Source organism: Conger conger, chromosome 3 (genome assembly GCF_963514075.1).
Source record: "Conger conger chromosome 3, fConCon1.1, whole genome shotgun sequence".
In the NCBI taxonomy this organism is placed as follows: domain Eukaryota; kingdom Metazoa; phylum Chordata; class Actinopteri; order Anguilliformes; family Congridae; genus Conger; species Conger conger.
Genome location: NC_083762.1, coordinates 6976223 through 7045275, shown reverse-complemented (window position 1 = coordinate 7045275; position 69053 = coordinate 6976223). Strand labels below are relative to the sequence as shown.

At 42.7% G+C, this 69053-nt stretch overlaps 7 protein-coding genes, 1 long non-coding RNA gene and 4 other non-coding genes across 16 annotated transcripts in view; 10 read left to right on the top strand and 2 right to left on the bottom strand.

The window, feature by feature from the left end:
* rcor2 (REST corepressor 2) overlaps positions 1-8049 on the bottom strand; it is a 10725-nt gene extending 2676 nt beyond the window's left edge. Inside the window, exons 1-13 of one of the 2 annotated variants that reach the window (XM_061235719.1) lie at positions 7922-8049; positions 7603-7703; positions 5907-5941; positions 5642-5777; positions 5266-5322; positions 4474-4554; positions 4250-4302; positions 3337-3498; positions 2722-2846; positions 2130-2196; positions 1237-1479; positions 496-573; positions 1-26 (exon numbers count right to left, since the gene is read on the bottom strand). The exon at positions 1-26 is cut by the window's left edge and continues 32 nt beyond it. In XM_061235719.1, coding sequence (XP_061091703.1) covers positions 1-26; positions 496-573; positions 1237-1479; positions 2130-2196; positions 2722-2846; positions 3337-3498; positions 4250-4302; positions 4474-4554; positions 5266-5322; positions 5642-5777; positions 5907-5936 — 1058 coding nt within the window. In that variant the 5' untranslated portion in view covers positions 5937-5941; positions 7603-7703; positions 7922-8049. The remainder of the gene's footprint in view (positions 27-495; positions 574-1236; positions 1480-2129; positions 2197-2721; positions 2847-3336; positions 3499-4249; positions 4303-4473; positions 4555-5265; positions 5323-5641; positions 5778-5906; positions 5942-7602; positions 7704-7921) is intronic. The other variant, XM_061235720.1, reaches the window with a different exon arrangement.
* An 8651-nt stretch (positions 8050-16700) lies between these two features.
* Positions 16701-24428, top strand: naa40 (N-alpha-acetyltransferase 40, NatD catalytic subunit). Its single transcript, XM_061235663.1, has 8 exons — positions 16701-17108; positions 18611-18706; positions 19175-19227; positions 19628-19723; positions 21140-21298; positions 21913-21996; positions 22704-22781; positions 23268-24428. Exons 1-8 carry the CDS (start codon positions 17103-17105, stop codon positions 23410-23412), a joined length of 717 nt encoding a protein of 238 aa, XP_061091647.1. The 5' UTR covers positions 16701-17102; the 3' UTR covers positions 23413-24428.
* Positions 24429-24942: 514 nt separating this feature from the next.
* Positions 24943-30203, top strand: b3gat3 (beta-1,3-glucuronyltransferase 3 (glucuronosyltransferase I)). Of its 4 annotated transcripts, XM_061235555.1 has the most exons (7): positions 24943-25337; positions 25406-25473; positions 25664-25814; positions 26356-26521; positions 27060-27399; positions 27636-27926; positions 29769-30203. In XM_061235555.1, exons 3-7 carry the CDS (start codon positions 25733-25735, stop codon positions 29865-29867), a joined length of 978 nt encoding a protein of 325 aa, XP_061091539.1. In that variant the 5' UTR covers positions 24943-25337; positions 25406-25473; positions 25664-25732; the 3' UTR covers positions 29868-30203. The 4 variants fall into 4 exon arrangements, with proteins under 4 accessions (XP_061091539.1, XP_061091538.1, XP_061091540.1 ...); XM_061235554.1 differs by lacking the exon at positions 25406-25473; XM_061235556.1 differs by lacking the exon at positions 25406-25473 and having other exon boundaries at positions 25661-25814.
* Positions 30204-37482: 7279 nt separating this feature from the next.
* On the top strand, positions 37483-40616 carry sb:cb1058 (uncharacterized protein LOC394209 homolog). Its single transcript, XM_061236951.1, has 2 exons — positions 37483-38159; positions 39466-40616. Exons 1-2 carry the CDS (start codon positions 37521-37523, stop codon positions 39616-39618), a joined length of 792 nt encoding a protein of 263 aa, XP_061092935.1. The 5' UTR covers positions 37483-37520; the 3' UTR covers positions 39619-40616.
* A 3282-nt stretch (positions 40617-43898) lies between these two features.
* Positions 43899-47549, top strand: LOC133124426 (uncharacterized). Its single transcript, XR_009708315.1, has 10 exons — positions 43899-44549; positions 44808-44857; positions 45043-45087; positions 45297-45342; positions 45530-45589; positions 46067-46099; positions 46452-46507; positions 46936-46974; positions 47189-47227; positions 47442-47549. It is a non-coding gene; the product is annotated as an uncharacterized LOC133124426 (long non-coding RNA).
* On the top strand, positions 45928-45999 carry LOC133125349 (small nucleolar RNA SNORD30). The gene has a single exon (XR_009708426.1). It is a non-coding gene; the product is annotated as a small nucleolar RNA SNORD30 (small nucleolar RNA).
* LOC133125354 (small nucleolar RNA SNORD22) lies at positions 46674-46801 on the top strand. The gene has a single exon (XR_009708431.1). It is a non-coding gene; the product is annotated as a small nucleolar RNA SNORD22 (small nucleolar RNA).
* Positions 47041-47112, top strand: LOC133125350 (small nucleolar RNA SNORD31). The gene has a single exon (XR_009708427.1). It is a non-coding gene; the product is annotated as a small nucleolar RNA SNORD31 (small nucleolar RNA).
* On the top strand, positions 47293-47365 carry LOC133125351 (small nucleolar RNA SNORD31). Its single transcript, XR_009708428.1, has one exon. It is a non-coding gene; the product is annotated as a small nucleolar RNA SNORD31 (small nucleolar RNA).
* Positions 47550-48749: 1200 nt separating the features above from the next.
* Positions 48750-53344, bottom strand: arl2 (ADP-ribosylation factor-like 2). Its single transcript, XM_061235088.1, has 5 exons — positions 53062-53344; positions 52523-52633; positions 52256-52418; positions 49384-49464; positions 48750-49195 (listed from the first exon to the last, which is right to left on the bottom strand). The coding sequence occupies exons 1-5, from the start codon at positions 53124-53126 to the stop codon at positions 49061-49063; spliced, it is 555 nt and encodes a 184-aa protein (XP_061091072.1). The 5' UTR covers positions 53127-53344; the 3' UTR covers positions 48750-49060.
* Positions 53345-58764: 5420 nt separating this feature from the next.
* Positions 58765-63671, top strand: batf2 (basic leucine zipper ATF-like transcription factor 2). Its single transcript, XM_061236991.1, has 3 exons — positions 58765-59074; positions 59360-59467; positions 62693-63671. The coding sequence occupies exons 1-3, from the start codon at positions 58982-58984 to the stop codon at positions 62987-62989; spliced, it is 498 nt and encodes a 165-aa protein (XP_061092975.1). The 5' UTR covers positions 58765-58981; the 3' UTR covers positions 62990-63671.
* Positions 63672-66228: 2557 nt separating this feature from the next.
* The window catches only part of ppp2r5b (protein phosphatase 2, regulatory subunit B', beta), a 38641-nt gene continuing 35816 nt past the window's right edge, over positions 66229-69053 (top strand). The window contains exon 1 of the mRNA XM_061236169.1: positions 66229-67766. Within this exon, the coding sequence (XP_061092153.1) occupies positions 67574-67766 (193 nt within the window). The 5' untranslated portion in view covers positions 66229-67573. The remainder of the gene's footprint in view (positions 67767-69053) is intronic.

Genomic DNA, 69053 nt, shown 5'->3' with positions numbered 1-69053 from the left:
CAGCGAGAGTTGATCTTGGGCGTTGGCTGTGGGAAGAGAAGATTATGAGAGTGAGCCCAGAACTGCTCCCTCAGGGTTTTGGGGCCTCTTTCCGGTTCTTTCCCTCTGCAGGGCTGGAGCCAGGCTCACCTCACGAGCGCAGGAGGCGCTGTTGTGGCCAGCTGAAGGAATAAACGGCTAAACGCGGCACGTCTCCACTGCTGACTGGTGAATAAGCCTCAATTATTTCACAAAAACCTCACTGCTGGACTGCAGAAAAACTTGTGGTCCAGGTAGGGCAGATACCAGTACCATTCAGTGTGCGGCCATGTTCTACAGGTTTGGTAGTCATGGAAAGCAATGGAAAGAAATCAAGCTCACTATACTTGCGCCCAGTCGGAGTTGGCCAAGCTCTAGCCCTGTAGCAAAGGAGGTAATTTGTATGAGATGTACATGTGCCTTTGTCCCTCCAGCTGCAGCTCCAGCTGTCTCTCTGCTGTCAGGGTGTCGGCGTACCTCAGACGGACGCAGGGTATCGATCCCTCCATCCAGGCCGTTCTTCAAGCTGCTGTTCACCTGCTTGATGCTCTGCACCTGAGACCAGCAGAATTAACGTTCATTAAACCAGAGTCACCACCAGAATTACTGCAGCACTGTGGTCAATTTCCCTGTGCTCTTCAAAACGATTTTCTCTGGTGCACAGGACATTACATTACATGTCATTTGGCAGACATTTTTATCCAAAGCAACATACAGCTGATAAGACCAGGCAGGAGACAATCCTCCCCTGGAGCAATGCAGGGTTAAGGGCCTTACTCAGGGCCCAACGGCTGTGCGGATCTTATTGTGGCTACACCGGGGTTTGAACCAATGACCTTGCGGGTCCCAGTCATGCACCTTAACCACTACAGGCTGCCAGACCCTATTGAAACTCAGAATCCCGTTATTACCCGGACCCTTTTTTTTTTTTTTTTATAGATATTTTTTAGGCCTTTTTCAGCTTTATTGGACAGTATATAGTATAGAGAGACAGGAAGAATGGGAGCGAGAGAGAGGGGAAGACATGCGACAAATGTCGGACGGTCGGATTCGAACCGCCGACGTCGCGGCTCGCAATGAGCATGCGGTCAGTGCTCTACAGGCTGCGCCACCGAGACACCCCTTTTACCCGGACACTTTTAACCTTGAAACTGACCTGAGAGACGGAAGAGAGAGAGAGGGAAAGGAAAGAGAAGAACAGTAATATATGGGAGTTACCCGTCTCTTCAGAGACACCAGCTGGGTGTCCAGGTGGCGTATGGACAGGCTCCCGGCGTCGGGGGCGGTGGAGAGGGTGCTGATGTCGTCCTGGATGAGGTGCATGCCCTTCGGGGGGCGCCGGCGAGCTCGCAGGGGGTGGTGCCGATACTGACTCCCCTGGCTTTCCTTTCGGACCGGGCCCGGTCTGCCCGGCACGGCCTTCTCCGCCACCCCCACGCTGCTCACGTTCTGTTTCGGGGTCTGGGAGAGGAGACGCACGTTTCGGTGCTTATAAAACCACACGACGTACGTAGCCAGTGTAAAAGCAAAACTACAAATAGTCAAGTGCGCTTTCAACAAGTAGCAATGTACAATATTGTGTTTCTGAATGCCTGGGGCAGCCTGTAGCGCAGTGGTTAAGGTACATGACTGGGACCCGCAAGGTCGATCCCCGGTGTAGCCACAATAAGGTCCACACAGCCGTTGGGCCCTTGAGCAAGGCCCTTAACCCTGCATTGCTCCAGGGGAGGATTGTCTCCTGCTCTTAGTCGAATCAATTTATTTAATAATGAAAAAATAATAATAAATAAATTAAATTAAATTAAAATGAATACATTTTTAAAAAATAGGCCCTGGTCCTTATCTTTGTTGTGCAGGTAGCAGTTGAAATTGTACTTCCCTCTAGGGTCTTTCAGCACACTTATCCCTGGTTATGGGTATGCACTTTGCACTTTGTTGTACGTCGCTCCATTAATGTAATGTAATCAACTGCAAGTCGCTTTAGATAAAAGCGGCAGCCAAATGACATGCAATGTAATGTAATGTGCTATGTAATGACTTTTTACAAAGTCACAAATTCGCAGTGCTGGTGTTGAACTAGAAATGGGTTGATGTGGCTTCAGACGGCTCACCTCTTTCTTGGTGTCTACTTCAAAGTCAGTGTCGCTCCCTGCCTCTGCTTCCTCCATGTCATCATTGCTGAAAGGGGGGGGGGGGGGGGGGGAGGAGAGAAACTACTGTCAGTTAAAAGTACAACAGGTAAGATTTTCGTGTTAAAACATTGTCACAGGACCATTGTAAATCCCTTCCCATCATTGAAAAAGGCTCACTGACATGTGGATTCACCTTCCACCTGTGTTTAGTCCTTAAATTCGGGTTTCAAAATATACAGTTGATGGCTGACACACTGTACCAAAACATTGTGTAACTGTACAAGAATTCAAGTTCATAGGTTTAAAATTGGTTCTAAATGCCACAGCCAATGGCATTTCAACATCAGCGCATTTGCAGAGAAGTGGGGAGGGTTTTTGTTGCTGCTATTCCTCTCTTGACCATTAGAAGTGTGAAATTAGCAATTGTACCTAGTGTTATTGACTGTGCAACAGTATCCCCATCCTGCCATCCCTGATCACCCCTCCACACCTCCCTTCCGTTCCCCCTCTTCTTTTAATCTCCTTTCTCCCCATCTCTCCACGTCCACACAGCACCTGCTCTCTCTCTCACCTGTCGTCCTTCTCCCTCTTGCTAACTAAGCGTCGTGCCTGTCTGTCCATCACGCTGGTGCGGCTCCGCGTCTTCTTCCAGGAATAATAGTACTTCACCAGGCTGGAGATGAGCTTGTCCGGCAACTGGAACACACCAAACCCATCTCTGCCCGTCAGTATTTTCACACGCTGTACCAGTACAATACATCTCCAGGGTTACGCCATTCATCTCTTGCCATTAGTTTATGCCCTCAAATTATTCACAGATTAAAAATGAGCAAAGAAAGCTTTATAAAATAGACAATACAAGTAAGGAGTTATAAACTGGACAGGTAACTAGCTACATCGTATGCTCAGTTTGATTTCAAATGGCAGCATTTTGCCTGGGCTCAGGTGTGGAAACTGAGAACTCTTCGAGGGTTCTGAATTTCTGTATGTTTGCACTAGGACTCGGAACTGTACTGTCCTCTCAGGTCCTCTTGGCACTTGTTCTTGTGTTTGATTTGCACTTTGTTGTACGTCGCTCTGGATAAGAGCGTCTGCTGAATGCCACGTAATGTAATGTAATGTAATGTAATGAGACGGCCATTGCGAAACAGTAACTTTGTGGTCAGTGATTTCACGTCCCGCTCACCATCTGCTGTATGCGGTGGAAGCTCTTCCCGTGGAAGCCGAAGGCCTGCTCAAACAACACCTTGTCCTCCACCGTCCACTCCTCGGGGAAGGGGGTGAAGTTGGCCAGGTCAGCCAGGGACTTCTCCACGTCGTGCTTGTGCCACAGCAGCATCCCGAGAGCCTAATACCCGGGGGGAAGAGGGTCAGACGTGAACACACCTCACTGCGGTCATCCGAGGGGGGAAATTCCTGGAGTCGCAAAGGAAAAGGGCTGCCATATGTTTCCTCCACACATGAACTGCAGCCAGCTGATTACACTAATTAGTTCTACCTCCTGGCTGAAAAAGTGTGCCAATTAGCAAATCGAGGTGATTTGATCAAAATACTTTTTTACTGGTAAAAATACAAATACTCTTTACTGGTGCTCATACACTCAGTCTGTGTGAACAGGATAGGCCTGAGAGAATATTGAGAACAGGAAAAGGACTACTGTTATGCTGCCATCTACACAGGCTGAATATTTGCTAAGTTCATTCATTCATTCATTATCCTAACCCGCTTATCCTGAACAGGGTCGCAGGGGGGCTGGAGTCTATCCCAACATACATGGGGCGAAAGGCAGGAATACACCCTGGACCGGTCGCCAGTCCATCGTAGGGCACACACACCATTCACTCACACACTCATACCTACGGGCAATTTAGACTCTCCAATAAGCCTAACCTGCATGTCTTTGGACTGTGGGAGGAAACTGGAGTACCCGGAGGAAACCCACGCCGACACGGGGAGAACATGCAAACTCCACACAGAGAAGCCCCGGCCGACAGGGATTCGAACCCAGGACCTCCTCGCTGTGAGACGGCAGTGCTACCCACTGCACCATCCGTGCCGCCCCTATTTGCTAAGTTGTAGGATGAAAAAGCTGAACATACTTGTTCCATGTTGTAGCCGTGCTTCTCCTTCGCCATCAGAATGTACTCGTCCACTGAAGCGAAGAGAAGGAAAAGTCTGAGAATGTCCAACTACAGCCCGGTTTAAGTAGTAATACCATCTCTGTTCACATTTAACAGAGCTATACGGTTTATTTAATTTAACTTCTAAACTACAAACAGGGACAGTGAATGGAGATTGAAGTGAAAATACGGCCATTTCTTACACTTGGCGTCGGTAACCTGGACATTCGGAGACCACACGAGCATGCTCCTCTGGTCCTTCTCACTGTAGCGAGCCAGGCTGTCTGTGGACACCGTAACATTCATTCAGACCCCTATAACGCACAGTGAGGCCTCCGTGCTCTCAGGTCTGCTGAGGTTTACATTCGGTTGTATTTTTTTCGTGTGTCGCTGCAAGTAAGGCAGGTTGTGATCCTGTAATTATGTGATCCAAAGTACTTGAGATTTCAAAAGTATACTATGTTTCACAACGAGACTAAATATGCCTTGGGAGACCTTGGGGCACAGTCTTCAGACACTCAACCCACACTGTATATGAATCCCCATGTGGAAAGGGTCTGATTCCCCACCACTGCATCCACTGCACTATGATCCCATCTCTATCTGAAACTCTGCTGTCCCCATTTGAATAAAGAGAGGGGAGGGGAATACATTAAAAAAGACTTATAATGCCACTTCAGGCTAGAAATAAGCTAATGCGAACGTTTACATTTTCAGTTCACTCACGTCCACTACATTCTTTCAGGTAAATAACACGTCAAATATTTGCACACTCAAAGTACGCACTAACACATACAGACTACTCTCACAACAATTACTCTCAAGTCACACAATGGCATCACAATTCACAACCTCAAGTGCACCTTCACTCCGAGACCACTCTAAGAAGGGGAAAATGTTCAGCCTCCGCTACCATGCCCCACCTATTTCACTCAATTCCTTTTTCTTGCCTTCCTGTATAAACCTTATTTTGCTCTTTCCACCTTCTGACGTACCTGGTTTAAACTCTGGAATCTGGGCCTGGTAGTTCCCTCCAACCCGAATCATGCTGTCTGTGGAGAGGTAACGAGCACAGATTATTTACTCTAAATAATGCACAGGAAAGATGCCAAGGATTGGGGAGGAGTAGAGAGGGAGAAGAGAGGCATTAAAGGAAGAGGTTGCGTGGAACAGAATAAAGAGAAGGATGTCGGATGAAACGGGTGAGAGAACTCAGAAAGAAACAGTAGTATGAAGTTACAGTCCTGTCTGTGAGCAGGAACACTATATAGTACTGTAAGTATGTATAGTACCAGTACAGTAGAAAGTATTTAACAGAGTATAAATATGGTACCGCTACAGCTGAAAGTAGTAGTCCATGTAGATCTTTACCATGCGAGCGTTCTTCATCACTGCTGTCTTCCTCATAATGCTGGCTGCTACCGTTGGTGATAGTTTTGGCTCTGCTACGGGACAACACCCCGGACCCAGACCGCTCCATCACTGATGCCATGCCTGCCTGATGAGACTGGCACATTACCAAATTAATTTGTCATTTGTTTGCCATATGCTTATAATTACACATTCTACAATTGATTTTTTTTTTTTTTTCAAAATAAGAAACAGGTAAAGGCAAAGGTGTTCAGGATTAACACACCATTATGGGATTTGAACCCAAAATCTTCATGTTGGCTGCTCCAGATAACACACGAAGAGAAGAAGAACTCAGAAAGCATGCAACTGATAGCACTGTTCTTTGAAAACACAACAAACACATTTAAAAGTACATACTACAAAGCACTCAAAAGTGGCATAACACAAACTCAAATGAATCATTCAAAGAAATAACACGCACCACCAGTCTGCATCACTGGTGACACCATCACTGACTGATGCATCACTGGTGACCACAGCTGCTGCATCACTGATGACCCATGTACATAATTGTTTTAAGGGAAACATTTTTCATTGTTAAGCCGATGAAGTGATGTTTTTTCTGCTAAATATGACCAGACGAAACGAACAGAACAGAACAACCTTTACGAAGCAAACCTTCTCAATGCGCATAGAATCATTCATATGCCGTGACTACATGGGAATTACTCATTGTGAAGGAACCTAGGGAAGCGAAAATACTACCGTGGGTAAAGGGTTAAGTGTGCTCCACAGTAAATGGCCAATACTGGCTGCCTAGTAACAATCGATGCACATGATAGCCTACATAGCCTTTCTACGGATTGTAAGACTGGAAGTAAAATTGCCTGACATCGACCGACAAGAACGTCGGCGGCTGTCACTTCAGCTCATCAACCAAGTTTTCAACGGTTTGTTCTGCAATCGCACAGCACGTTCATCAGTTGTTCCGGCAATATTTTAAATTGAACTTTCGGTAGGTAGTGGAACAAGACGCCCCATCTACTCTCCCATCCACAAAGAAGAACGGCGTTGACTGTATAGTCCAATACGAACTCGCTAGTTACAGCAACCAGATGTAGATGTAGCAAATGTCTGCTGGCTCTTTGTTAAATAATTTAACAATTGTGAATAATTTCGGTACCAAATACTCGCTTCAATAGAACAATACTCGACTCCACCAGATGGACGTTTAACTTTAGTGTTGTAGAATGCAGGAGCTGTCCATGTTTCAAAACATAGGCTACTCAGGGAAAATAAGCTCAAGCATTCACAGAGCTAACGCTACACATCAAGCAAAATCCTTTCATACAAAGCAAACGTAAACGTTAGCTAGGAGGGAAACAACAATCTAATAGATTCTCCAGAATTTAAAGTGTCTTTGGGCAAGCTACACAAAGCGGAAACAATACAAAAACTTTTACAAGTTACTAAATGAAATACAAAATTGCATTCAGTTAATACTTTGGCTGATGTTAGCAGAATACAAAAAAATACATTCAAAAGTTGAACAAACGTCAGTATTCCTACGCAAACAAAAACGTTGCATATCCGTATTGGTAGCAAAGTAATTGCAGCCATTACTTTCCGGTTTTTTCAGCTAATACTATTTGATATATATGCTAGAAATGTAATTTGCAACAAAGCAGCAACATAATTGCCAAAGTTTAATTAAAACTTTGAATGCTACCATTAAATAGCTTACACTTGTTACCATCATTGTCACAAAATGTAAACTACCAAACTCAACTAGCCATCATGATCTTGCCAAGTCGAATTCAACATTCATACGCTTTCGTAGGCCGATTCATAGGTTAGTTAACATGAAATACTCTACTGGCTATCGCATGGAAACCAACAGTCCAACGTGTGTCTGGACCGGCGTGCCAAAAATAAATAAATAAATAAATAAACAAATATAATCTTTCCATTTTATTCACCTGTGCCCCTTCAGTCTCCTTCCTTTCTTCTACGAACGGCAAAGGGTCAAGTTAGGATCCTTTTTTGTGTGTAATCGCACAACTGGTAAGTTAGCCTACTCCTGTAATTAATAAGAAATATATTAACGTTAGATAACGTTACCTAGTTGAACGTTAGCTATGTTAATAGCTAGCAAGCCATCAAGCGAGCTCTTCAATCTAAATTTAGCAATCACGCTATGTAGGTAACTATCTATATACTTGGTCCAATAATACCCTAGTCGAAACCATAAAACTGTACTGCGACCGCTGAGTTCACAACAGTAGCTATTCACTTAACTTAGCCTACTATCGTTCTAACACGTCTCCATACAACGATCCAGGCTTGCATTAAGTGTGTGTCGGTCGGTGTGTGTGCTTGTGCCGGGTAGCCTCAGTACATCCCACGTTCACACACGGATTTTGCCCCCGCCGCCTGGTCTTCCGTCTCCTCAACTAACTTCTATGTCAAAAAAGTAGTCCCCACTGCCCTCCTATCCGTGCACACTCAGTCAGATCAACAAAGAATACAGACGTGTCGGCTATTAATGACATATTTATGTTGAGGCGACGGAATTTAATGTCGGATCTAGGCGCCTAATCGCCAAGCTGTTAAAAAAAAAATGCTATGAAACGTTCTATTAAATGTATCGACGAGACGGGAATTTATTTTAGATTACCTAACGGATTGATGTTGTATATGAGAGCCTCGGAAAGAGTCAATTAGGCCAACTTTGCTAAATTAATTCTAATCAAAAGTTCCCGAGCCCCAGCCACAGCATTGAGCCGCAGGTCTGGAGCTACATTTTAGTGTGAACGCGAAGGGATTCATCAGATGTGCATCGCTGTGCTGAGGTCGTCCAGACTTGTACTAATGTATGCAACTCGGCAGAGAAAAGAGGGAGAACTCACAATTGCTATGTGCGTTAATGTTAATGTGTGTGAAAAAAGCCTTACAAAAAATCATAAGAAATCCTTTTTTTTTTTCGAAATGTATTCAGATGTATGTTTATTATATTTTCAAAATCCAGATGTGTTAAAACCAACAGCTACAAAATGTGACTTTAAACAATATATATGGTTTATGGAAAGCTAAATACTTTCTTTGTATATGGTAAATGTCTGTATACAAATGTCTGTCTTAATAAAGGTTAATTTGAAGTATTTTACTAAAATAATGAAAATGGTATGATTCATTTAAACCTACGAGTAAACATAGAAGGCTTAGGCTTCTGGTGCTTGCTTATTGCTTCCTTGATTATTTGATTTAAACTGCAAAACAAGCACTTGCAAAATGACATAGATTAAATACAGGCAGCATAGCCCTCCCATGCCCTCCCATAACCTCCCCCCCCCCCCCCCAACATTCTCCTTTCTGGGATTTCACACCTACAAATCTCTCTGCTCACTCCTGCAATTAATTTGCTTTGTTGCACCTCCATTTTCTCACTCATTCTGTTTCCTTTCTGCCTCTTGCCTCTTTCCCTTGTCTTCCAGCCTTCATCCCCCTCCTGCCTCAACTCTGCTCTCCACAGCTCTCCCTTTCGTATCCTCCATTTCTCCCTGTGCGCCTGAGCATCTAGGCTAGTAGTCTGCCACTCGCCCAGCTCTGAGGGCCTGTAGCATATCATTATAAGGATACCCTCATTACAAGGAAGGTTTAAAAAAAAAAACCACTGCATTGCTTTATTACCACTTGGGGTTTTTGTGTGCTTGGTCCTGTATGGATTTACATGGAAGATATCTCAGGTTAGTCGCTGGGCTGTCTCCCTGGTTAGCCTTTCGGCTATTCCATTCAAGGAATAGTAATTTTACTGTGGACCTCTTCGACAGGAACGGTTATTTTTAACACCAATTAATGGGAAAAGGCGCACTTTTTGAAATTTGAGCCGTGCTTGAAAGTGAACAGTCGTATCCTGGCCGAGAACTCTCTGACCTCTTCGCCCCCCACCGAAACGCCACCCTCGTAGCGAGACAGATTATCCGGAGACAAAGAGCACGGGGCGGGGCTTTTGCTGGGCCATCTGCGCGTGTGTTTGCGCGCGCGCCGCTGCGTGCGTGCATGTCTGTGTGTGGCACTGTCTTTGGTACCACACGGCACAGACGACGGAGCGTTATGCAGGTTTGCAGCATTGTGAGAAGCGTACAATAGGTCAGCTGCACTCGAGTTTTGGCCATAAGGTGCAGTAGTTCAATACCATTATGTGGAATTGTCCGTTTACTTTTCACCTGGTACAATCTAATTTACGCGTATTTCCTGGAAATCCACGCGTTTAACGAATTCAATACAATTTACGTGGTCATACATTTGGGATATAATACACCAATTCATTGTCCATGGTGCTAGTTGTCCGATGAACTTCTTCAATGCAGTGAAATTGAAATCGGCCATCTGGTGGACATTTTGAGCATGACGTACAAATGGCGAGTGAATTCGGCGCTATATATTTCTGTCCAGCACTATATTGTCATGGGATATTTGTTTGGTTAATAAAGTATGTTTATTAGGAAGTTGTTTATTTGACTAGTACTCTGAAGATATGTAGACGTTCATAAATATATATAATATTAATAAAGTTAATAATACCCTTAATACCCACTTAAATACCCTTCTTTGTTTCTTTTCTCTCACACTTCAACACATCCCAGAGCTACAGATTTATCCCCCTCCCTGCTGAGCTGCATGCTTTTCATCCATCCATGTGGACTTTCTAGGTTACCTGCTAGCTCAGTACCTCAACTGGTATAGTACCATCTCAAACTATAGGCCTGCAGAGGATGGGCATCCCCCTATGATAGTCGGTTTCCCCTGAGATTTCTTCCCATTCTCGCCACTGTTTGAGGGGCTTTCTCTCCACTATCCTATCATGAGGATGAGGTTTACTTTATCATTTTCCATACTATAGGCCTACTGAATCTGATGACTTTTATTTTTGATTTAATTGAAATAGATTTCTTGATCCTTTGTGAAAAAAGTTAGATTTAATTAGCAGGCTACCCTGGTGTAAAATCCAGCTATGCCCTGCTTGGAATGACCAGTCACCAGCTGTTTCAAAACATAACATAACTGGTCAAACCATGCCGAGTATGGAGTTGGTCTGAACTGGTCAACCAACCAGCTTCAAAACCAAGCTTCAGTTGTTTTTTTCACCAGGGTACTAATGGCGATATACAATAAACCAGAGGTATTCAACATATTTTGTTAATATTTGTCCCATAAACTGATCTGTGGCAGCAGTCCAAATTAAAAACCTAATTAAACTGTGGCTTCGTGTGGAAATACAGTTTGAAGTGATTTTTTTCACACTTCTGACAGGTATCAAGTCTTTTCATGTCTAAACAGAAAAATAATATCAGTCACTAACAAAAATAGAATTTTCCATTTTTATCTCAGTGCGGTTTCAAATCTGATACATATCTGATACCAGGCCATATAACTTGTGTCTGACTAGTCATGTCTGATTAGTTGATCTCTGAAATGGGTTTTTGTCACACCCTTGTAACACTGCGTTGACTTACATTATTATTTCATGATTGCAATCAACATCTTTATAACCTTCATGTAATGTTATTATGAGCGTGTGTGAAAGAGAAATCTCTCCCAGAGAGACTTTACAATACATGGCATTATTGGCATTTGGCTGACGCTTTTATCCAAAGCGACGTACAGTTGATTAGACTAAGCAGGAGACATTCCTCCCCTGGAGCACTGCAGGGTTAAGGGCCTTGCTCAAGGGCCCAACGGCTGTGCGGATCTTATTGTGGCTACACTGGGATTCAAGCCACTGACCTTGGGTGTCCCAGTCATTTACCTTAACCACTACGCTACAGGCCGCCCTGTCTACAATACTGTACCTACATAGAATAGGGGGGTATTATGTATTATTTTATTTTAGACAAATCAGCATAACGTAATAGTTGGGGAGGAGTGCTGGTTGTCCTGGGAGACAGTTGTGGTTACTGGCACACTTACAGTGTTTTCACTTACAGTTCATCAAGCTACCGTTGTCAGGGTGGAATGACTTTATACCTGTTTTTTGGGCATGTGTTTCATTATCTGCTATACTTAAAAAGCAAGGTGTCACAGTCTTGTCCACCTCAGCATAAGCGTGACTTCTTTTCAGGAATTACTCTTTACACAATTTCTCTGCAGCAATTACTGTGCTTCAGCACCTTCAACGGCTGTCTGTCAGTCTGTCTGTCTGTCTGACATCTCATGCTGCTGCGGACAGAACCAAATGCTGATTAGAAAGACAGACAAGCAGAAAGCATCAGCATAGAAGTCTCACAGACTCATCCATCCATCCATCCATTATCTTAACCTGCTTATCCACAGGGGGGCTGGAGCCTATCCCAGCATACATTGGGTGAAAGGCAGGAATACACCCTGGACAGGTCGCCAGTCCATCGCAGGGCACACACACCATTCACTCACACACTCATATCCACGGGCAATTTAGACTCTCCAATCAGCCTAACCTGCATGCCTTTGGACTGTGGGAGGAAACCGGAGTACCCGGAGGAAACCCACGCAGACACGGGGAGAACATGCAAACTCCACACAGAGAGGCCCCGGCCGACAGGGATTCGAGCTCCTAGCTGTGAAGCAGCAGTGCTACCCACTGCACCATCCGTGCCGCCCCTCACACAGACTCACAAGGAATAATAATCTTTTTTTCTTTTTTTTTTACATCTTTCATAGTACTCAACGCTTGTTGCAGAAAGACAAATATGAAACATTAAGACAACATCAGAAGAATTGCATTTCTTGGAAAAGCTTTTGCATAGTAGAAAACAGTTTTAGGGACTCAGCATCTCTATTGAACAGAACAGAACAGAATGGAATAGAATGCAATAGAATAGAATAGAATAACATTATATTTCCCAGGGGGAACTTCAGGTGAGGTAGCTAGCATACAAGAAATGAAGTAAACGATTTATATCTTTTGACTAATGTCACCCTCTCCAGCTTAGATTGTCTGATATTATTTAGAAGCAAAACCAATCTGCTCGGCTTGAAGGTCAATGTGTGCAGTACTGCCAGCACTGACTTCACAGATAAGATAAGATAAACCATTATTATCTCAAAGAAATATTGTCTTGGACATTCAAGAGATGTGGATCTGTTACAGTATGTACTCACAACATACATTTAAGGGGAAAAAATGAAGATGAAGAACATAAGTTCTATAAGTCAGCATTTGTAGTGTCTGAATAGACGGTGAGTCCACATTTCTTTCTTTGAAGGAATCGCCGTGTTGTTGATCTCCATACAACAAGATGGTTGATTATTATTATGAATGCTGATGCATTGTTGTTTTGTGTGTATGCACAGATCAATTGTGCGCACATCAAACTACCAGCAGGGTCGGATCTGGGAGGTGCAATTGCTGGTACCCCTGTGATTGTGGCCAACCTGTGTGACCGTCAACAATCCCCATCACAAACACCTGCAGAACATCCTTTACCCCCCATCTCCTGTCAACAATCTCCACAAGGAATGACAGCACAACACTGTGGCATGTGGCAGTTTAGAGTACAGTAGTCTGCTGTACAACTGACTAATCTAATTCTTCAGATTCTTCATATATACATTGCCTGACCTTAGGTACAATCATCAATATTATAGTCACTACACTTTATTCTCTCTTCTACTCAGTACAAACATATAATTCTGAATATTCATACCTAAAAAAAGTTGGACAGTGGAAGCCTGACTCTAGACCCACATTGACTTTGAAAAATAAGAAAACTTGGGGTGTCTCGGTGGCGCAGCCTGTAGAGCACTGACCGCATGCTCATTGCGAGCCGCGACGTCGGCGGTTCGAATCCGACCGTCCGACATTTGTCGCATGTCTTCCCCTCTCTCTCGCTCCCATTCTTCCTGTCTCTCTATACTATATACTGTCCAATAAAGCTGAAAAAGGCCTAAAAAAACAAAAATAAGAAAACTGTCCCCACCTCTGTATAGTGTCTGACCACATGTAAACAGGACATGACCACAAAACATGAAGTCACACAAAATGGCCATTCAATTTTAGCGGTACAACTTACCCACGTGACAACTTACCACACTCTCCCATACGGCAGATTTTCCTTCAGCACAGGGAGAGGAACACATCTCTTTTTAATGGCCACAAGAGAACTGGTAAAACTGGACTGATTATCGATATGGCAGAAATCCAATTTGGAATCAAGTAAATGTCCCTCATGGTCATATAGTTGTGCCTATGCAATGTCAGAGCACACGATTATCAATGCTTCTGCGTCAAGTGGCTGGGGTAGAAGTGGGCAAAAGAGGTGAAATGGTGTGAGAGGAGAGACGGATAAGCCGAACAGGAGAATGAAAAGGACACCTGGAAAGTGAGAAAGAGGGAGAAGGGGAAGAAGACATTAAAAGGTACAATAGGTAAGATTTTCGTGTTAAAACATTGTTGACTCACCCTCTGCCTGTGTTTACAGTCCTTAAATTCGGGTTAATATACAGCTGACGGCTCGACACTCTGTACCAAAACACTGTATAACTGTACAATAATTCAATAATTGGTTCTAATTGCCACAGCCAATGGCGTTTTAACATCAGCGCATTTATAGAGAAGGGGGGTGGATAAACAGTGTTGTGGTTTGTTGCTGCTATTCCTCTCTTTCCCGTTAAACGTCCGAAATGACCTATTGTACCTTTAAATAAGGTCAGAAGAAAGGATAATAAATGGGGGGAAAGAGACAGACAGAAAGCAGAGGTACAAAATAGGACAGTGAAGCAAAGAGGATAGGATAGGAAAAAGTTAAGGCTGGGGAAAATGAATGAAAGATACCGTCCTTTAGTCCCATTTCATCACGGTAGCGGATCTTGGTACTCAAATTACAGAGTGCATACATTGTCCTCAAATTTACTGGATAATTTTTACCATCCTCGCCTCACAGCAAGGAGGTCCTGGGTTCGAATCCCCGTCGGCCGGGGCCTCTCTGTGCGGAGTTTGCTTGTTCTCCCCGTGTCTGCGTGGGTTTCCTCCGGGTACTCCGGTTTCCTCCCACAGTCCAAAGACATGCACGTTAGGCTGATTGGAGAGTCTAAATTGCCCGTAGGTATGAGTGTGTGAGTGAATGGTGTGTGTGCCCTGAGATAGACTGGCGACCTGTCCAGGGTGTATTCCTGCCTTTCGCCCAATGTATGCTGGGATAGGCTCCAGCCCCCCTGCGACCCTGATCAGGATAAGCGGGTTCAGATAATGGATGGATGGATGGATGGATGGATTTTTACCATCCTACATTGTGTACAGGCCTCATCTGTATCCTCCCGGAGAAGAGAATAATCAACTTCATTCCTGCCAAGTTTCAGATCAGATGGTAAAACAAGTGGTCTATAAAGGTGAATTGAAACTCAACCCAAATCCAAAATGTAATTGATACGTGCAGTCGTTTGTAATCGTTGGTTTAAGGAGAAGGCATGGAATGCCAGATTGAAAATGTATCCCACATAAATCCACAAAGAACAATACATTGTATACACAGTCACCTCCGTCTTAATTACTTTTTAAAAATATAATTAAATACAACAGGTTTGCTGTGACACTTTTATACATCTATTAAAATTCCAAGTGAATTGCCTCTCCTTTAAAATCCCATCACTTCAATTCTCTTTTCCAGATCAATCCCATGAATGCAGTTCCAGTTCCCTTAAAGGGGCAGTTCACCTAAAATGTAAATGAATGTTTTGTTTCCACTTGGCCAGAGTACTATCTATTCATCCACACAGTTTCACTGAGATGTGACAAATATTTTAGATTTCCCAACTTTTTAGATGCAGATATAATGGCCCTCTATCAACTACTCCTGTTCGGGTAATCAATGCACCAAAAATTGACATTGGAAAAACTTGCATAATGAAAGAAAACATCAGTGTACATTAGCCAGTTGTGAACTTCAGTTTATGAAATTGTGCCAAGACAATACAATAGTGCGCAGACATTTGGGCAAAAAGCCTTTTACAATGAATATCTAAGAGAACCAAAGTGAACCTGACCTCTATTTCTTCAAATTTTAAAGCACGATTACTTTTCATTTGCATTTTTTACAGTTTGTAAAAACTGGGGACTGTGTTGGCCATTCCAAAACCTTCATCAGTCTTTCCTGGAGGTACTTCATGGTTGATATCAAGGTATGCTTTCGATCATTGTCCATGCATTGTCCATGCATTGTCTCAAAGCATAATGGATCCACCTCCACGCTTCACCGTTGGAAAGGTGTTCACTCTTTTTTCTTCAAACTTCTTTGGTAATGGCCAAAAAGTTTAATTTAGGTTTAATCAGTCAAAAACACATCCTTCCAAAAGGCTTCAGTGTTCTCTTATGCATACCTCAGATGCTTAATTTTGTGTTGAGGTCGTTCTTTCTGGCAACTCTGCCATGTAGGTCTTTGTTGTTTAAAGTATGTTGTATTATTGTTCTGTGAACAGCTAGACCTGTGTTTTCTACTCTTTTTTGCAGTTCTTTTGCAATGATATGTGGGTCTTCTGAGAATTTCTCACCAGGTCTCGGACCATTCTATCTGAAATCTTTTTCTAATAATGTTTCTGACACCAGACAGAACAGTCACTGCAGTTGGATACTTTAGATGGCATGGAGTTACTTCAGAATAAAAAATTCTGCCCTGGAATTGTACACACCTGACTCATTGATTCAGTGTACTTGAACTCCATTCCTTTCAATTTCCAGTATTTTCCAATTCCCTCTCCAGAGAAAATCAGTTCCCTTAATTGAATTCCTTTAAATCCCTCAACTCCATACCCATGATTCTCCAGTACACAAGTGGCTGTCAATCGTGTATGTGGATACAAAGTATGTAAGAAGGTGAGGGGAATTCAGCACAACCGCATATTAAATACCTGCACAATATCAATTTTCCACACAGAATGTACCATTTCACATTTCAATTTGAACTGCTAAAAATGCATAGAACTGGTCGACGGTGTCTTTTATGCCATACTTGCTAAAGTAAAATTACTCCGAAACAAATTATGCACAGAATAATTGAAGTCGGAAGAAACAGTGGAAGCCTGACTCTAAAACCCGTGACGTCATTTCCAGGGACTAGAGAGGAACTGTTTGACGCGCTAATGTATTGGACTCGGACTGAGCAATAGCTAGAAGAAAGAGAGAGGGAAGAGGAGAGAGAAAGGGGAGAGAAAGCTAGGTCCTAGTTGAACATAGAGACGTAGCTAGCTAATTTTGGGACCCACACTTGGCGCCAATCTGGCTGAAAATGAAAGGTGTCTAGTGTATGGATTGTAAATTACAATCTAGCTAACTATTTGCAGTTAATTACTCACTGGCTAGCTAAGTTAGCTGTTTTTATTTCTACTAGCCCCCTTCACATTGAACATACGTAGCTAGCGATTATAACGTTACCTTGCAAAGTGCAGTGGAGCTAACTAGCTAGCTGGTTAGCAGATCTCTTGAAGGTGGTCGTTTAAATACAACAATATGGGGGTGAGTTTGTTCGTCTGGGTGAATGTGGCTGTGTGATGGTGTAGGCGTAGAAAATTGAACAAAGACCGCGTTCAGACATGAGCTCGTGTATGAGTGAATGTGATGGAGATTAAAGAAATGACTGGATTACTTATTGCACACTGGAGTAGAGGCTAATTAGCAAAAACAACACCAGTAATATACCCCCTCTTCTGTTATCAATTCTTGATATGTCTTCAGACATCCATGCCTTTCTTACTTCCTCGCGCTTTAGCCTTACGATTAGTTTGGGTGTTCCAGGTTATTCAACTTCCTAATTTAGCTAGCTAGTGTATTCCTAATTTGGTAACTAGGCTAATGTGGTTAGCTAGCTAATGCTATGGAGGGACCCATGTTTTTTGTTTTTTTTGGAGCTAGCGAGTTAGCTTGCTCTACGCTTCTTCATTTAGCCCACAGTCGAGATCCTTCTGATGCTATTGATAACTAGTTAGCCAGATTATATTGCAACTTGATAATGAGTAAATGTTGTTAGCTTAATTAAATTCAAACAAAATGTTTTAATTGCAGTCTTTATGGGTTTGCAGTTGCATAGCTATGAGTAGTCAGGTTGGCTAACTCCGATAGATGCCCAACGTTAGCTATCTAGTTCTATAAACATCCAAAGCTGTTAATGCTAACGTATTGTACTTAAGTAAGCTAGACCACTTGTTAGATAGCTTGCTACGTAAACTGAAATAAAAGTGGGATAAAGCGAGGCTCGTGCTGCAATCTTGAAGACTTAACGTTACTGGCACCGTTAGCGAAGCCAAAGTTCAACAAGGTCCCCATACCTGCACGTGCTTCAGTCGCTACAATCCCCATGTCTTCCTGTACAACGCCTGTCGAGTCGTTAAGAGCTCTACATGTTCTTAAAGATGAGAATTGTACACCGTAAATAGCCATTGCTTATGTGTTAACTTTTCTAAATATGCGGACCTGCTGCTACCTGCCTTGCCCATAAGTTGATCTGATATACGTCGGGCAGTTTACTGTCCCACCGTGGCAAGCTTTAAAACGTCACATGTCGTTGTCAACGCAAGGCCTCCAGTTGTGGGCAGAAGTAATTCAATTTAATTTGCGCCATGTATTGACTGAGCCACTTTGAAGAGTGCTGCCCTTCCACCACACACCTATACTTCATACCTTCCAAAAATGACTAGCAAGCATCATTACCACACCCATACAACTTCTTCAGCCTGATGCCATCATTAGTCTTGTGTCTTACCTGTACACTGTAGGCCTTTGCATCACGAATGGTGTGCATTTCAAAGCTTTGACCATGCTTTTGTGGCATAGCGTTATATTGCAGGCTGCGGTGTGAATGCATTTGTTAATGAGATCAAAAGGATTGAAACCACAGTTCTGGCCTAAAACAACTCCATTGCCATTCATCCGTTCTCGGCACAAAAAAAAAAAGTTTAAAAAAAATTACACGACAGGGGTCGTTGTTAGTCGGGCCATTGACGGCCTCTATATTTGTGCAGCGGAAGTCAAACCGGGCGAAGGAGAAGAAACAGAAGAGGCTGGAGGAGCGAGCCGCCATGGATGCGGTGTGCGCCCGCGTGGAGGCCGCCAACAAGGTGAGAGAACCTGTCACCTGTCGTCACATGTTGCCAAGCAACGCAACATGCACTGACGCACTTAGTTTCGCGCCTTTCCGAGAGTTGCCAAAGTTGACTGCTTCCTTTTAACGTTCTCCTAGAGTAGTGTCACAGTGCAGTACATTAACATTGTAAAAATGGAAGCGAGACATGGCTCAGGCAGTAAGAGCAGTCGTCTGGCAGTTGGGAGGGTTGCCGGTTCGATCCCCCCGCCCGGGCTGTGTCGAAGTGTCCCTGAGCAAGACGCCTAACCCCCACATGCTCCTGATGAGCTGGTTGGTGCCTTGCATGGCAGCCAATCGCTGTCGATGTGTGTGTGTGTGAGTGTGTGTATGAATGGGTGAATGAGAAGCATCAGTTGTACAGCGCTTTGGATAAAGGCGCTGTATAAAGGCCAACCAATTTACCATTTACCATTTGTAATGATAACTATGGCTGTTTTTGCAGCTTGAGGACCCTCTGGCAGCGTTCCCCGTGTTCAAAAAGTATGACCGCAATGGGTAAGGATCTTAAACTATGTCATGTGTTGTGCATATTCAGGATTCCGACAGACGGCAAACAGTTGGAATTCCAACTATTCCGACACGGCAACAAAAGGTCCTTGATGACTATTGTTTGCTTCCAAGAAGATAAACAGTATTTTCAAAATGCCTCAAGTATTTGGACCAGCAATCAGGATTAATTTACTCTTGAGTTTGGGCAAATTCCAATTTAATGGAGAATGGAATTGGCCCCGACACCGATTTCTGAAACACCATCATCGTCATTGGAAAATCATACATTTTAACATTGGGAAAATGTATTGAGCACAAACCCTGATATTGTTTCAAAAGTAGCTGTAGATTCCTTGCCTTAACTGTGTAAATAAGGTCCCTGGTATGTTCCCCTTTCTCTCTACAGGTTGAACCTGCAGATTGAGTGTAAACGGGTCTCGGCTCTGAATTCCAACACGGTGGACTGGGCTTATGAACTGACCAAAACCAACATGCAGACTCTGTAAGACCTGAGTGAAACTTAGCGTCTTTTTACTAGTGTCCTTATTTGGCTGCTCTTTAATGTGACTTTTTAATTTTTTGCCTTTTCTTTTGCAGTTGAATTGTCGTTTTCATCGCATTAAATTACTGTAATCTACCATTTAGCAGACACAATTTTACATAGTGTCTGTTTATACGGCTAATTATATACTGAAGGAATTCAGGCTAAGTAACTAGCTTGGGTGGGGAACGGAAGTGCCCCTCTTGGGAATTCAACCTGCACTCTTTGGGTTATACCACAGTACTACGCTACATTTACCTTCCCGTGAGGTCAGTTAAGTGGTTTTAAACCAGTATGTTATGGGGCAAGCAAGCTTGAATGGACTACTCTTCTTGCCATTAGCAGTGTAAACGGTACTGTCTTTCAGTTCTAGTCCATTATCATCTTAAATCTTTGTGCCTGGGTTTTTAAAGTGTTGAAACTGTCTCATAGTATTTGGTGTTCTGTTGTTGTCCGGCACGGATGGTGCAATGGCTAGCACTGCCGCTTCACAGCAAGGAGGTCCTGGGTTCGAATCCCGGTCAGCCAGGGCCTCTCTGTGTGGAGTTTGCATTACATTACATTACATTACATTATTGGCATTTGGCAGACGCTCTTATCCAGAGCGACGTACAACAAAGTGCGTACCCCTAACCAGGGATAAGTTCGCTGAAAGACCCTAGAGGCAAGTACAATTTCAACTGCATGTTCTCCCCGTGTTCGCGTGGGTCTCCTCCGGGTACTCCGGTTTCCGCCCACAGTCCAAAGACATGCAGGTTAGGCTGATTGGAGAGTCTAAATTGCCCATGGGTATGAGTGTGTGAGTGAATGGTGTGTGTGCCCTGCGATGGACTGGCGACCTGTCCAGGGTGTATTCCTGCCTTTCACCCAATGTAGGCTGGCATAGCCCCCCGGCGACCCTGTTCAGGATAAGATGATGGATGGATGGATGGATGGATGGATGGATGGATGGATGGATGGATGGATGGATGGATGGATGGATGGATGGATGGATGGATGGATGGATGGATGGATGGATGGATGGATGGATGGATGGATGGATGGATGGATGGATGGATGGATGGATGGATGGATGGATGGATGGATGGATGGATGGAGTTGTATATGTATTATATATGTAGGGCGGCCTGTAGCGTAGTGGTTAAAGTAAATGACTGGGACACGCAAGGTCAGTGGTTCTAATCCCGGTCTAGCCAGAATAAGATCCGCACAGCCGTCGGGCCCTTGAGCAAGGCCCTTAACCCTGCATTGCTCCAGGGGAGGATTGTCTCCTGCTTGGTCTAATCAACTGTACGTCGCTCTGGATAAGAGCGTCTGCCAAATGCCAATAATGTAATGTAATGTAATTATATCTGACTTGTGTTTTTCCTTCTCCAGCTATGAGCAGAGTGAGTGGGGCTGGAAGGAGAGGGAGAAGAAGGAGGAGATGATGGACGAGAGGGCCTGGTATCTCCTGGTGCGTGACGCTGACTCCGCCCCCCTTGCGTTCTCTCACTTCCGATTCGATGTGGAGTGTGGGGAGGAGGTGTTGTACTGGTAAGTCCAGCCGCTGGAGAAAATTGATTTTTGTGAAGCTGAATAAAATATGTAATCTCTTGTTGGGGGGGGGGCGGGGGTCAGATTGAGGACAGGTACTTTGAATAATTAATGTTTAGTCTATTTGGTGCTCTGTTGGTAAGCATCTGTCAGTCGTCAACTCTCTTCAGGGAGTTATGCCTTGAATATGGTGGGCAGTACAATGTATACTTCCTTTGTTTCTTAAAGACCCTTGTGTTGAATTAAAGAGTAAGCTATTTTTAAGGCTGCTCCCACCCCCAGCCTTGTGAATTTATATTATTGATCTCTGGTTATTAGTTCTGGTTACGATATCAAAGCAAGTGTTTCCCATATTAAAAAAAAACTATAGGTGTTTTCTGACTTATGATGTTAATAATATGTGTCCCAATCCAAGTTGTTGGGTGCTAACTGTGTGTGTGTGTGCTTGTTTGTGTGTGTGTGTGTGTGTGTGTGTGTGTGTGTGTGTGTGTGTGTTGCGTGTGCTTGTTTGTGTGTGTGTGTGTGTTTCGTGTGTGTTTCGTGTGTGTTGCGTGTGTGTTGCGTGTGTGTTGCGTGTGTGTGTGTGTGTGTGTGTGTGTGTGTGTGTGTGTCAGTTACGAAGTGCAGCTGGAGAGCAAAGTGAGGCGGAAAGGCCTGGGCAAGTTTCTCATCCAGATTCTCCAACTCATTGCCAACAGGTACAATCCTCCATTCGCTGTGAATTAAGTAGTGAAACTGTGGCACAGCAATGGCAAAGGCACTGGGTTTGTGAAAGAAGCTTTTAACCCCTTAAGTATCGCCCCCTTTTTCTTCACACAAGCTTGAAAATTAGATAAATAAGATAGTTACTATTCTTTAACCCTAATAATCCTGTTCTCTTAGTACTGATGAATATATAATAATAGTAATAGTAATTATAATTATGATATTAATGATGTAGAAAATAATGTATTTAGTCATGTTTGCATGTCAGAACAGGTGTATGCAGTGAACTCTCAGCCTGAAGATCATTTCTGTAGTCTGGACGTATGGGATTACAGAACGTGTACAGTGTTCCCTTGTAAGCTTCTTTAAGTTGTCTGCCAAATTAATTGGTACCTTACCCCTTTGAATTATAACAAAGCATTGTGTTTTATTATTGTAAGTCCCTGTTCTAGAACCATTAGTGATTGTGACATCAGCTTTAACATTATTGAACATTAAATTAATTAAATCACATATCACACTTAATCCTGCGGATCTACTGTCCTGCCAACTGTAAAGATGCACACCTCATTCAACAACCAGGGATCTCATTGAGCATCTAATGAGTAGAATCAGGCATGAAATGAAAAGCTACAGGATGGTACATCTCCAGGAACAGGATAAAAGGGTTGATACATCTCCCTGTTTTGTCTGTTTACAGCATGCAGATGAAGAAGGTCATGCTGACAGTATTCAAACACAATCATGGTGCTTACCAGTTCTTCAGAGAAGCCTTGCAGTGAGTCTAATATGATCACTTCACTCGCGGCAGGAGATATCTATGTGTTTGCCATGTCTTATGTGTTAGCCATATTTTCATTAAACCAAACAAAGGGGGGGGGGAGAGGAACTACACGATGGACCAGTTTTGCTAAAATAGATTATGCCTTGTCCAAGACAAAATTTTAGTAAAAAACTTGCCCATAATGTACTGTGAAATTTTCCTTATGGAATACTACCAAAAAAAAAAAACATTCATCTTTTTGTACTGTTTTTAAGTGATTTTGTGTACTTTTGTGCTCCGGGATGCATTCCATGATTCTAGATAATCTCATTATTGTATAGACTTAAAGACATTCCTTTAATGGTGGACACACACACTGTTGCCCCTCTCCTCAGTCTGTCACAGTACACATTTTCACATTCATACACTGCAGCAGCGTCTACGTTCTGCCACTCACTCACTCACTCACTCACTCACTAACGCACGCTCCCTGTCCCTCAGGTTCGAAATAGACGAAAACTCGCCCAGCATGTCCGGTTGCTGCGGGGACGACTGCTCCTACGAGATTCTGAGCCGGCGGACGAAATTCGGGGAGTCTGGGGGCCACGGGCACGGTGGGGGACATTGTGGGGGCTGCTGCCACTGAGGCAGGGAGGACGGGTCTCAGTGAAACACCGCCGGGCCCTCGACCACCACCCTCATCGACCCTTATCCCGACACGGTCCTTGGAAATATTCAGCCCCCTTACCTCCTTATCCCCCTTATTCCTGCTGTTAACACGTGTCCTTGATTCTGGTGCCTCCAGCCCAACCGCTTAGAATTGCATACAGTCCCTCCAGTGTGTCGATATCGTTTTTTTCTTACCGGGTTTCGTATGAAAGGGATAGCAATAAGGCTCCTGTTGCATATCAGACTTCCCCCCCCCCCCCCCCTCCCCCCTGCTACTTACAAGACCACCTTGTGTAAATATTGGGCTCAGAATACAGCCCAAAGGATTTTAAGTACCTTTTTTCTTACTCGGAATTTGTAAAAATTCTTTACAGTATGACTGCATCTGGAGATTCATTAAGCCGAAGCTATGGGAGGTTTATTGCTATTTTTGTTAACCGCTCCTTCAAGGCTACGCGCAAGGGTCGGCTGATTATTATGTGGAAATATTTATAAGGATATCTTGGTGTACAATTTTTTGCGTTATTTACAACTTGACCTCAACCATGGTCCGTTGCCTCAGGTTATCAAACAACAAAACATTTTCTGTTGGAGACGAGAGAGCAGTGTGCAACTGTGGTGGGGTTGAGTTTGACGGGGTTGGAGGACAGGAGAACTGGTATTAAGAGGGGTTAACGTTTAAATAGAAATCCTTAGTTTCAAATCTTTTAATATTTTATTTTTTATTCTTACCATGCCTTTGTCATAACAGGTCAAAATTCTGTCCCACGTCCCTCTTCATATTTTATATCTATCAAGTTTTTTGGTTGGTCCTCATGTATATAATCTGTTTTCCTGTTCACGTGATTTGCTTTTGCAGGCGAGACTTACGGAAAATACATAATAAAAAGCTTGAGTTCACAAGAATCTTGCTCTGAGGAAGGGAACCAGTGACATTTCTGCCTTGTCTGTGTTCTGTTTGTATGCCCTGAAATAAACTTGTTCAACTTCTAATTTGCTCAGTCGACCTTCCCCTCCACATATACATTGATGGTATTATATTAAACGCACGCCTATGTATATATGCAACAAATCACAGCAACCTGTGCAGTTCCCATGATGTATGTCTGTGCCTGAGCTGAGGATACTAGAATCCACTAGAATGCAAGTATGCATAATGGAACACAACCATGCATTTTATGCTCTACACTTTACATGCATGTTTAAACAAAAAGAATTGCTGGTGTTTTAAATAATTGTGAAAATGTTGGTCATTTTAAAGAAAAGTATTATTTTCTCTGAGCAATATAAAATCTGTAAAACCGTATCCCAGTTATCGACTTGTGCAGTGTATGTCATTACATACGTTTTCTACATTACATACGAGTTTGCTCATCTTCATCAAGGGTGTAAATCGACTTGTGTATCTAATTTGTAGCCACATTTTATGCGTTGACCTCGAAACGAAGACCTCCCTGTATGTATGCGGAACCTTTGCGACTCACGTTTATGGACATGGGGAAATTATTCGGGGTAGCACAAGAAGGCGGAAATTGTTGGTTTATTTTATACGATGTCAATGAATGGCAATCGCATAACTGGAAATGTTCGCCTGATGTTACTTATGGAAGCGATGTAAACGTATGACATGTCATTGCCGTGACTAAACGTGTATTCGGAGAATGATTATTCCTGGATTACTGCGTCGTGGGATTCGTAATTCTGACAAACCATACGTATCAAACAGTGGGCAACAGAATCGTAGCTAGCTAGATGACGAAAGCCATTAACGCTATTGCTGGCAAACGCTTGCTGCCACAATGTGGTTGTGTAGTTAGTTAGCTAACTGATCTTGTTGAACGACACATTTAATCGGTCGCTGTAGCTATTATCTGCTTGCCCAAGTAATACGAAATCGATACGGTAAGTTAGGTTGCCACATGCAGTGTTTTGCTGTGGCATTGGGATTCAGATTGTCATTCTTTGTGCAGGGCACGTATAAAGCTATGACATCGACAACAACAACAACTCACAATTAATTAAAAAGGATTGTTTTGGGGTAGGCATCTATTCTTAATTGTTGTTAATTTCCTCAAATGAGAACAATATAAGATAGTTTATTAGTTGCCTGTAATAGTCATAATTAAATTAATTCCTTTACTGCTTTACTATTTTTACATATTTATATTTGAAATACCTTTGTCTATTTACAACCACATTTATATATGCCGTGTGTTTTTGTCTAGCAGCAGAGGAGAAGAAGAACTATGTGCAGTGCGAGCAGGATTGATTGAATTCTGTCTGCCTGTTGAGCCACAATGAGACTAAAGCTGAAGACCGTCTTTGTCCTTTACTTCATGGTGTCCTTGCTGGGGCTGATCTATGCACTGATGCAGCTGGGTAAGGAACTTAGCTGTTATTACTTTCTGTCACATCCCTTACATGTGTAGTAATGTGCCAATGTGTGCGTGCTGTGTAAATGTGTGATTTGGTCGTGCGTCCACCATTCTTTGTAATGGTTAAGGCTTCAGTGGTGGCACGTGGGCAGCACTGCCGCCTCACAGCACTTGGTTCAAATCCCGGTCGGCCGGGGCCCTCTCTGTGTGGAGTTTGCATGTTCTCCCCGTGTTCGCGTGGGTTTCTTCCGGGTACTCCGGTTTCCTCCCACAGTCCAAAGACATGCAGGTTGAGAGTCTAAATTGCCCATAGTTATGAGTGTGTGAGTGAATGGTGTGTGTGCCCTGTGATCGACTGGCGACCTGTCCGGGGTGTATTCCTGCCTTTCGCCCCAATGTATGCTGGGATCGGCTCCAGCCCCCCCTGCGACCCTGTTCAGAATAAACGGGTTAAGATAATGGATGGATGGGTCTGGCTTCAGTTGTCTGTATTATCAGTTCAGTGTCACTGCTGAGAGAGTCGTGTGTGTGTTCATCTGTTTCAGGTCAGCGCTGTGACTGTACTGACCATGACATGTCCCGGGACCGCGTAATTTCTCGGCTACGAGGAGAGCTGCACAGTATAAGGGAACAAATGAAGAAGGCAGAAGCCACCAAGCCTCCAAAGGCCCCTCTGTCCACCATCTATGTGATCACTCCCACCTATGCCAGGTGCACAACTTATTGCATCATGCAAAAGGGCGGCCTGTAGCGTTGTGGTTGAGGTACATGCCTGGGACCCGCAAGGTCGGTGGTTCGATTGTGTAGCCACAATAAGATCCGCACAGCCGTTGGGCCCTTGAGCAAGGCCCTTAACCCTGCATTGCTCCAGGGGAGGATTGTCTCCTGCTTAGTCTAATCAACTGTAAGTCACTTTGGATAAAAGCATCTGCCAAATGACATGTGTAATGTAAAAATAGCTTTTATCATTATTATTCTTTTTATTATCAGTCGAATGAGATATTCCAGCCTGGTTTCTGCTTTAGAGGGAATTTATTTGCATAAAGTGTTGAAAATGGAAATGGCCCATCTGGCTCCAGGGTGGTTTGTGTCCCCAGCCAGGAATCAAGTCATGCTGCTGAACTTTAATACAGTAATGTAACTCCTCTCTCTCTCTCTCTCTCTCTCTCTCTCCCTCTCTCCCTCTCTCCCTCCCCCCTCCCCCCATCTCCCTCCCCCCATCTCCCATCTCCCATCTCCCATCTCCCAGGCTAGTCCAGAAGGCCGAGCTGACTCGTATCTCCCAGACCTTCCTGCACGTGCCCCAGCTCCACTGGATTCTCGTGGAGGACTCGGCCAACAGGACGTCTCTGGTGTCGGAGTTCCTGGCGCACTCGGGCCTGACCTACACCCACCTGCACGTGCCCACTCCCCGCGACCGCAAGCTGCAGGAGGGCGACCCCAGCTGGCTGAAGCCCCGCGGGGCGGAGCAGAGGAACGAGGGCCTGCGCTGGCTGCGCGAGGAGTCCACCAGGGGGCGCCAGCGGGAACCGGGCGTGGTGTACTTCGCGGACGACGACAACACCTACAGCCTGCAGCTCTTCGAGGAGGTGCGAGTTCTAACCCTTCCCTCTGTCTCCTTTTCTTTCAGTCTTTTTGCCTGCTCTTTCTCTTCATCCATTTCCTTTCCCTTAAATCATTTCGCTGTTTTTCTCTCCTGGCATGTAGGGTCTTAATTATTTCTCGTTGCCCCTCGTTTTTCTTTTCCTTATTGTCCGTCGGCAGCGTGGTATAGTGTGCGGTTTGTGGTGTGCGACGGGCTAAAGAGTGCCTCTCGCTCCCGTAGATGCGCGGGACCCGGACGGTGTCGGTGTGGCCGGTGGGTCTGGTGGGGGGCATGCGCTTCGAGCGTCCCGTGGTGGAGGGGGGCCGGGTGGTGCGCTTCCACACCGGCTGGCGCCCCGGGCGGCCCTTCCCCATCGACATGGCCGGCTTCGCCGTGTCGCTGCGGCTGGTGCTGGCCAATCCCGAGTCCCGCTTCGACGGCAACGCGCCAATGGGCTTCCTGGAGAGCAGCTTCCTGCAGGGCATGGTCACCATGGAGGAGCTGGAGCCCAAAGCCGACATGTGCGCCAAGGTGAGGTGGGGCGTGAGGGCGTGTCGCACGTGGGGGCCTGTAGCGTAGTGGTCAGTCGGTGGTTCGATCCCCGGTGCAGCCACAATAAGATCAGCACAGCCGTTGGGCCCTTGAGCAAGGCCCCTAACCCTGCATTGCTCCAGGGGAGGATTGTTTCCTGCTTAGTCTAATCAACTGTACGTCGCTCTGGAAACGAGCGTCAAAATGCCATTAATGTAATGTAATGTAATGTGTTCTCTGACTGTGTTCCAAACCACTCTCTCCCTTCTGATCACTGAATCAAATCGCTCCCAAGTGCTTGCTGATTATTGATGTACTGTGGGATAGTGGTCATGGTAGATCTACTGGCTGGCGCCGGTCCTGTAGCGTTTCAGTTCAATCCTAATTTGGCACATTCGATCCCAGCCTAATATGGATCACTGTGAGATCTGTAGGTGATGAATGAGAAGTGCTTGTTAGGGTTGGAGTTAAAAACCTACACAATGGTTCAAGGTATTTTCACCTGGTCCAGGGCAGAAAATGAAATTCACCATTTCAATTACTTTTAAAAGCAGAGGAGCTACAAGATTTCAAAAACATGGTCTGTGCTTTTGGGTTATTAGCCTGTAATATCTTTTGTAAGCCGCTTATGAAACCAGACACTTGCATAAGCTCTTCCTGCAGGAGTTGTGCACAAAGATAATGTGTGCCATAATCCCCTCCTGAATTTATAATTGAGTTTTTTTGCAGATGCTTTTAGCTACCAGGAGCTTGCAGGTGCATTTAGCGTGGTAGGAAACCACAACTAGGTCCGACCACATGATGAGATAAGTAACGTGGAACATTCAACTGTCTGCATTTTTAGTCGCAATTTTCAGGGTTATTTTGCAGATCATATTTGAAACAAAGAATCCACATTTTGCTACAATGTTTTTTGTAAAACAAGCATCTTATTCCTGATTTTAAAATATCCTCTCCTGTCCTGGAGTAGCTTGAGACCCAAACATCCGGTGCAAATGCTGTTCTCTCAGATTTATCATCCGAGACCAGTGGAATTTCTGTTCCTGGGGTTTCTTATAAGGCAGCATGCAGCACACCCTGTCTTTTTGTAATTGTTTTGGATTCAAATACTTTTCTGTGCTCTGCTGAGATTGTCTGCTGTATTGGAACCTGCCTGCTGTGAGTTGCACCAGCCAAGATCAATCAAGGACAGAAAAGTATTTGAAGACAAAGCATATCTGTATTTGCCCCCGGGCTGTACCTGACACAGGGTGTGTGTGACTGTGTGACGCAGTGTGTGTGTGTGTGTGTCTGTTGTGCAGGTGCCCAGTCTGTAACTGATGCAAGGTGTGTGTGTGTGTGTGTGTGTGTGTGTGTGTGTGTGTGTGTGTGTGTGTGTGTGTGTGTGTGTTGTGCAGGTGCCCAGTCTGTAACTGACGCAGGGTGGGTGGGTGTGTGTGTGTGTGTGTGTGTGTGTGTGTGTGTGTGTGTGTGTGTGTGTGTGTTTGTGTGTTGTGCAGGTGCCCAGTCTGTAACTGATGCAGGGTGTGTGTGACTGTGTGACGCAGGTGTGTGTGTGTGTGTGTGTGTGTGTGTGTGTGTGTGTGTGTGTGTGTGTGTGTGTGTGTGTGTGTGTGTGTGTGTGTGTGTGTGTGTGTGTGTGTGTGTGTGTGTGTGTGTGTGTTGTGCAGGTGCCCGGTCTGTAACTGACGCAGGGTGTGTGTGTGTGTGTGTTGTGCAGGTGCCCGGTCTGTAACTGACGCAGGGTGTGTGTGTGTGTGTGTGTGTGTGTGTGTGAGTGTGTGTTGTGCAGGTGCCCGGTCTGTAACTGACGCAGGGTGTGTGTGACTGTGTGTTGTGCAGGTGCTGGTGTGGCACACTCGCACAGAGAAGCCGAAGATGAAGAGGGAGGACGCTCTCCAGAAGCAGGGCCTGGGCTCCGATCCCGGGGTGGAGGTGTGAGGCCCAGGGCCCCGGGCCCTCAGGAGCACGGCTGAGCCTGATCTGCCTGGGGCCCCAAGGAGACCAGCCTATACTGCCCAACATTGCCCAGAGGATTTTTTTTATTTTTTTAAATCTTTATTTATACAGGCAAGGTTGACTGAGTTTACATGCTCATTCACCGCAATGCCTTGTTCATACCCTCCCAAGACCTGAACCCGATCCTGGGATAGCCAGGATCCTCTTAACGCAAAAACACGGGGGCACTTCTGCTGCGTACCGGCTCAATTCCTAACCAGGGTAAGCATAGGCCAAGCCTCCATTTTCCTGCAAGTCAGTCTCCTCTTTTATTATTATTATTATATCAGTTCTCCTTGAATTTACACACCTTGGACCACAGAACTACCCAAGGAAATGTGGCTAGAGTAACTGAGGGTGTAGGATTAGGAAAGAGAGAGAGGGAGGGAGGGGGTGTATTATTTTGAAAAGAGTTAATGATGGCGTGTAAAATGGATCACTTTATCCTCACTCTCACTTCACCTCACGCTTATGAGACTTGAGTGCGAGTGTTCCTGAGCCAACCTTTACAGTACTGGAACCCTGGATACTGTTGTACATACTGCTATACGGAGAAAGATGGAAAGTAAAGCTGAATTTACTTGTTAAGTCTGTATATATCTGTGTGCATGACATCTCCATCTTAAAGGTCCCATATTGTGTTATTTTCGATTGTTTTATTTTAGGTCATGATATCCATACGATGGCTTTTATGTGGTTTAAAGTACAAAAAACAATCTATTTCCAGTTTTAATTTTCCGTTCTCCAGCGCCTCTCACAAGCTCTACCAAGGACAGGCTGTTTTAGTGACCGTGTCTTTAAGGCTCATTGACACAACGAACCTCTCTTCTAATTGGCTGGCTAGCTCCAACTAACTGAACACGGTCACTGCCCATCGCTGGGATTCGTTCGGCTACGAGGTGGCCCGTGTTGAAGCAAACGACCGTATATCGTGTTTTTATAATACCTTCAACTCATTTATAACCCACATAGCAAGGGAAATGTCATTTTCCACAATATGGGACCTTTAACAGCCTTCCCCTTGTGTGTAGGATTCTTTGTTTGTGTCTGTATACTGCTTAGGTCTGTCTGGTTAAATGTGTGTGTATATAAGGTTTCGTGTGTTTGTTTAATTGCTCAACAGACTCACTATATCTCACTTCCTCACACACGGAGGAATTAAGGGAAAACTGTAAGAAGTAATTATACTGTATTTATATTGATGACTGTATTTAATTTTGATCACGCGGAGTTTATATGTGTAGTTTCATTGCCTCTTACAATACTATACTATGAATTAAATGTGTAGTGACCATGTTTAGACACTAGATGGTGCAAACTTGTCTAGTCCTATTCACCGGTTTATCATTTAAATTTTTTTTGCTGTCTAGCTGCTGTTGGGTTCTTGTTCTGGTCTTTATGGGCAGTTATCAGCTGCCAAGAAACCCATATTTTTCGACAACATTTCTGCCTAGTTGAAAAGAGCTTGACCCCTGTGTGAAAACCAATAATTGTATAATCATGCGAAAAGTGTTTATTTTAAAAGTTACAATTAAAATTGTATTCGGAAAATGCATTATTATTTATCCATATTAATGATATGACACATTATCACATTGATGAAGAATTTGTGACATTCCACACCATTGTACCATTTGTGATCAGCCAGTAGAATCCCTACCTGTGAGGACTGAATGTTGAGTCACCCTTGCGTCTTTAGAAGCCTTGTTTGATTTTTCTCTTGATTTAATGTGTGCATATTTGCGGACACATTCACCTGTTTCCTGAATAGCCTGGGTTCAGACAATGAGAGCGATAATTCATGGGTTCCCAAACTCAGTCCTGGGCCCTCCAGTGTTGATCATTTCAGGTTGTTTACATTTTCTTTTCACCAAATCACCTTATTTGACCTCCATGCAAATGGTTACTTGTTTATATTTTATTTATCTTCAGAATCTTTCATTTTCCTTACATGGTTTACTTTCTTTTTTATTTATTTTTGTCTTTATTTTTTAGGCCTTTTTCAGCTTTATTGGACAGTATATAGTATAGAGAGAGGGAGCGAGAGAGAGGGGAAGACATGCGACAAATGTCGGACGGTCGGATTCGAACCGCCGACGTCGCGGCTCGCAATGAGTATGCGGTCAGTGCTCTACAGGCTGCGCCACCGAGACACCCGACATGGTTTACTTTCAATGATTAACTGTCCCCAGCTTTCGCAATTTGGACCGCACTGATGTCATCATGTCATGATATCAGCAAACGTTGCCTTTATAAAGGCAAAGACAATAAGAAGGTTAGTTGCTTAGCGTGGTTAAAGGTCCTGGGATATAGACGAGACGTATGAAGCAGTCCATAGGGCGGCTGAGACTGAAGCCATATGCATGTTCCCCCGTGTGCTCTGTCTCTGTCCCCCACCAAGGCACCTTCTCAGCGATGATCCCGATCTGCTTCCTATCTGTCTTGAAGGAATACACCAACATTTTGGGAAATAAGACCTTTTTTTTCCCCCCCAACTTGCCCAGATGATTGATGTTCGATTTAATGTAAATTTTCCTGCATTTACTGGCTTGGTTTTCATGTCAGCATAACATGTTAGCTTTGCATAAAGACTTGAAGCCTAAAGGAGTCAGTAGCCTACCTCCTTCAAAGTGAAGTGTCTTATTTACAGAAGGTATCGTGTATTTGAAATACACGTGCAGGGAAATATTTTTAAAACGAGAGACGTTTTCAGAGAAGTGAGATGGTCGGAACTATAACTGCTGCACACACTTCTTCTGTCTTCTGCTGGTTGAGCGCAGTGATCCACGCACCTTCTGAAGGTAGAGCTACTACCTTCTACACTGTGCTCAACCAGTGGAAGATGGAAGGATACATGTGTGTTCAGCGGTTATAGTGCCATCCGTCTAGCTTCTTAGAAAACAATATCTGTGTTAGTTTTGAAAAAAAGGTAGATTTCCCATAATATTGGTGTATTTTGTTAATAACAATGAAAGAAGGTGGACAGTAGACAGTGGACAGTGCTCTCCTTTAATAAAAGAGAAATGGAAAAGAATCTGAATATGTGGTATTGTATACTACGTGGAAATAGAATGCATAGCTAATTCTGACATAATGGAACCGCAAGATAGTATATTGTCTCATCGCACAGTAGAGTATGAAATTCTAATTATACAGCAGATAATGAGTGTCTAATTACAAACACTTAAAAATAGATGCTTTCAATTTAGAATCTTTTCCATTTTTGTTGAAAGAAAAACCAGCATACACTGGCATCCCTCCCCAGGACCGAATTTGGGAAGCCCTAGTGTAGTTGTTGACTCTTGGGGGCATCTACGAAAAACTGCTGAATCTGCTGTTCACATCCCTGCTGTGTTCTGGCCGGAATTCAGGTCTCGCTCTACTAAAAATAAGTTCACCGGCAGGAAGCCGGGTGTTGTGTGAGGGCCTTATCCCTCGAGAATCCAGGGTGCCCACGCTTGTACAAACACAACCTCAACCACAACACCGGGTTGCCAGGTGGGTGACGGGACCGCAGCTGGACGAGGCTGAGAGGATCCCGCCCACAGGAGCGGTGGCTTGGAAACCGCACAGCGTGAGGCGGCCTGGCTGCACGTGGGCCCGCACGGCTACGAGGCTATAAAAGGCAGACAAGCAGTCACATGCCTCACAGCCCGGCTCCCACATGATGTCTATCCACCGAAGGGGATGTTTCCGCAGTGCAGACTGCCTGCACGTCATGTGCTGTCACCGTCTGTGTTGTGTAATGCCAAGTTCTTCTGAAGGCAAAGGGTCTCCTCCATTGTTCTCCTACCTGGCGCATTCCCTCACACACTCTATATCCTATATGTATGCACATACATTTATGTGCAATTCTGTGGGAGTTTACGTATGAATTTCATGTTGACTGGATGCTCAGTTATATACTATATACTTATATATTACGCATGTTTTACTTAACCTATTTAACAGAAGTAATCGACACATTCCTCCACCAGTGAAAGTTCTCTCCTTCTCTCCTTAATACACTGAGGAAAGCTGTAAAAAGTGAGCTCACCTCTAGGGAAAGATGGGTCAGTGAACTGGAGCTAAATACCTGCATATGATTTGAATATGACAAACAATTTTCATCTAAGTAGCACATCAAAAATAATTTGATCTTTCACAAGTATTGAAGGAGATACATTATTTAATTATGGCTAATCCGGCTAGCTGTCTTTTTTTTTTGTATCACTTCCATGTATGAGTGTAATTTAGTGGGTAGATACTTCATTTTCCAACATGCAAGGAGATTCAATCATAGACTGCAGTGTGGTGGTGTGTGGATATGAACAGTTATACAGTGTCTGTATGAGCTTGTGTTAACTTCCTCTTTGGCTGTGTGTGTGGCTGTGTGTGTGTGTGTGTGTGTGTGCGCTCGTGCGTGTGTTTGCTTTGGTGACGGCAGGTTCAGGCGGGGTGTGTGCCAGTAGAGTGTAAGGTTGTTCAGTGGGGAGAACAGTGAAAAGACAGTTTGACACCTACCAGGTAGGTTTGCCTCCTCTGTTTCTCTCTCTTCATCTCTTTCTCTATTCAATCACATTTCACATTTTATTTCTCCTGCCCATTTCCACAAAGACTAACATAAAGTTTCTTACTTTCTTACTTATTTTAATGAGGCAGTTATATGCGAGAGTAATATATATATATACTGTATTGTCAGAGGCAATGAAACTGTACACATAAACTGTGATCAAAATATTGTGTGGATTTGGTTATGCTTAAATCGCTCACTCATTTCACCATATTCTAACAGGTGGATTTACCACAAATACATTTTATTAGCCTGCTTCGTCAATACTGTAAAAAGTGTCTATGTTTAATATAATTCTAAATTATATTGGGCTGGTTTCACAAATGATTGTATAGATGATTAGATAGATAGATTATTATATCCTGCAGTTTTGTGCCAGACTACATTGAGTTTTTGTATGGATAATTTCCATTCAGAATTTAATTTAGTCAAGGACTATGCTTAATCTATATCTGTGAAACTGGCCTATTGCTGCTGCTGCTATTTTGTTGTTGCTGGCAATACGATGATTACTATATTTTACTAGAGTAGCTCTGTGCTTCGTTTTGATAGCTTGTGTGTGTGTGTGTGTGTGTGTGTGTGTGTGTGTGTGTGTGTGTAAAACAGCTAAGCAGAAGTACTACTATTTTCATACTGAACACATTCTCAGTGTGATTAATATGAAGCTAGACACAATAATAAAGATTAGTCAAACAAAAAGCCCTTCAGAATTAACAGGATATTGATAATGCTCCCTCCAAAAAAGGACTTGAGTATTCATTATCCATTGAGAATGCTGGTGAGTAACATGCCTTATAAAAGGGCCATCTAACTTATTTCTCTAATTTACCTTATTTGTACAACACAAACATTTCCAATATACATTACAATATATACAATTAGTACAATTAGTCATTATTATACTTATGATATATTATGAATTAATAAATTAAGAAAATATTAGTTCAGAAATTAAGAAAATCACATGCTGTCATCTGAATATTTGCTCACATATATCACATATTAGCTCCATTGACCAATTTAAAATAACTTTGCACCTATTTGCTTCTGAAATTACTTATAATAATCTTACATAATACTTTCAATCAGTCATAATGTTATGTCCCTTGTTGCTGTTGCTGTGTATTTTTAGGAATATGTAATATTTTACATATTGAGAACTTCTGAAAAAAGTACGTGTGTTTTATAATAAAAAAAATAAAAAAATAAAAACAAAAGTTGGATCGAAACATGAATTTCACACAAATGCGGCTCCAGCTGGTGTGTTTGAGTCACAAAGTATGAGCGATGCTGGGAGGTCTGTTATCTGAGTCATAAATGTAGGCTGGAGAAGCTTTCAGTGCTGGAAGCACAAAGACACAGTGTACTCATTGATATACTGTACTGTGAACTTTGCACAGTTTCTGTACACGTTAACTACTGTCAAACAAACTAATACCCAGCAACAGTGAGGGCGGGTTGGGGGGGGGGGGGGGCTGAGTGAGATCAGGAGATTTCTTCACTCATTTGGCTCTGTACTCCACAATTTTGGATGTGTAATCAATACATTCAAATGTGGATAAAGTGTTTTGTTAAAGTGTATTTCACCATGTAATTACAGCACTTCATATACATGCGCCCCACTTTTAGGGCACTGTAATGTTTGGGACGTATTAATGTTATGTAAATGTAAGTAGTTTTTTTTTAGTAGTTTGTCACATATCCGTTGCATGAATGATTGCTTGTAGTACGTGACTCATTAGCATATGAAATGCATGTCCAATTGGATTCAGATCAGATGAATTACTTTGCCAGTCAAGAACAGTTGGCTTTGAAAAACTGATTTGTTTATTTAGCAGCATGTTTGGGATCACTCGCTGTAGGAAGAAGCACTGTCCAATGAGTTTGGAGGCATTTGATTGAACTTGAGTAGATAGGCTTCTGGACACTTAAGAATTCATTAAGAATGACATCATTGATGAAGGAAGACAAGTGAGCCAGTACCTGTGGCAGCCATACATGTCCAAGCATAACAAACTGTAACCTGGCCATCTTGTTTTTGCAGCTAACTAGAGGTTTGTCTCTAGCAGTGTAGCCTCTGTTCATGAAATCATCTGTGGACAGTCGTTGGACAGGGGCAGTCTGTAACCTAGTTGCTGAAGTACATGACTGGGACCTGGAAGGTTGGCGTTTCAAGCCCCGGTGTAGCCACAATACGATCCACACAGCTTTTGGGCCCGTGAGCAAGGCCCTTAACCCCGCATTGCTCCAGGGGGGATTGTCCCCTGCTTAGTCTAATCATCTGTAAGTTGCTTTGTCTGAACAATAACATTGAACAGGTGTTTGGGGTTTTTTCTTCATTAGGGTGAGATTCCGTCATTTACATCATCAACTACAGAGGTCTTCCTTTGTGATAACTGAGATCACCAGTGCTGTCTTTCCTTCTTAATAATATTCCAAACATTAGATTTTGGTAAGCCTAAAGTCTGGCCTATATCTCTCCCTTTAAAAAAAAAAGATTTCTCAGCCTCATAATGGCTTCCTCGACTTTAATTTGCACAACTCTGGTCCTCTTGCTGACTAACAACAATAACTGACTCAAAAGGCAATACAAAAGCCTAGAATCAAGCAATTGGACACACTAATCAGAAACACCCGGGAAGCCATTTGTCATCACCATTTTGGCTCCTGAAATGGGGTTGGATATATATAAACTGCTGTTATTTCTACAAAGTGAAACCAAAAAAATACTTTAATGTGTACTTTAACCATGTGATTTAAAAAAGAATTGTGGAATACAGAGCCACAGCAAAAAGAATATGTAAAACGTTATGGAGCTCAGTGCACATACATCTTCCTGGGGTGTCGTGGAGCTGTGGTCTTGTTGATTTTCCATAGCATGAGGAGTTTCTGTATCCAATATCTTTAACTGTTAACTATAAGTCTCACCAAACTGTTCAATGTGCACACATGGCCATCAAAGGATGCGTGCACTGGTGACTTACTTCACGTTTCTTTTCTCAGAAACTCGATACTTACGAGGAGAAGAGGGAAAAAAATAGAACATGACAATTGGCAAGAGCTCAAAGAAGTCTCTCAAATCCCCCAAATACCTGGACCTGTCCAGCGGCTTCTACGGCCGCCTGGAAGAGGCGGAGGCGGACCAGGAGACGGAGGAGCTGGGTCGGGCGGAGGGGCGGACGGCCGGAGGGGAGATGCAGACGCACGCGGCCACGCAGCGGGGCGGCAAGCGGGGGTCGGGAGTTTTCGACTTCAACCAGGGGATGCTGGAGGACGACGGGACCGCCACGCTGCTGAGGAAGACCCCCGCCCGCCGGAGCAGCCGCTGGAGGAGGAAGAGCGGCTCCAGGAAGAAGCGCCTGGAGGCCGAGCCGGAGGACTGCGCTCCTGCCGAGGAGAGCGCGTCCCCAGCCAGGGCCGGCGAGACCCTGGAGGTGGTGGATTCAGCCGCTCCACAGACCATGGAGGTGGTGGATTCAGCCGCTCCACAGACCATGGAGGTGGTGGATTCAGCCGCTCCACAGACCCTGGAGGCCGGGCACCTCCTGGTCCACTTCTCGGTCAGGGAAGAGGCGGACGACCACGTCCTGATCTCTAAGACGGCAGAGCGGGAGACCGAGGGCCTGCGAGGAGATGAGGAGGTGAAAGTGGCCAAGAGGGGCAAACTAAAGAACTACCGAAAGGTAAGGAACTGAAAGGCTTTTATTTTATATGCTGTGTATTTTTATTCAGGCTAACAAAGATTACAACTGTACAAGTTACACGCTCTTGATGTAGCCACATCAGAGTACTTTCTGCTGCACCAAGTTCTTCACGACACTGACCCTAAGGTTGAGCACCTGCAGGTCAAAGCACTACATGGCACGTCATCGGAAAGGTGTGGGGCGACTATTTATCCTCTTTGAAGACTTATCACTTATTGCTGAGTTTTACCGGCACAAAGCATAGCTCTGAACGGTTGGAATGAATTTGAATGAATTCCCAAATTCTTTGATTGAGGTTCCCAGCACTCTCCAGACTAAGCAAGGATTAATCTCATACATAGTGTTCGCACAGTGTTGCTGTGGCCCTGTTTGTTAGCAACAACATTGTGGTACGGTGTTAGGTGGGTGGTAACTAAGCTGCTCCACAATAATAGCTCACCCTGCTGAGGTGCATGGTGACCTTGGAGATGATTCAGCCATTGTGTGGGGATAGCATGAACACAAACCCTGTTCAGCCGAGACTTCAGTGTGCAGTCATTCACAGTTTCACTCTGTGAGTTTGCTCAGTGCTGCCTGGATTAATAATCACCCTGCTCTTTGAAACACTGAAACATCTGAGCGTTGAGCGTTGAGATTAGCAGCACTGTTCACTCCCTCTGTTTGTCAGCCTCTTCTCTTCTGTTGGGAAATCTCTACTCCGTCTTCCCACAGTCCTCCTCTGCATCTCAGCTCTCCTTTCTTCTGCCTCCCTCTTCTTACTCTTTGGTATTCGGTTACAAATATTTCTTCCAACCCCGTTATCTCCCTGTCTGTTTGCAGTGGCTCTGCATCGTGAGGTATGCGGTGGAGTAATCACACACACAATCTCTTCTCCTTTGCATTTGTTTGGAGCCCTTGACGTGAAGGTCTTTGAAGCCAGACTCTACAAATAGCTTAAAAAGCAGTTCATGGCAGTCTACCTTTAATCATTTTGGAGATCAGTGTTAGCAGAGAATTTACAACTCTTCTGACAGAATCTCCTTTTTTTTTATGTTCCATTGCAAAAAAAACACACAAAAAACAGAACACAACATTCCGGATTTTTAAAATCAGTTTTGTAATCAGTGTAAGCAGAGAGTTTATAACTCAGCCAACAGAATCTATGATTTTAGTTCACCGTAATCTTTACCCAGAATCCTCCGTCCTGGGCCTAGGAACGTAGGGGTCAAAGCAAACAAACAACGCACACAGTCCTATCAGATGTGTCGACTGGTACAACACCGATCACTTTTGTGTTCACCTGCAGGCCCTTGACCGAGCTCTCCGCAGGGGCTGGGAGACCTTCGTCTGCAGCCTGTACAGTGTGACCCTCACGCCCATCTCGTCGACAGAAACGTCCCCGTCTTCGTCCTCAGCGACAACAGCGCGTCAGAGCTCGGCCATAGCCGAGTACCGATGAAGGAGCAAAGGGACCGCAGCCCACTTAACCTGTAGATCCTAGCATATATTTAATCAAATAACTAATTCTATTTAAAGATGAATGTACAGCAGTTTGTTTGCATATGGTTCAAAGGGGGAGTTCATTGCGATGACGATGAAATTGATGATTCTGGGTCCAAAGTAGCAGTCCAACTCGTTCAGTGATATGGCTGATTCTGAGGGCTAATTATAGTTATACCTGGCAGACAGTTACACATGCAGGTGTAATTTGTGTCTAATTCACACTCAGCAGTACGTGTTAGCCTGCCCTTGGTCAGTGTTATAGCTGCCATTATATAAAGCAGGCGTTATCTAAGGTTTAGTGGATATTATAAATTCCTATGTTACTTCATAGTTCAAAGTTTGACTTCTATGACTATTCTTAGGAAGTATGTTATACAACCTGAGAAGTGAGCGGTTAGCGTTGAGCGTCATTCGGTAACTCAAATCAGCCTGGACTGCACTGGTGTGAACTGGGCCCTGTTTCTGACATTTCATCTGACAATGAAAATGACCAATGAAAATAAAACATTTCTGAATCATAGTCTATTAAGCCAAACTCAGCAGTGAATAACGCCTCGTGACCACGCGTCATCAAGACTCATGGGCAGTGTGACCGCTGATCAGTTTATACATGGGGAAGTGCGTGACTGGAACATCACTCCGATCCAGTATTTTGTGCATGTAAGGAAACATCACAAGTGATTGTAGGATGCCCCGTTTGTAATTGTGCTCTCAGACAGTGCACAGGTATATGTACTCATATTCTCTTATCGCATGCGATTACGTACCATTGTGGAAATACATCGGGTGACATTCTTATCACTTCCATGTGACCATAGCTGCCTGGCATTTCAAGAGATCAGCAAAAACACAATGTGTATCTCCAAGTACTGTATATATGACATTGAAGGTCCTAGTCAAGGTTTAATGAACTAGGTAGGATTAGGATTACATCAAAGAACCAAATTTAATTAAAGCTATGACTGTGCAACCAATAACTATCTTCAAATGATACTTTTCTTTTAGCCATGGTCAATTAGCTGTGTGCTAAATCTTCCTTTTTTCAGTGTTTTTCAGTTGCATTAATTAATTAGTCACTGGGTGATATTTTGTTATTAGAGCATCTGATTTAATCTTGGGACTGATTACAGAAAAAAAGGCAATTTACATGCAGGCTGTCCATCAGATGAAAGTGTTTGTGTAAATGTTTGATCTACTCATATTTCTATCAGCAGTTAAAAATGAAGTCAGTTGTACTGTATGTGCCATACTGACAAGACATAATTGCTGTAATGTCATGTGGGTTGTGATATTTACAGTCTTTTTTTTTACCTGACAAAGAACAATATGTGATACAGAGTCAGTAAATAATAACTAGGTAATTAACTTGGTAATGTGAACTGCTATAGCTGCCAGTGGGGAATGTTTACATGATTACAACTATGTCAAGCAATTCTCACTTAAATGAAAATTTAAACAGAGTTTGGTATCAATTGCACAGGTCTGAAAACAGGGGAACCATGTTGTGTGTATAACAATTACGTGCACTCTGTGCACTCTTTGAATACTAACTGACCCTTTGTATTTCTCAGCAGATCAGTTTATATCTGGTTTGGCATGTTTTGCAGGACCTGGCGTGTGGTCTGCAGCATGATCATGTACCATATTATGTAACATATCAGGTAAAAAAATACAGGGAACTGATAGTGAAAGCTGTATATGAACACAAGTGTGAGACCATAAAGCATTTGTGCATAGATAAAAAAACTGGCACCTCGTGTTTAAAATGATGCACAAAATCCAATTTTCTGTGATCGTTTTCAGCATTGAAGTCTGTTTTGATTAATTATTTTAGGACTGAGCTGACAGACGGGATGTGGAATATGAATTAACTACGAGTTCATTTCTGTCTATTGTCTGTAATAGGGAAGTGAATCTAGTGTGAATCTACTGTGAATAAGGCCAAGGCCTTTTTGTTAAAGTTTACAGAACTGTGATTTAAGTACAGAGAGGACAATTCCACCCTCTCAAGGTCCCCCAGGTAGTTCATTATATAAACTCACTGATAACTTATTAGGTATTTCTTTGATTTTTTTTTTTTTTACTTATTGGTCTTCTGCTGCTGTAGCCTATCCATTTAGATGTTTGACGGTTTGTGTGCTCAGAAATTCTCTTCTGCATACAACTGTTGTAATGTGTGGTTACTGTCACCTTCCTGTCAGCTTTGACCAGTCTGGCCATTCTCCTCTGACCTCTGCAATTAACAGTTCATTTCTGCACGCAGAACTGCTGCTCACTGTACCAACAATCATTCCACATTCGAAGTCACATAGATCACATTTCTTACTCATTCTGACATTTGGGAACTGAAGCTGAAGCTCTTCACTATGTCTGCATACTTTTATGTATTTAGTTGCTGCGTTTGCTGACTGAGTGTAAGTCTGGGTTAATGTATACCTAAAAAACAAATAAACCAGAATGAAAGAGGCATCTGCTCTATTTGTCTTCATAAATCTTACATTTACGCATTTACAGCCCAGCTAACGGATAAAGCAGTGGGGTTCTCAAAGCTATTAACAAAGGCATTATATCATATCATCGTATCCAGGGTGTAATAAGTTGATGGGGTTGTTTTGCATGTTTTGGGGTCGTTACTGCTCCTGGGGCTCTTGGTTGGCATTTACAGTATATTGCACCTTTATCCAAAGCGCTGTTCAATTGATGCTTCTCATTCACCCATTCATACACACACTCACACACCAACGATGATTAGCTGCCATGTAAGTCACCAACCGGCTCATCAGGTGCATTTGGGGGTTAGGTGTCTTGCTCAGGGACACCTCGACACATCCAGGGCGGGAATCGAACCGGCAACCCATCCGACTGCCAGACGACCACTCTTCAATCATGAATCGTGAAAACACCTGTGAATAACCAGAACCCCAAATGTTAAACTAAAGCGGTTCTGGGTCTAGCAGCCCTTGGACACTACCTGAGACTCATGGGGCAGTAAAAGCCACCCTTGTGTAGGGCTGCATCTCAACAGCAAACATACAGTGACTGTGGGACAGTGAAATCAGTCTTCAGATGCTGCAGTTTCCAGCCTGGCTCAGTACAGTGCATGATTTTGTGTGAGTATGGTGGAACAAGGTGACTTACACGTCCTTCTGTTCTCATAAAATACCAAAAAAAACTGCTGTTTTATTAATCACCCATCTTTCAGACAAAGTTAGCTGGTGGGTTTGGAGTCACACGGTATCTGTGAACTGACACATCACTGAGTCTGCGTTATCATGAATAGGTTCTGCAGTGTACGTGTAAGAAACAACCAAACACACAAGCACACGCACACACACTGCATTTTCTCTCTGACTCGGTTCTCTGCTAAATGCAGAAGCAAGGGACCACTAGGGGGAGACATTATGTTGTCTAGAATTGTACTCCATGCTACTGTTCATCAATGTTGCTGTCAGTATTTGAATGAAAAGGATAATGCTCGATAACCAGTACATTCAAAATAAATTCAATGGACATGGTTTTACTCGACTCATCTTCTCTTTTGTACGCATTCAGTTTGTTAAAAACTACATTTTTTAACGAGTTTTTAATGTTGGGTTAATCACAGTAAACAGTAGCTGGGAAGTGAGTTTACTGTCAGAAAAAAAAAAGGAATTGCATGTTTCTCACGATAACTTGCCATTCCTATTAAATTCATTAATTTAATTTACAATTTCCAAACATTATCCATCACAAGCAGATTATTTCCAAAATAAGGGCTACCACATGAGCCTTGCAAATGTGATGGGCCACTCGCGATACCGACATCCTGTTGCATTCTACACAATCGTCCAATGGAAACGAACAGATCAAACATTTACACATATGGATATAAATTAAATGTCAAATTAAAAAGCCAACGGTAGATTAAAATGGTATATTCCATATTTCTGTCATTCAATTCTTTACAGATTTGTAGTTACTCGGTGCACCATTTGCTCAGGTCGCTCAAAGGAAGTGACGTCATAAACACAATCGTGAAACGATTTTTTTATACGTAAAAAACGTATTTAAATCATATTCTTATCATAAATATATATAATCTGTTGGTCAAAAACCGACATCATAATACATTTATATTAATATAGGAAACGTAAGTGCATTTAATTAATTTAAAGTGGGAGGAGTTTCTTTTCGCTGAGAGTTCGGCTGAAATAAAAAGCTCCACCTCATAGATTTCGTTCATTTTGTGGCGTTGACTAAGGTGAGTGTAAGTTAATATATTTGCCTAACTGTAAATTTCTTAAATTTGAATGCTGGATTGAATGAGTTAATAATCACGTGTTATATTATTTGTATTCGTATACAAAAGTAATCATTTAACGCTAATTCACAATAATGCAGCAAAATAGACAGGACGTTACTGCTGCAGAACTGCAGTCGGCTAACGCGTAGCGGATATGAATCCATCGCAATCTGATCATAATTATTCCAGTTTTACCCATTTTATCTTCATAATATTAATGTGTTAAGATTCGTTATTTCGCAAGTATTTCGAGTTTTTGCACAATGTATTTTTGCACTTCGAAAAGAAGGTAAATCGGTACCGCGTGTTAGCACGGACAGTAGATCGCTACCTAAATGTCTCGCTTGCTAGTGAAAGAGCTTCCTCAGTGATGATAACTTTCACAGACCTGTACTGAACTACTGTGATTGCAATTATATTTTCTGACGAGGAACTACAACTACAAGTTTGCAAGCCTGTTGGCTAACTAGCTAAGGCGCAACTTCACACCGGTAGTCACATGGGCCTTCGACGTGCGAGGTTGTTCCACGTGTTTGGAAGCGGGTTCATGTGGGTTTTGTTCTCCTCCGTAGGTCTAGTCCGGAAATGGACGTCCAGGAAGAAAGGTAATGGACTGTCAACTATCTATTGCTTGCGTGTGCAACTTTTATACTAGAAGTTGGTTTTTTAAACTGTTGGAACTGGGCAACTAGTGATCGGCGTCAGTGCTACGATGATGATCCCTGAACTCTCTCTTACCGAATCCATTTTTTTGAAGAAACCACTTTACCAGATTCTGAGTAGCATTGCACTTTAAGCTGAATTGCACATGTGCCAGTTTTCTGTTCGGACCCCAAGTCTGACCGTTCTTTCCCTTTTGACAGAACTATGCAACGTGCCATTCCTGTGAAAGATGGCATGCATTTTCATAATGGTAAGCATTTGCATAGTCTATTCTTTCTGCAATATGACACATGGGTATTTTGTGATGATTTTTAAAAATGACAAGCATATGCCTGAATTCAGTGATGCTGATTTTTATTCTGAAACCCCTTTTGGCCAAAAATGGTTGGTTTTGTAATCTCTTGCTCTGCTAAATTGTATTTTGTGTTTTTATAGATCTCCGCTGATGAGACCACTGTTTGCGTAATCAATGGTACCATGGTAAGCTCATTAAGACTATATTTCTACATTTTAATTGTATTACTGTTTGTGGAGTCTAAGAGGATGAACTGGGTTTTTACCCTACAACTTTATGGACGACATCTGTCACATGGCAATCTAGTCACCAAAGCACTGATTCGACTCTCCCTTGAGAAGGGGAAGCCTTGTTTGATGTGATTATACTCTAAAACATTCCCTTTCACCCTCAGCCAGGTGTGATGACTCCAAGATGGACTCTTTGGGATTACTTGTCCTGTAAGTGTTGATTGCTCGTGTTGCAGGCAGTGCAAGCCTCTTAAGTGTTTGCTTTCAATAGCCAATGATGAGGATAAGCATGACAGTTTGAACCATTGAAACGGTTTCCACTTGTAGCTTGGGGATGCCTCCATCCTACAGTGCCAAACTGGTGTATTTCCTAAAGCGTTTCGTTTTTCTTTTTCAGGAGACTAATGGTGGCCTGCCCTGCTGCTGTGACCTAAAGTCTCTGCTTGGTTGTAAGATGGTGAGTGAGGGGGTGTAGTGGGTAAAGTTTCTGTACATGCTGGCCTTTGCAATGTGAAATCCTAATTGCAGGGCAGATCTCAGGTTGGTTTCAGTTGCTTATTTTCAATCCTTGCATAATTTCCTCATATCATAGGCTCCACCCAATGGAGGATGTGAGTAAGATGTTGGATTCTGGCCCTTGATTGATTTTTTTCTGGGACTGATAAAATAAACAATTGAAATGAACCTCTGGACTGTCAAATGGAAAGGTTAGCGGGATGGCCACACTGGTGTATCGAGCAAAGTGACAAGTTGACTTTGTTCTGCTCTGAGCAAGGCTCCACAATTTCCTCTGCTTCAAATGATGATTTTCCAATTGGAATCTCGTTCGTCTGATTTTCCTGTTGAGAAATGGAATTGCTGACTGCAGAGAAGTTGCTACAGCAATCTGTTAATATTGTCTCCTGTGGGTCTCAACGCATCCCTTATTTTACAGGTGGAAACCCCAGGCTGACTCTGGAAATGGATGGTAAGTTTCTTCTATACCAGTCCTATTTAGAGACTGTTTGGCAGTTGTAGTTTCTGTTTTGGGGAGAAATTCTAAAATTATCATGGAATTCAGTACCATGTCTTGATTTTAAATTGAAGAATTTGGATTGCTTTCAGTAGACCATCTTTTTGGCATGTCCACATGCAAAAATGGAACACAGAGTAGTTATTCAAGTGGATGCATTTATTTGGTTTAGGGCCATCTGGAATGATTGTCACCACCCCAGTCTGATTCCCTGTGAATGAATGGTACACCTCTGACTAAAGTTGTGGCAGTGGAAAGCTGGTTTCCATGCATTAGTTTGATTTTAATCAATTCAACTAACTTCCAGGAGGATTTCCTTCCATGCGGACCTGTGACTCAACTGTCGGCTAGTACTATTGCTAGGTGAGTCCTCCATTTCTATAAATCCGTTGACCACTGTTGGCACTTAGCCACCGCACCGCTCTACAGCCAGATCTGTAACTGAAAGGTCATATGGACATTTTGGTGCTGAACATGACAACGCTGTGTCTGTTACCATGGCAATACACCGACACCTTTTCCCAGTCTGTCCCTGTGATGAAACCCACACGTGTCTTACGCCCTGTGTTGGGACCAGAACCTGAAAAGGTGAACCCACTGGTGCTGCCAGGGCAACAAGGGGATGAACTGTTGGGGTGTCCAACTGTCTGATGGGACAGGCTTTCTATATTCTATACTGTATTGATTGTTACTGGGTCTAGAGTAGTCCAATGGAACGTTGGACTACACTAACTTTGGAATACTGCTGAACTTTCCTGACCCACCTGTATAATGGCCTACTTTTCTTGCAGTATGACCTTAAGGAGCTGCAGACTGGAACCTGTCCTAAGGTATGTTATTTAAAAACAAATAAGTCTATATTTAAAAAAAAAAAAAGAAAAATTGCCTTGGATATTGTCTCCGGTGATGAACTGAGATTACCGCCCCAGTCTGATTGTATAGTGACTGAGTGGTACCCCTCTGACGTACATGTCCAAAGTTGCCCAATAATTTCAGTCGGTCTACCTGCTTGGGGTTTTAAATGTTACAACTTTCTTCTTGCAGTGTTACCCTAAGGATCTGTAAACTGGAACCTGCCTTAAGGTATGTATGTATGTTTATTCATTTATTTTTATTTAAAATATTTCTTGCAAGGCCTTGGATATAGTTTCAAAGTGATGAACTGTGATTACCGCCCCAGTCTGATGTATACTGATTGAGTGGTACCCCTCTGATCTTGTGTCCAAAGTTTGCCTGCTTGCTAATTTGGTATTCTATCAATTTGGGGGCTTATGTTCTGACATTTTCCTCCATGCAGGGCCTTCCAAGATGACTGGAATTGCATGGGTGCAATGGATCAATTCAACCTCTTGTAAACTGGACAACCAGTGCTAGTTGATGCTTAAATAAAGGTGTGCAAAACCTGGATTGTTTACATTGTCAAGTATGTGGGGAGAGGGAAAGGGAGTTTTGGAATTGGATTACCTTAACTGGTGTCAATGTAAGAATTTAATCAATTAAATTCTTCAAGGGGTTAAATACTTCACTTTTTGAAGTAACTTGTGTGAACAGTTTGTAGAAATCCGATAAGCTCTAGATAAATTTGACTGCAGTTTGCACAACTGGGAACTAAATTGCTGATACTTAAGACTGACTTCTTACTGTAAGATTGTAAAATCCTTAATTGCAAAGCTGAGCCAAAATGTCTGAAACCTACATCTCCAGGAAAGGGTCACTGGCTGGCATTTGAGTGTGCTGGAGTAAACTTGCCAGCAAATTGCAACATGGCTTTATAGTACAACTGACATTTCCCAAATCTTGGGTGTGCTTTTAGGTTTTCCGTGCATTGCAATGAGGCCCCTTGTAATCTAGCAAGCAATAAAAGGAAAATTGGTTCACTTCAATTTCAATATTGCCCAGCTCAATGTTTATTTGAAGTTCAATTGTACTATTCTAAATGAAAACGCTATTCAAGCGGTTGCATCCGATGAATGCATTGTAGCTCATTAGCCCCTCTGTAGGTATAGCGGACTGCTCCATTTGGGGATGGTTTAGTAAAAGGTCTAATCCTGACCACATCACACTGCAGTCCTTGGTTTTTCTATGGTTCTGTTTATTGTACAGTTTACAGCAAATGCACACACAGCTGCTACTGGATCAAAGCTACTTTGGTACTAATATTACACAACTGCGACGCTGCCATCAGCTTTTAGAGAAGCGGGAGACTTCATAAGACGCAACAAACCGCTCTTGCCACAGTGTTAGTTGCCTCTGCGTATTCCTCGGGATACTTGCACAAATTCATCTTCGTGGTTCAGTACACGGATCAGCAGAACGGGACACGTGGCGATGCATTTGCGGAGCATTCCTCTGAAAAGGCTGTGTAGGAGTGGTTTGAGTTCATGGTTTTTTTTTTTCCTACAATGTTGCTTTTTATCTGCACCAGATTGCAGTGGTAGCATGAGGCATTATGGCAGATGTTATATCACACACTGGCCAGTAGGAGGCGCTGGGCCAGAGGTCTCTGAGGCGGCCCTGTGGACATTAGACTTCTGGGCAGTACAGAAGCTTCAGAAAATGTGCCACACTTTTAGCAAAAATTTGCAGACGTTAATGATACACTTCATAGATTTGGTAAAAGTTTATTTTGATTTCCCCAGAATACAATTTAATACCACAAGCTGTACCTTTGTCATAACTGCACACAAGCAAAATGTACAACTAATAGTGATATGAGTGGATCACCTAACTCCAGTTTTCGGTTTCAACTCTTCTGGAATGAGCACTATAGCCAAGAGTGATCCGTTTAATCAGTTCAACCGTACCTTGAACTGCAGTCTATTACGGTCCTCTGCGGTCTGTATGGATGCGTGTGTATTAAATGAGAAGGCTAGTGTGGTGTATGTTTTCGGTTAGCGTATGCGTACGTGTGCTGCCTCAGTCTAATGTGAATATCCGTGCGGCGATGTCATCCAGTAGCCAGTCTACACCAGTAAGCAGGTTCTCCCCAGTCACTGCACTGCACCCAATGATACACCAGTGATGAGTCTTTATACTGTCCAGAGCCAGTGCCTACGGACACAGATACACACATGCTGACCAGCCGACAGCAGAAAGAACTCAGCAGACACAAGAAATGTAAAGATAAAAACATAATGAACTAAAAATGAATATAACTGGGTGTGCGAAGCAGCATAAATTGGCAATTCGATATGCATGAGATTGAGTGAGAGTATGTGTGTGTGTGTGTGTGTACTCACCTCCCTTATGGCATCTTTGGACAATGCCCCGGGCAGGTCCTGCTTATTGGCAAACACCAGGAGGGTAGCTCCTGCCAGGCGCTGTGAGAGAGGTGCACATCACTGACGCTTAGAAACAGTTTAGAGATGAGCACACAATGCTCATGTTGCAATCCTGATATTTACATTTTGATATTTAAATGGCTTTCTAAAAATACCACAGCGCCTCTCAGTCAAGAGTGTGAAATCATGTGACACTGCTCTGCCTTCGGAGCTGGGATCTGATGATCTAATTGCAGATTGCTCTTGAATATGTACTGTACAGATTTCCTCCTTTTCACAAATGCCCTAAAATAGCATTCTCTGCATCAGCTACTACGTACCATTTAGTTTTCATGCACAGCAGGCTCCAGAATTACCCTTGATAAATGTGCACAAAAAATTAAGCAAACTGAAAAATAATATAGTTATTGACATAAGCTCTCTTTATTAACGATTCAATGGAATCGACCAGAGTCTCTTACATCTTTACAGAATTACAATTTAAAATAGTCTGTTAAGATGTTTCGAAATAATAAAATAAAAAAACATTTGATCGTAAGAAAAGAGCAAGAGTGCCATCTGCATTTGGAGTCTGTTGTTGTCTCTCAACATGAGGACCAAAGAACTCTCAATGCCAGTAAAGCAGGCCACCATTAGGCTGAATGCACTGAAAATTGGGGGCGACCATGTATAACAAGGGCTGTAATTCCTACATGGTTCACCAAATATGGATGTAAAAACCCTAAAATTAAAGTCTGCACTTTAATCACATTGTGGTCTATTTCAACTGTGTAAAGAGCAAAAAATGTGTCAGTACACACAGTACAGTCCGCTTCTCATTGGCCTCCACTGGCTTCCTATTGCCGCACGCATCCGATTCAAGGCCCTAGTGTTGGCATTTCAGGCTGCTAAGGGGACTGCCCCACATTACATACAATCCCTGATCACTCCCTACTCCCCAGCTAGACCACTCCGGTCTGCCAGCTCTGGTCGCCTTACGATTCCCTCTCTACGGGCACCTGGCGGTCGAGCTGCACGTTCACGCCTGTTTTCCGTTCTGGTTCCTCAGTGGTGGAATGACTTGCCTACCACTGTCCGGACAGCAGAATCCCTCCCCCTATTTCGACGCAGACTCAAAACACACCTCTTCAAACTCTACCTTAGTCCTCCCTCCTGATTTACCCCGTCCCCCCCTTCTGATACCCCTATCCCTGTCTAACCCCCCCCCCCCCCCCAAAAAAAAAAAATAAATAAAAAAAAATAAATAAATTGCACTTATGATGACGACTATATGTTTAGAACAGCAGTCCAGGTGTATTTTTCTAGTTCTGGATGTGATGCTTTGACTTGTGGTAGAACCTATGCACTTGTAAGTCGCTTTGGATTAAAAGCGTCTGCCAAATGACTAAAATGTAAATGTAAATGTAAAATGTATATAGTTTTCCTTTGTGTGTGAACGTAACAGAGACTGTTATCGGTGTTGCTTACTAAATACAACCTTTTTTCTTCATTTTTATCAAGGTTGCCAATAATTGCAGATATGCATAATGGTCAGTTCCACGCATGCATTAATGTGGCCATTGAATGAGGCATAATCTGATCTGATATCTAGCCACCTATGAAACAATGCATGTAAATATGTCCAGGTCCACAGTATATATAGAATTAAAGTATAATTAAGTTAATTCATAAAGATATCTGGAGTGAAACTGTAACTCAGGAATGAAAGTCAGACTTCCATCCATCCATTATCTGAACCCGCTTATCCTGAACAGGGTCGCAGGGGGGCTGGAGCCTATCCCAGCATACATTGGGCGAAAGGCAGGAATACACCCTGGACAGGTCGCCAGTCCATCGCAGGGCACACACACCATTCACTCACACACTCATACCCATGGGCAATTTAGACTCTCCAATCAGCCTAACCTGCATGTCTTTGGACTGCGGGAGGAAACCAACGCAAACACGGGGAGAACATGCAAACTCCACACAGAGAGGCCCCGGCCGACGGGGATTCGAACCCAGGACCTCCTTGCTGTGAGGCGAGACCATGCACTTGTACACTATAAATAAATCAGATTTTAGCAAAGCATAACATGTAATCAACCATGTTCTAGCACTGGAGCTGTCAGGTTCCCTACTGTCTGACTGCTTTCCTATGAACCAGTAGGAATTATAATTACAATCATTTGTGAATGCATTCTCTAAATCGCGGTGATTTATCAGAAATAAGCAGCGGGATATTGGGACATTCAGAATCAAAATGACCCGCCAGACTTCAGAAACGCATTTTAGAGTGTCACTGGAGTGCATTTAAAACATGGTTCCTATCCAGGGGCATGGCATGGCCTGCATTTACTCCAGAAATTTAATTTTAAGTGAACACATTTTAATTCCCATTGAGGTCCAGATCTCTTTTACAAGGGAGTCCAAGGAATGTAAAAATATGGTGTGGAATGGATAGCGAAGTCAGTTACTATAAAAAGCTGATACAGAGTTTACAGGTATTCTAAAGGCAAACCTTATTGCAAAAAGAATGCCATGGCAATTAAACCAGGTACTGTTAAACTGCAATGCCATTCAAAAGGTAGATCCATCCACAACCACCACACAGCCATCATCCAAACGTATGTTAAGGCGGAGGGGCAGCTTGTGTACAAGAATGTTCAGAGAAAGCACTGTCCAACGCAGATCCTAAAACAGGATCTATGCCAGAACTCGACAACCAGGTCAACCAACTCCGATTTGAAGCCAAAAACCGTGATTCCAAATGCAAATAAATTAACCATTGCAGTAGGAATCCCAGAGCCACTGATTACCTGTAGATAATGGTGGTAAAGTAAAGCTGTACCTCTTCTATTAGCAGAGCGTTCAGCTCTTGCTTGCAGTCCTCCAGTCTCAATCTGTCAGCACTGTCCACAACCCACACCAGCCCATCTGTGCTCTCAAAGTAATTCCTCCAGTAGGAACGCAGCGACTTCTGGCCTCCCACATCCCAGATGTTCAGTTTAAACCTATAACGGTAAAGAGGGAAGACAAGCAATCGACGGAGGAAAAAATAAATAAAAACATTTCCCTTCACACGCTTCCCATTATAGCCTATAGGCCACCCTCTTACCCTCTGTGTTCCAGCGTTTTAATATTGAATCCTAGTGTCGGGGAGATCGTGCTGACATCCTCTCCGTTGAATTTTTTCAAAATGGTCGTTTTCCCAGCATTATCCAGGCCACTAAGCATGCGTTTTCGTTAAGAAATAATTTCGTGACATAACATTTTCAATTACTTTTTTTTTTTTGCCAGAGGCAGTCAGGTAACTAGTCATTGGCTAGCTATTGGTATATGACATGAAGTTTATATGCCGTTTTATTCCAAAGTAACTGATCAACGTTGAATTAACCTTATCTAGCACATGGAAGTTGAATAGTTCGTTGACACCGTTGGTACTACAACTTAATGGAGCCAACTTTCTATCGATCATCATGCGATGCTCAAGAACACAACGGCGACCATTATGAACTGACATAATGCGTTGCATTATCAGTTTCATTACACTTAGCTATTCCTCGTAGCTTCACCCAGGCCACAACTCAGGTCACATTTTCAACATGATCTATCTTGTTCAAGAGTGAGCATCAACTTTAAGCGCTAAAAGGATACAGCATCAGTAGTCTCATCTCTCGTTCCTTGTGCTTCATTTTCTTTAGAATCGTGAGTAAGCCCATTGTAAACTTTAGCTAACGTTATTGGAAAAAAATACAATAAAATACCTAGGTGAAAATTCACAATATAAGAGAATAACTATATAGCTAAATCTGTGAAATGTCAGTATTCGTTATTGTACGTTACTGCCTTTATCCCGATTGCTGCTTCTGTACAATAAAACCGACATACACATAGCAGCGTTTCTTGCTTTCTTCAAACCAGGAAGTGAACCTCTCACTAACTCCCACCCACTCTAAAATGTGATTGGTTCCTATTTGTAAGAGCGGCTTGAATCAGACAATTGATTGAATGTTGTTAGGATCACTCATAATAACACGATGTTTCTATTCGTCCATGACTGTCCTACCAAGGGCGTGTCCGTGTGAGGACGATGAAAAAGAGGTTCCGGTGTAACAACGGTCTTTGTTATTGGTTTGAATAGCGCCACCCAATGTAGTTAACATATTTAGCTCATTAACTTCTCATTTTGCTGTACTAGACTATAAAGCATAACCACGTACAATTATAAAATTGTAGTACGCTATGTTCAGTTCTACTTTATAATAATATATTGATGGTCGTCTCAAATATTGGCAAATGTTAGCCCGAAAAAGAAGATGCAGTGTTGAGAGGATATTGTTAGAATCACAATGAGCATGGTTGTGAAGACGTCTACTGTATTAACAATGCCTTGCGTGAATGTATAATTATGTGTTAGCTGGAGCGAAGTAGAATTCTCTATGAAGGCAATACAAATGAGATCATTCACATAATGAATATAACATAACACCGGCCTTACAGTATGTATCATGAATGCTCTCGCTGGAAAGTTGGGAACACCGTTTGGCTGAATTCTCATCTTTACTGGAAATAGGCACGCACTGTACATGTATATTTGCACCATATATGTTGGTAATGTTTCTTTCCCTTTAGCTACCTACAGTTCACATATTTCATGTAGATATGTTTTAAGTTAGAGTATGATTGTTGAGCTTCACATTTCTCACACGCTACAATTGCTGGAAAGACGAACATGTTGTGTATGTAAAACATAGTAATTGTACAACGCTGTTCCGTTGGTTCCGTAGGGTATTTTACATAAGTGTCCGTAGACCCCCCAGAAGTAAACAGACTGTGTTTACCGCGTTGACACAGGGTCAGCAAGATTCGACGAAAAGACAGTGCTCGTCAATACAGTACTATTGCAAGTTGAAATAATACTGTATAGATCAGTATTCCTTTTCCTCCATGTCAGACCTGTGTCATCTGTGGGGACTACAGTGCTGTTGTTAGCTGCAGACTAGATGCTTTTAGAGTAATTTCCCAGGGATATAAAAACAGGACAGACTATCCAGTAACAAAGCCGCATTAATATCAATATCATCACATTCATATCAATGTTATTTGACCTATTGGCTATTTTGCTCAAGCACAGGGTTTTTTTTCCTGATGATTACAGATTGGAGCCGGAGTACTTTGGTGATCCCGAGTCGTCATAATGGACTAATATAAACTCATATCATAGACATTAAACTTAATTAAGTATGCAGGCAATCTACATTTTTTATTTGTATTAGTATAATTTCATAGTGCATGTTGAATGAGAGACATTGTGGTTTTTAATGGTTTTTTGCAATCGTGTGGGCTCCTCCAGCACCACTTCATGCCACCATTGTTATTCTTCCATCAACAGAAATATTTGTTTGGGCTTGTTTTTACCAGCTCCAATTATGTCAAATAATAGTGAGTGAAATCATAGGGGTTGCTGTAAGGGTTATAATTTACAACTATCTGTGTCATTTATGTATACAGTATTTGTCATGCCGTAATTCGCTTATTGGATTGCATAATTAATTATCAATCCTGTCAGTTAGACTAATAGGGATGCACTGAACTGTATATACTGGTATTAAACCAATTCCTATTCATACCAGTCTCTGTTGCTATAAAGAATTTTGGCAGTGAGAAAATCACAAGGTGTCAGGCACGCTGGAGGAGGCTTGCTTGCGCCATTAAAACGGCACAAAAAATTCAAAATTAAAGCAATTTTTGTCCTGCCTCAAACCTTGGTCAGTTTCCTTTGTTCAATGTTGAGAATGACCATTGAGTCAAAGTTGTTTGCACTGTTATAGAAAGGCAGTGTAGGCCTGTGACATCCCAAAGCACTGCACTTTCACAATTTGGCAAATCAGCGCTTGTGGGAAACCAAAAGATGGAGTTTTGTTACTTGCACAAGAGCACAGTATCTCTGAGGGGCGTGGACACAGGCACTCCTGCTAGGGACCCGTAGGGGTAGTATCAGGTCAGGGTGTTACATATTCAACTCAACCACCTCCCCCTAACCTCAGCCTAATAAAGACAGTGTGCTATTACCTCTGCCAAGGTTGATAGAGTCAGGGTTATGTTTTTGCCCCATTCTGTCCACCTGTTTGTCTGCCTGTTAGCAAGATACTGTATCTTCAAAAAGGTTCCATGATTCCCATGAAACATTGGAAGGGTGGTCAAGGGAAAGAAAGAACTGATTATCTTTTTACACAAACTGGCCAAAGGGAGCATAGCAGTGGGTGTGGATTTTCACAAAAATAGCATATAACTTATGAACACATGCATATAAGAGCAGATAACTTTGTGAAAAGCTTGATAACGGTGCAGGAAAGAACTGATTATCCTTTCACAGAAATTTCCCGAGTTGGGGCTTGTGGAAGTGGACTTGACGCCGCACAGAAAGGAGTGTAACGTCTGAACAGATTCGCGGAACACCAGGAAACTTTGTGTGCCCATCTGCAGGCAGGGGCTGGAGCACTCCATTCTCACCACCGAACAAATATAGAGCTGATTGCTCACATGGTGTTGCAATAGCCAGAAAATGCTCAAGAGTGGCGGCTAGAATTTAAATAGGCCTATCTCGGGCCCAATGTGAGATACAGTCAGGAAAATGCATGACTGTATCCTGATGTGATGGGTATGGAGGAAATTATTAACCCAAGATGTGAAACGGGCTTATCTTGGATAATATTGCTGAAGGTTGGCCTGTGTGTTCTACTGAGTGCCATATTCCAGTTTGAAATTATATAATAATTTATTATTATAGGGCGGCCTGTAGCATAGTGGTTAGGGTACATGACTGGGACCCGCAAGGTCGGTGGTTTGATCCCCGGTGTAACCACAATAAGATCTGCGCAGCCGTTGGGCCCTTGAGCAAGGCCTTTAACCCTGCATTGCTCCAGGGGAGGATCGTCTAATCAACTGACATATGACATGATATGACATGACATGTAATGTGATACCGTAATTATATTACAATAAATAATTTAATAATAGAATTAATATGTCCTATGCCATACCTTTTCAAGCAGGTATTTTTGCATATTTTCCACTGGTGGTGCCACCTCCAAAAGTATTGAAACAGCAAGGCCAGTAGTTTCGTTTTTGCAATACACTGAATACATTTGGGGTTGAAATAAATAATGAACACGAGATAAGAGTTCAGAATTTCAGCTTTTATTTCCTGGTGTTTTTATCGAGATAAACTACTTAGAACATAGCACCTTTGCTATGAGACCACCCCATTTTTAGGTGAGCAAAATTATTGGAACAGAGAGTATTTAAGTAAAGTAAATGAAAGTAAATAACACTTAATATTTGCTAGCATATCCTTTGCTTGCAACAACTGCATCAAGACTACAACCCATTGACATCACCATTGCATTCTTTTCCAGGATTTTACTGCAGCCTCTTTTCAGTTTTGTCCCCACCCCCCCCCCCCCCCTCCAATCCCCGCTTCAGGAGGTGAAATGCATGCACCATAAAAAAAAGAATGAATGCAAAAAAAAAACCTTACCAGCCCAGCTCTGCAGTTAAAGGGGTTAAACATTGTGTGTTTTAATTATTGTAAAGCATTTTTACTTCAGATAATAAATGAATGCAAAGTTCACAACATTTGTTTGCTTTAAAATTGCTATACATTATTATTATTATTGTGTTTCATTGAGAGGTTGTTTAATGTACTGTAATGGAAATATGTTTACAGTAAGCTTTTAGCATTTTTATCGTTGGAGCAATTCAAGTTAATTACCTTACCTTGTACCAGGGTACAACTGTAGTGACCTACCTGAGGAATCAAACCTACAAGTTGCAGAGTTATCAGCCCAGCCCAGCTTGCCAACCATTATGCTACACTGCCACCCAGCAATCGCTGGTTATGTATCACAAGTATTTCTTTTTTTTCTTAGTGTCCTGCTGTCCTGAAAAATTCAAGACATTTCAAGACATTTTGGAAATGTCACCCTTTTTTTCAGGTTCATTTAAGCCCTTTGCACTTTGATTGTCTCTGTCGTGTAAAACGCCTCGCAGGGACAGATCTCGATGATTTGCGTTGGGAAGACCCTACACACACGTGCGTGACCCCCCCCCCCCCCGCACAAACACACACACACACACACACACACACACACACACCGGCCCCACCTCCAGAGCGTGTCCAGAGGAAGCTCCAGAGGAAGCCTAGCCTTTATACTCCCTAAGCTCCACCCCGGCCAACTCCTCCCACGCACCCGGTTTCTTGAAACAATCTTATTTAGAGGAATAGCAAGGTCGGCCAGGGAGAGAGGGAGGGGTTGAGAAGGGGCCTGGCTTGGGAAAAGCAGGGTGTGTTGTGCTGCAACCTTGGTGACGTGACGGCAGTTTGAGTCACATAGGTTTCCTCCTGTTCGGATTGCATCAGCGCGATCAATTTCACCTCGTATTGTGTCAGACTGCAAAACCGCAAGTGAAAGATCGCGAAAATGAGGTGACTTCCAAGTCTCGGGTGGCTCAGAACAATGACAAAGAATCCCCCGTCCCCCAAGACAAGACAAACATATGAAACATTGCATTTTACCTTGTTCGAATGGCTGTGAGCATTAGTTTCAGTGAATGAGTGTTAGTTCAGTAAAGAAACCCTCAATTAGCTTTACGTTCAGTAAAGAAAGCTTTAATTAGCTTAATGGGTTCAATACAGAATAAGATACTGGCAAGTCATTTATAAGGCACAACAAGGGGAACAATATTAATTGTGTACAATTAGAGACCTAAAGATCTGTAAACTTCACTTCGCTAATTTCAATACATAGTATATTCATATTTAAATATAATGGGCCAACGTATGAAATAAAAAGCAATAAAAAATAAATGAAACTATACAGTCCCTCAGTCACGTTGTTGATCGTCACGAGTCACCCATGAAGATCAAGAAGCTTCCAACACATCTGGCACACAGTTGTATAAAGAAGGAGTCCAGTCGAAGGGTAATATTCAGCACTTAATATGCCTTTGATCATGGCTAGTCCACTCTTGCCATCCAATAATTGCCTAAGGCAGACACAGTCTCTAAACAGAGCAGGCAGAGACCAAATATATTTCAGTGCAATTGCCTCCATAATAAAACATTCCAGATAACTGCAAATAGTTTACGCGAAATCGTGGCTGTGGGTGGAGAAATCCCCTCCACGTGAATTGAGGGAAAACTGTTGCCAATATTTGGTGCCCATGCTCATCAGCGGTGCAATTTAAAAGAAACAGAAACTGAAAGTTGGACCCCTGCCCACGCTTCCGCCCCCGGTTTGTCGGGAAGGTTTAAAAAAAAGAAAGAAAGATTAGGAATCCACGCGTTCACCGCAGGTTGGTTTCGAGGACGTCGGTAAAAGGATTAGCTATCGGAGACCCTGGCCTTCAGTTCTTCTCAGTGGTGCAGTTCGGACTAACAAAACAAGATACAAGCAGTTTGCAAAACTGTACTCTTGCCGGTGCAAATCATCATCAAAGTTACTGGATAGCGTTTTTAACGCTTTACAGCCGTATCTGACATTTCTGTGGTCACTTTTAATTTCTGATTTTAATGCATTTGCTAACGGGGATACGTGTGTTGATGGAAACAAAACCTGGAGGCAGTTTAACATCTATATCTGGTGATGATAGTGCATCGGACACGGTAAGTCATTTTTGTTACTGTATATTTTTTCCATTTGAATTGACAGCTTACAGTATAAATAATAATACTTATTATTATTAAGTATTTTATTACGACTATTATTAGCCTATTGTTGTTGTTGTTGTTACTATTCCTGATTACTTACGATGTGATCTTGTTGTTAGGAGTATTATATATGCCCACCATATTGCAATTTTTGAATTACCGTTACATATATAGTATTACTATTGACATTGATGTGTTTTAGTTGTCAGTGTCATAATAGTACCATTGTGCCCTGAGCAGGGGAAATGCTTGCGAACTGACAGGACATGCAAGCGCAAGGAGAAGAACAGAGTTGCAGCCCAGAAGAGCCGAAAGAAACAGACAGAGAGAGCAGATGTACTACACCAGGTCTGTGATCACTGTCCCCCACATTCACAATATCTAATACTGAAACAGGGCATTATAAAGGGCTACTTCTGAAACAACCCCCCCCCCCCCCCCAAAAAAAAATGTTTTATCTCACACACTTGCATGTAGACTCTCACATGGCAAGACTTGCAGTACTTGCAGTGACTGTAATATTGTAGAAATGTATCCAAACACTCTTTTATACTGTTTAAATGTCTCCCATCATTAGGATTTGGGAGAGTTTTCCATGCTGAAAATCTCTCTAGATTATTGTCATTAGAGTTACTTGTCTGTAAATGCCACTGTATAGGTTAGTGAGGGGGGAGGTTGTGTGTATGTATGTATGTTGTGCAATCTGTCTGTGTCTATGAAAGCATTTCTGGGAAAGGGTGGCTCTGAGTGGAACAGTCCTTTCTGTTCCTGAGTCTCATATTCCACTGAGATTTCACTGCTCTAGACTTTTAAAGGGACAGTCCACTCAGAAAGTATATTGTTTGACTTTTTGTGTATGTTTTTTGATTTGACTATACACTTTTTTGTGTGATGAGCTCCTTATTAGAAGTTTCTGATGATGGCCAGCTTTACAGTGGCTGGCATTGGAGCATTAGTGGGTTTAAGGTCATGAGAATAAACTGTACACTGTCAAGTTACTCCAAAGCAATTTATACAGTGAACCTATGAACCCACTGAAGGACATATCATGCTGAGACATCTCACAGTGCTTACAGCTCTGGGTGTCTTATTTTTATGTTTTTGCAACACAATTACCAACTGATTCAAATAAAAATCCAGAGCCTTGCTTAATGCTGGGTTTTTGTTTTTTTAAGGTAATATTTGGTTCACAATTGTCTTCACATTCAGCATTAAAATCAACTGCTCTGGGGGGAAAAAAATCAGATATCAGTGACTGTCCCTAGACAGATTTTCAGGGACTTCCGTTTGTCATTGCTCCCGGTAGCTAATATCCAATGAGGGAAGCTCTCAGCCAGGAGGCAGCCTTACCAGCCTATCAAAATTGTGGGGCGTGTCCCCGAGAGGCTGACTGGAGAGGAGGGAGTGGGTTTTTCACCGCTGTATACATTCAAAACCTTTCTTCTTCTGCCCAGATTCTGCTCACGCCCCAAAGATTGCCTACCCCAACTTTAAAAACACAAAAGCAGCGCTAAGCCTATTTGAACCAACAGACATTAAAGCCACAGTCTAGCATTATGACTACTCATAACGGATTTTAACACAATTTCTTTATGACATTAAGTTTTTCGTTCAATTTATTTAATTCATAAGAGAGCACCAATGTGGAAACCACTGCTAACCAAGAGAAACATCAATGTGCATCTCACAATTGTAAGGAAAAGTACCTGGATGATCCCCAAGCCTTTTGGGATAATGTTCTATGGACAAAAGTGCAACATTTTGAATGATGCAGCTCCCATTATGTCTGGAGTAAAGCCAAATATATCATGACACAGTAAGAACCCTCACTTTAGGGCGGCCTGTAGCGTAGTGGTTAAGGCACGTGACTGGGACATGCAAGGTCGGTGGTTCAATCCCCGGTGTAGTCACAATAAGATCCGCACAGCCGTTGGGCCCTTGAGCAAGGCCCTTAACCCTGCATTGCTCCAGGGAAGGATTGTCTCCTGCTTAGTCTAATCAACTGTATGTCACTCTGGATGAGAGCGTTTGCAAAATGCCATTAATGTAATGTAATGTAATGTATAATTTGTCATATTCAGGTGACAAACAATTTAGGGATTTTCCTGCGTTCGCATTGCAGAATTAATTTCCAGACGTGCTTAACTATGAGAGTTTGCTTTGCAGGCAAATCTTTGTTCAACATAAGCTTTCATGACAGGGATGGGCTATATCACTACGATATATATATATATATATATATATATATATATATATATATATATATATATATATATATAACTATGTTTTTAGCTTATCCTGTGGGTATTTATCCCGCTGTTGTGCAGACATTACTGTGGGAAATGTCAATATCAGAGGGTAGACTTTTTAGTGTGTGCATGGGTTGAAGTTTGGTGGCATAGCAGACATCATAGTGCCAAATGTTGCACACAAGTTGACATCAAGTTTGATTAAAGTTGACTAAAGTAGTTCTGGGTTGGTCCTTGACTAAAAAAGTTAGATATTCAGTGATATTCAGTGATACATTTTTTTATTTTAATGTATCTTTTATGTACATTTATGTATATCCTCTGACATAATTTTGTTCTTTTTGAATGACACAAGCCTCTTCTTTAATTTAAGTCTTTAACCATGTGTGTACATTAAATAGCTTTTGAGATATTCACACTTTTATAGGACAAGTACAAATAGGTGGAAATTGCCGTCTGGGATGGCAAAGCGGAAAGGGTTAAAGGAGCCATGAATTCTGCTCTATACCAGGAAAGTCCTAATCTAATCTAATTTACTGAAAGCAATCTAAAATAAAGTTAGAATGGTATACTCAAAGTCCAGACTGGAATCCAATAGAGATGCTGAGGCAGGACCTGAAAAGCTTGTCTTTATTAAAGCAGAAAAGTGGGTTATAATCGCTCATCAACAATGTGAAAGTCTGATATCAAATTATAGAAGGTGTTTGGTCACAATTGTTGCTGATAAAGGCGGTGAAACCAGTTATTCAGTTTGAGGGGGCAATTCCTTTTTACGGGGATGTTATGTGTGTTTGGTAACTTTTTTCATTAGCTAAGTGAAACAATCATTTAAATCATGAAGGGGGGCCAATGCAATTTTTTTACAGCACTGTTATATTAATTCAAAAAGTTTTCTATAGGTTTGGAAAGTGCTAGAAGATATTTGTGTGCAGAAGACCGTGTAGGGGGTAACCCTTTCCGCTAAAAGCTCACTAGGGTCTATATTGTCCTTATTGAATATTGACCTCTAGTCAAGTCACTTTCTTCAGCCGGACAATTTTCCACTTTGAGGACTAGGGAGTACTAAGGTAATCCTTCCAAAGAATAACGGCTGTCTGGTTAACCCCTGCGGCGGATGACTTTATCTATTTCATGTTTCATGATGTTTTATGCTACAGGGTGGCCTGTAGTGTAGTGCTTAAGGTACAAGATTGGCACCCGCAAGATCGGTGGTTCGAACCCCAGTGTCAGTGGCTGCAATAAGATCCAGACTTGCAGTGTAATGTAATGTAATGTAATGTAATTTAATGTGGCTCTGTGTTTCTCCTGTCTTCTTCGTGCACAGGAACTGCAGGCACTGGAGCAGTCAAACGTGGCGTACGAAAAGGAAATAGCCATGCTTCGGCTGGAGATCGAGCAATACAGCTCCGCCCTGAAACGGCACGAGCCTCAATGCAACCTCCTCATGTTCTCCGCTCCGGAGACGCTGCTGGGCGCCCCTGCCCCTGCCCCGGCTCCTGCCCCTGCCCCTGCCCCGGTCCCCATCCTCACCCCTGCAGCCACCCCCCCTACAGAGCTTTCCCTCCCTGACCTCCTGACCTCACTGGAGACCGAATGGCCTCAATATTGGGACTCTTGGTAGAGATAGAGGTAGTGTGGGTAATGTTGTAATGTGGAGTGAATTATTTATGAAACATCGAGCCCCGGCATCATGCTCCAGTGTAACATAGTCCTATTTATAAACAGAAAAGTAACTTTCTGTTCGCGATATGTTCGGGTTTCTTGTGAAATAAATCACGCATTTTGTCTGTATTGCAGTCCACACAGAAATGCCCATACGGCCTATCCAGTATCTACTTTTCAAAATAAACGCACAAAGGACACTTTCTCTAAACTTACCTTTCTGTTAAAGTGAAGGGAAATGTCACACGGATACTCATCAGTGACTCAAGGCAATTCAGGCACTTCCAAGTAATGTGTAACATGTACAACAATATCAGCATATATTTATGACACTTGAGCATGATGCTGGGTTGGAAACATATTGTATGTACACTAAATGTGAAATATTTGATATTCAATGTATAGTATTATCCTGGGCCGGCCCAGTGTAGCATTAAAACAGATGACCCTGGCCTGGGGTTGGTGTGAGAAAGACGGGGAGGAAAATAAGCTTTCATACAAGTTAAGAACAAGCATTTCCTGTTTGTATTCTTGTTATTCAAGTCGTAATTCTGTAAAATAGCATTTCATGTATAAATATTTGATCATTATGAAATAAATATATTTGCCTACTGTATATATTTGGCAAGTACTTACAACTATTGAATATTCCAGAATGTTTACTTTTGATTTGGCAATGGTGGTTTGCATTTTTCACATGACCGAGAAACCATGCAACCAATCACGTGTTAGCACTATGGGCCCCTGACAATAATATATTGAACCAAGCTTTGTGATGTTGCACTTTCTTTTGTAATTTGAATGTCTCATTTTTTAAATCACTACTTTCCTAACTCAATGTGCTATTATGGTTTGCATTTACTGTTATATTTTGTGTTAAATACATAATGAAAATCAGTGATTGGTTCATTCCCTTCCAATCAGCACTGTATGTGCTCAACAGATGTAATTCAGAAAACTACAGCCTTTACATCAATCAGGCTCTGAGATGCCCACCAGGTGAACTCAATATGTAGCAGATGTCACCTGCACCGTGTTTGGGCATACTGACTGACTTGTTATCATTACATTTTGAATGTTATCATTAAATTACATTACATATAATAGCATCTGTCGTCTAATCAACTGTACACTTATCCAGAGCGACGTACAGTTGATTAGACTACGCTCCTCCCCTGGAACAATGCAGGGTTAAGGGCCTTGCTCAAGGGCGCAGCGGTTGTGCGGATCTTATTGTGGCTACACTGAACCACTGACCTTGCGGGTCCCAGTCGTGTACCTTAAACACTACGCTACAGGCTGCTCACAAACACTTCTTCTACTATTTCTACTACTTCTGCTACACTACTTCTGCAGTCTAAGTTCCCTTCCCCGCAACATGTTTTGGCAGAAAAAGAAGTATAAACTCAGTCACACATCTTAGTGTCTTCTATTCTATCCGCTAAAAAAACTTTATCTGAATCAATTATCACCACCTACATGTACTGACTGGGAAAGGGGCATGATGTATTTCATAAATTCTGAAAGACTCATCTTTACACTGGTTTGCTCAACAGATTTATAAATGTATGAGACAATACATATTATTATATTGGTTTAGTTTATTTTTCTGTTAAGGTTTTTTTTCCGTCAATGTTCAAAAGTGCAATGTTTTACATGCACATCACTTAGGCTGTGTCTTCCAAATTCCGACTTGTCAGTGAAACATTAGCTACAGTGTTACAATAATTATATGGTAATCACAAATTTTGCTGTCATCAGGAACTGACACTTCCATTTATGCAAAACAATTAAATTATGGAGCAGCTTAGCTTTGTATGCCATTTATTGTATGGTGTTATAACCATGCGCTATCTAGGTAATATCTCCCTAAATGTTTTGACTCGTTTGGCAAAGAGCCCCTCAAATATCAGCATATACTTTCAGGTTAGCTATTAGTAAAATCCACATGACTTTGCTTTTATTCTTACTAACTATATGACAGTGTTTGTTTATTTCATAACACAATTGCATTACAATCCATATATTTCTGATGGAAATATAATTATTTTGCTTATAGAAACAATAATCTTAAGCGTCCCTCTGATGTCCGCACTAGCGTGTATAGTGCGTTTCATGCTGGTGTAATTGCGCTGTTACGCACGTCGCAGTTTGGGCTATAAGCTATCAGGTCTCACTGCCAGTGGGCTTGGAGGTTTAAACCCGCTGTATTTAGGTTTCTTTCCCGCTGCCCAATTTCTTGAAATGTCAGAAAAGACGCTACCTAGCGGATGCCATTATACCTTTATCACAGCTTCTCTACAATATTACCTAATGTACGGAACAGATTAAGGCGACAAATTGAACTGTTATAGAAAATGTTTACTCATATATTTGTGTTTGAGTGAATTCTGCGAATGGGCTAACAACCGGATCTCGTTTTATAAGGACTGTGGTGCACTGTGGATAATTATTGAACCCCTTAACTGCAGTAGTATGACTCGATCGAGCAATGTGTTGCCATTGTACTGTATTGCTATTGGGGAAGGCAAACACAATTCAAACCCCCGTCTACTAAATATAGCTGTTAAGTACTGTGTGCAGTGGGCATCTGTATAAGATACAGTAAATGCATCTGTAGCCTACACCTATAGTGGGGGAAAAAATCGATATATAGAAACAAGGATACAGAGGAATACAGGGGACACGTCGGAAGCTTAGCTGATTCAATCAACATTGAGTTTATTATTACTAGGATTATGCTTTTGTTACTAGTCATACAATTATTTCAAGGTGTCCTGTATGTAGGACGAATATTCTGTTGGTTATGGCGTTTGGTAATCAAAGCATGCAGTCGCGAACATGAGTACCATGCACCACTAAGAACCACCGTATATTTTCTAGATCGATATGGTTAAAAATAAAACCGACCAGGTAAATCTATTAAAATAATAGAATTCCCTGCGATGGCTACAATTGATGCTCAACTGCATGTAGGCTATAGCTACCCGGGTCTATTTGACCAAACAGTAAATCGAAACTGCCAGTATAGGTCGATAAGACGTTACTCGCCCTTGAATGGCATAACCTATACCCGTTTTTGTTTACCAGACTAAATCTACTACACCAATCAGGCGAACTGACCTCGGAGAGGATGGTAGAGAAAAGGGAGGGGGCACAGGCAAGAGTCAGCATTACAACATCCCTGTAGCTGCGTCAACATCATTATTATTTAGAATGACTGCACCTAGGGAAAGCTGCTAAATGCAATTGCGCGATAAAAGAAAATAGGGGTAAGAAGCTAGATACAAGAACAATGGTGTACCTGGTGCGTGCGACCGAATAATAGCTTGTAAAAACGTCTAACGGGAGACGGTGCACATAGGGAGGAGGGAATGGTTGAAGGAGGAAGGGGTGTAGAAAGAAGGGAACACAGGAACACCATACAAACAGTGAATGTAAAATTTAGGAGGCATTTGGCGGCGAGAGAAGTGCTCCAGTTACGAAGACAGAAATGAAAAATTAGAAACAATCTACCAAGCACATTGGAAATAAGTAAATTAATAAATAAGACGAAGCGACCGTCATCCGCAGGGAATTTCCTTGCACCACCTGAACGCAACCGGGTCGGATACTGGCACAGAGAGGGAGCAAGAGGCATAGGGAAGGAGAGAAAGGACGGGAGTTTACCTAACTGTCTGTTTTGTGTCACTGCGAGATTTCTGTCTGGGAGGAACGGAAAGAGAGAACGCGGAGTGACAGTGCAGCAGCGGCCGCTTTGAAGATTCGCACATGTCGGCACGTTTGAAACCGCCATCCCCACCCTGTGTGGACCGCTACTCGTGCTGAAGCAGCAGAGCGGGCGGAATTTTATAATAAAGAATAAATAAAAAATTAAAAAAAGAAGAAGAAGAAGCGTGGAAAGCTACAGCGAGGAACTCGAACAGACGATGACGGTGAATTAGTTTATTCATATTTTTGATGGAAGAAACAATTTACTAGATTTGTATGGGATTACATTGACTTTGCAACATGGAATAGCTGTAGGCCAGTGAATTTGCCACACGTCCATTTAATCTTTGCGAGGATCCGTTTATTTATATCATATATATTTAAATAAATAGGCTACCAATTTTAGGCCGGTGACTGACTGATGACGCCAATACGACAAAGCCTCTATAGCCTAATAGTAATAATACATGGTTACCATTATCTCAGTAAGGAGATTTAAATACATAAACTTATGTCTCTGTCTGTGGGATGTTTCTATTTTAAAATGCGCCCCGTTTTTCGGGTTTATTTAAACGCACACATTGGTTGAAACGTATTTGATATCGTCCCCTTCTCTCTCGCCAATTCTTTAACCTACACATCTGCCGACTCCCCTCTGTTGATTTCTTCCATCTCGATGCAATTCCCATACCCGTATTAATCTGTTTTTGGATTATCCACTCGGACCAAAAAAAGTGAGCTGATTAGCTTAATTAACACCGAATCGACAGCCAGCCTGATTCCACCCTTTCGCGGAACAACCCTCCTCTCTATAAACACCGCCGCCGTAGCGATGGAGACGACTAAGCTGCCTCCGTCCAGCCCCTCGTCGCCGACCACCGGCTTCTCGGTGCCGAGTGCGGAGAAGGTGGATGGTTTCCCGCGACGGTCGATGCGCCGAGCCCGGCAGCGTCGCTCGCACAGCTCGTCCCAGTTCCGCTATCAGAGCTCACAGGTCGAGTTGACGCCACTGCCCCTGCTCAAAGGTAGGCTGTGTACAACCCCGTCCGCTTAAATGCCCGCATTTCACGGCATCAATGTTTTCCACTATGATGTCAGATACATCCGTTTTTATTTGGTGTTGTAGCCACGTCCCCCCCCCCCCCCCAACGTGTCATTTTAATAAAGGCTAACTCACATGTTTTACTATTTTTCAGGAAAAAGGAAAGTATCTTATTAACGCGGTGCTTATAGCCTAATGCTTGTAACTTAATCATGTCATGGGTCGATCCATTATCATAGTGCAGACTTGTAGCAAATGTTAAAGCCATAGTAGGCTAATGCTACTCATCACTGTTCCTGTAATGATGGCCGGGATGACTGGATGAAGATGAACCTGCACAAGCTAGGTTTTGAAACAGCTGGTAGCAGTTTGACCAGCTCAGACCAGCTCGCATACTCAACATAGTTTGACGAGCTCAAACTATGTTTTGAAACAGCTGGTAGCTGGTGATTTCAAGCTGGTCATAGCTGGATTTTTACACCAGGGCATATTAGTCAACTGTAGCAGGGGCGACTCATACAAACTCTGTTAGAGTTGAATTGACACCAAGCATTTATTTTACTGCCCGTTTTTACACAAAAAAAGACATCAGGTGTGGCTGAGGCAGAGGAATGTTACTAAATACACACCAGTTCTGATTCAGCAATAGCCTATTGCAAAAATAAAGTATCTGGCTTATGGAGGCCGCATTAAAAAAGGTTAATCAGGTTCTTTCGCCTGACGCATTTGTGTACAAATTTGTATAATGAGCACGTTGGTTTATGCCAAAGCACACAGAGGGTGTATATTTGTGCTCTCTGCTTTCGATCAGATCTGGTCAGCCTGGCCCTTATGTCTTTGTAGGATAATTAAAACAGGTTTCTGGGGTCTCAGTTGGACAGAGTAGACAGGGTAGACACCTGAGGTCTCTGTTCCCCTCCCTTCCAATCCTTACTTGAGGTTAAATGTGACGTTACATTTCTCAATGTTCAAGTAACTACCCAATGAGGGCCAACAACTGTGTATTTGGTGAAAACACTCAAAACGTGTAGCTATCATGTGCTGACAATAATCATCTTGTTTAGCTCAGTGAGAATGCTGGGCTCAAAGCAACACAATGCTATAAATTGGTTTGAATCGGTGCAATACGATGCCAGCGTTGCCACCCATTGAGTTGGTCCAAAACACAGATATTCCTATCACTACTTCCACACAAGCTTTGCCCTGGGCTGGGATAATGATTGAGAAATGAGACAGTGGAAGCCTCCCATCCAACCAACGACTGCATTTC

Excerpts from the sequence above, each read along its gene's own strand:
- naa40 (XM_061235663.1), top strand. Across the intron at positions 19,228-19,627 it reads AAAAAGTATGACCGCAATGG|GTTGAACCTGCAGATTGAGT; the intron begins GTAAGGATCTTA and ends TTCTCTCTACAG. Across the intron at positions 22,782-23,267 it reads TTCTTCAGAGAAGCCTTGCA|GTTCGAAATAGACGAAAACT; the intron begins GTGAGTCTAATA and ends CCTGTCCCTCAG.
- b3gat3 (XM_061235554.1), top strand. The coding sequence starts at position 25,733 with ATGAGACTAAAGCTGAAGACCGTCTTTGTCCTTTACTTCATGGTGTCC. Across the intron at positions 25,815-26,355 it reads CTATGCACTGATGCAGCTGG|GTCAGCGCTGTGACTGTACT; the intron begins GTAAGGAACTTA and ends CATCTGTTTCAG. Across the intron at positions 26,522-27,059 it reads ATCACTCCCACCTATGCCAG|GCTAGTCCAGAAGGCCGAGC; the intron begins GTGCACAACTTA and ends CCCATCTCCCAG.
- sb:cb1058 (XM_061236951.1), top strand. The coding sequence starts at position 37,521 with ATGACAATTGGCAAGAGCTCAAAGAAGTCTCTCAAATCCCCCAAATAC. Across the intron at positions 38,160-39,465 it reads AACTAAAGAACTACCGAAAG|GCCCTTGACCGAGCTCTCCG; the intron begins GTAAGGAACTGA and ends GTTCACCTGCAG.
- arl2 (XM_061235088.1), bottom strand. The coding sequence starts at position 53,126 with ATGGGCTTACTCACGATTCTAAAGAAAATGAAGCACAAGGAACGAGAG. Across the intron at positions 52,634-53,061 it reads GAGATGAGACTACTGATGCT|TGGCCTGGATAATGCTGGGA; the intron begins GTATCCTTTTAG and ends ACGCATGCTTAG. Across the intron at positions 52,419-52,522 it reads AAAACGCTGGAACACAGAGG|GTTTAAACTGAACATCTGGG; the intron begins GTAAGAGGGTGG and ends TTACCGTTATAG.
- batf2 (XM_061236991.1), top strand. The coding sequence starts at position 58,982 with ATGCATTTGCTAACGGGGATACGTGTGTTGATGGAAACAAAACCTGGA. Across the intron at positions 59,075-59,359 it reads ATGATAGTGCATCGGACACG|GGGAAATGCTTGCGAACTGA; the intron begins GTAAGTCATTTT and ends TGCCCTGAGCAG. Across the intron at positions 59,468-62,692 it reads GAGCAGATGTACTACACCAG|GAACTGCAGGCACTGGAGCA; the intron begins GTCTGTGATCAC and ends CTTCGTGCACAG.